Below are 72,089 nucleotides of genomic sequence, written 5' to 3'. Positions count from 1 at the left end.
TAAAAATCACTGATATGTTTAACAGAGACTGTACATAGCACATAAGGAATAGATTGATAACAAACATATATAATTTAGTGTAGGTATATTGAGTCTCTTAACAAACAATTCAACTAGTCTAAAACAGGCATATTCAGATAACCAATGGATATACATAATGACTTTTCAATATCTTTCATAATATTTGCAGCAAACTTTTTTTATCTCAATCATCAATTACACTGTAGTTTCTTTTATCATTTTATAATGTATACCGGGAAATTTTTCCTCAGTCGTATTTTTGCCCTTCACCGGTAAAATCAATTTTCGTCCAATATCACACATTTAATTACTTTGTATATAACGTTGTTGACAAATTTTTGCTGCAATCAAAAATTTGCCATCTTTACAGAGGGCAAAAGAGACAAAAATTAAACTGCAGCACACATTTCTCAGTATACAGTAGTGATAAATGCAGAGGAAACTGTAAATGATACAGAAATAGAGATTACTGATAACTAATCAAATGTACAAGCTGGCACCAAGTATAATGTTTGTATCGAGACTCCTCCATGTATCTGACTTCACAAATGTTTCTAGTATTAAACTAGTGTTTGTATTAACTCCATCTCAGAAACACAACAAATTACCATCCACTATCTAGTAAGAATGTACACCCTCTGTTATACATTTTCACAAAATATGCTTAAAAATTAACAATTAGATCTTAACAGCTATAAAACCAAAATAGATCTTGATGACTGTAAAGCTAAAAAAATATTTGACAACTGTCACAAAAGATCTCAACAACTTAAACACCAACAACAGATCTTAACAACTGAAAACCCACAATTTAAATCTTGACAACTGAAAACCCACACCAGATCTTGACAACTGTAAAACCCACAAAAACCATGAGTTTATATCTATAGGTAACTCAATAAATGATTATTATATAAGTTAAAAAAAAAATGTCACATATTTTTTAAATGAATACAACTATAATAATACTCATGCTATGGATGGCTTTTATTGCAAAAAAAATGGATATGTATCATGGAAGGAATGATACTAGATATGATTTGTTCATGTTTCTGTACAACATAGATACTAGATATGGTTTGTATGTGTTCTTGTCACAGGTAGATACTAGATATGGTTTATATGTGTTTTGTGACAGGCAAATACTAGATATGGTTTGTACGTGTTCATGTGATAAGTAGATATTAGATATAAGATTTTTATAGATATAAGTTTAAACAATTCAGTGGAGAAAAGCATTAGGAAAATATAATCAGCTAAAATAATATACAAAAATATTTGATCTTTAAAGACGGAAACAAATCACTTAACACACATTAACTAGAAAATTAAACCAAGAAACAAAAGACAATTTTCATATCAACAATCAATAGAAATTTGATTAATTAATTTCATTAGACTGCCAGAAAAAAGTTACATCAATTGCAAACAATCCGATCTTATCCATTTAGGGAGAAGATGCCCATCGATGACTACATCGAATAATGCCCTTATAAACATTCCTACCCTATCAAACCTGAATCACCCATCATTTGCCTACATCAAATATTCCCACTCTACCCATCCTGAATCACCCATCATTTGCCTACATCAAATATTCCCACTCTATCAAACCTGGATCACCCATCATTTGCTTAAATCAAATATTCCCACCCTACCCATGCTGGATCACCCATCAGTGTGTAAATCAAATATTCCCACTCTACCCATCCTGAATCACCCATCATTTGCCTTCATCAAATATCCCCACTCTATCAAACCTGGATCACCCATCATTTGCTTAAATCAAATATTCCTACCCTTCCATCTTCGATCACCCATCATTGCAAGTATTCCGACCCTTCCAATCATGGATCACCCAACATTGCAAATATCAAATACTCTGAACTTACTTATTCCTGGACAGGAACACCCATCAATGCAAATATCAAGTACCCCAACCTTCTCTATCCTAGGACAGGATCATGTATTAATAAGACAAGCAGTGTATTTGTTCATTACTACAGCAACGAAACCCAATAAGACATATACTTATTAAAAGTGCAAATGGTACACACATACATAGTGCTATTAAAAAGGGGCTTTTTGTGGGCATAACATAATTTTTGCTGTAGAATTAACTTATTTCTTATACATAACAAGTAAGTAAAGCTACATGCAAAATTTTACATCTTGTGCAAATACAGCTATAAATCTAACGTATCTAATCATATAATAAACTGTAAGCAGACAAGTACTATATATTACCTGAATCAGCAGTAACAAACGCTATTTGAAAAATATCAAAAAAAATAAAAAATAACTGTTTTGACGTCTGGAATGTTTGACCCCAACAAGAACCTCTATGTCAAATTTATGGATATAAGTACAAATGCTGAAGGTCATATTAATGAATGTCAATGCTTATGCAACAAAAAAAATCATTTCATATCTGTGATCTTGAAAAGGAGGGTCAAGGTCAAATATACTTAAATATCAATACTCTACACTTTACAGGTTTTTGTAGGAAGAGTTTATTTCTCTATACCTTATGAATCTTTGTTAAAATATTTTTTATATGTGATTAATGTGAGCTAAAGTTGGTCTATAACAGATTTAAATCATGTGACCTTGAAAGTGGGTCAAGGTCAATCATTTCCTCTCACTCAATAGTCTATAATTGCACTAGGCTACTGGCCATATAGCATTACCCTACACCTCTTGGTTATTCGAAAGAGGTTGTTTAAAGGTTTCAACAAATTTGACCCATGACCTTTGAAAGTGGGCCAAGGTCATTTATTTGAAGAACTTGATAGTCCAACATGCTACTGGCTAAATATCATCCCCCTAGGCCTCTTGGTTATTTAGAAAAAATAATTTAAAATAAAATGTTGATGCCAAATGGACATACTGGTCCGGACGAACTTTGGGCCAGGTGAGCTAAACACATTAACATGGCATTACCAGGGTGATAACCTACCGGTAAGCACCTCTAGGCATTAACTCATTCACCCTTGAAGACTCATTTAAGCTCTTTCAGTTCAAAGGTTGGAATAGTTAATTATGACATTTCAGGGGTAAATGAGTTAAATTGGAATGACACATACTGACTAAAGTTAAATTGTTAATCTTTTCATTGAAAATATTTATACTAAGACAAGTATGTCTCACCAAGAGATAGGCTAGAATCACAAATGTAATTACTATGGATGCAGCTAAAAATATAATAATAATAATAATAATTCAAGGTTCTTGTATACCGCTTTATCACAACCTAGTTCGTACATATGTTCAGTGTGTGCAAAACCATTGGAATGATTACCAGACCGAAACGTTGTTTGTATTTTCCTTCCTTGCCTAACCAATATTTCAAGATTTAATTCCTTGTCTAACCAAAAATTCAAGGTTTAAGTATTTTTTCCTAACCACACACAATTTTACAAGACATTATTTGTGTAGTCAAGTGTAGTTTTGCACATACTGATGTTATGCATTTATATAATGTTATTACATATGTATATAACTTTATATACATTCTTAAAATCATTCAAGTATATATCTAAACAATGATGACTACATTCATAAAAGTTCATAATGTAATCAAAGCACGAATCAAAGGATTTCCTATAAAATATAAAAAAAAAAATATCAGATCTCTAACTAACAATTTTGAAACAACTACTGAACTAATCATCTGTAACATCAATTAGCTTTCTCCTTCACACCGTTTTGCGCAGCACCATTGCTTTGTGGTTTCGACTTCCGAGAGATGTATGCTTTGTAGTAGAAGTGCGCAAACAGCACCAGAAATATCCCAGCGTACAGTGCAATCCAGTAGGCAAACAGGGTCGGGTAGTTACATTCTATGTACAGCAACTGTGAGGCGTGAACTAGGCAGAGTATAAACTGGGTCTGAAAAGTCCAAATGTCACCATATACCAATCTTTTATGAACCTCATTTAGCCTAAGTGCACATCAATAAAAAAATGCCTCTGTAAATATATGTAAATAAGGGAAATAGTCAAATACATGGTATATTTTTATGATCAAAGAATTACCATATTTAAATCAACATTAAAAAAAAACTAAAAACACTTCTCTGTTTCTAAGTGATTCGTAAAAAATAAAAGCAACTCTTTTTTCAGGGCAATGTTGGAATATGTTAACTGCAGTTTAAACTTTTGTCCTTTTTTACCCATTGTTGTAAAAAAATGTAATGCTACGCCACCATCAAAATTATCCCTATCTCAAAACACAACTCTCCCGACATTGTCTTCTGAAGTCATCACAACCAATCAACTTAAATATATCTAAAACTCCTTGAACAGCTATTTTTGTCCAGCGTTATTGGAATTTAATACTTCTGATAAATGATAACAAAGATCGTATTCTACAGGTGAAAAATTCAACTTATTGATACCAGTATGCACTGTACACTTACCAATTGCAATTTTGTCATATACTTTTTCCACCAGAGGAATTTTTGGTATTGGGGACCCAGCGCTGCCAGACCGTAGTAGGTATACATCATCAGGTGGATAAAGGAGTTCAGCAGAGCGTGGAAGGTACCAAACCCACCTAGAATGACAAACTCACTGTCAACAGCAGCCAAGCCTCGTGTTATCCTGTTGTCCTGTATATCACACATCACTCACAAACCAGCTCTTATAAGTCTGATTATGAATTCTGATATTTTATACCTTATTAACATAATCTTTGTACAGGTGAGAGAACAGATTTTCTGGACTTGACAGTCTCGATTTAGCAAACATTTGGCCTAAAAAAGTAACGATTATTTGCCCTAACCTAACCAACCTGCCAAAAAAGCCCCTATTCAAAATATTGTATTGCAGTTTTTCAATTTCTTTCGCTTTTATTTTCTTTAAATTCTTAAAATTTATTCAGTCATCCATTTCTTTTTGTATGTCTGCTAAGGTAAATGGGTATCTAATGCATCAGTTACAATTTCAAAGAAGAGTTCCAAGTTTTTTTGACTTGGAGTGTTCTCCCTTTTAGTAATGCATTGTAAAGGTGTTGAATGTCAAGTTTGACCCCGGGATTTTCCGGTTTTTTATTTTTTTCTTTAGTTTCTATTTTCAAACATCAAAAATTTCAAACAACTACATTTCTAAACAAGAGGCACAGAGGGCCTGTATCGCTCACCTGAATATGTCTAAAATAGTTGGTATGAAGTAAAGATATAGCACTCCTTGGTAGGTACTGTAAGTACATATGAAATTTCATAAAGGTCCATCCAGTACTTGAGATATAACTCCAAACAGAGCCCCACCCCTATGTCCCTAGGGTGTCATACCCACCATTTATACAAAATTGAGACCCCTTTACTCAAGGATGCTTCAGACCAAATATGGAATTATCCTTTCATTCTTACAGAAGAAGAAGGATATTAAAGAATTTGCTATATTTCCCTATTGGGCCCTGCCCCTCATGCCCCTGGGGGGCCAGACCCACGGTTTATACAAAATTGGTTTCCCTTCACCCAAGGATGCTTCAGACCAAAAATGGAACAAATCCTTTCATTCCTACAGAAGAACACGGATTTTAAAGAATTTGCTATATTCCCCCTATTGGCCCCCACCCCTCAGCCCCCAGGGTGGGGTCTACACCAACCATTTATACAAAATTGGTTCCCCTTTACCCGAGGATGCTCCACACCAAATATGGACCAAATCCCTTCATTCCTACAGAAGAAGAAGGATGTTAATGAGTAATTTGCTATGTTTCCCTTATTGGGCCCCGCCCCTATGTCCCTAGGGTGTCATCCCCCCCATTTATACAAAATTGATACCCCTTTACTCAAGGATGCTTCAGAACAAATATGGAATTATCCTTTCATACTTACAGAAGAAGAAGGATATTAAAGACTTTGCTATATTTCCCTATTGGGCCCTGCCCCTCAGGCACCTGGGGAGCCAGATCCACGGTGTATACAAAATTGGTTCCCCTTTACCCGAGGATGCTCCACACCAAATATGGACCAAATCCTTTCATTCCTACAGAAGAAGAAGGATTTTAAAGAATAATTTGCTATGTTTCCCTATTGGACCCCGCCCCTCAGGCTCCTGGGGGGCCAGACCCACGGTTTATACAAAATTGGTTCCTCTTCACCCAAGGATGCTTCAGACAAAATATGGAACAAATCCTTTCATTCCTACAGAAAAACAAGGATTTTAAAGAATTTGCTATATTTCCCCTATTGGGCCCCACCCCTCAGTCCCCAGTGGGCCAGACCCACCATTTATACAAAATTTAGTACCCTTGGTCCAAGGATGCTCCAGACTAAATTAGGATAAAATCCCTTAATCCCTACAGTAGAAGAAGGATTTTAAAGGTTTTACCTCTATTTCCCCTATTGTGTCCCACCCCTCTGCCCCCAGTGGGGCTACACCCACCGTTTATACAAAATTGAGCCACCTTGGCCTAAGGATGCTTCAGACCAAATTTAGTCAAAATCTACTTGGCTGTTCAGGACTAGTAGCGTTTTAAAGGAAAAGTTGATGGACGGACGACAGATGGAGGACGCTGCGGTATGGCATAAGCTCACCATGGTCCTACGAACCAGGTGAGCTAAAAAATTATGGCAACATGTGATTTTTATGGAATATTTCCTTTGAAAAAGACTTAATCAAATATTTCACAGTAGTGAGAATTGCAATAATATTGTTCAACTTGCTGGAACACTTTACCTTAAACCAAATTGTTGGCAATTTTTAGATCTGAAGGTTTACTTTGTCAATACTAAAGCATGCAAAACATCAAAACAGTTTTAAAGGATTGATTAAAAGCAGTAAAAAAGGATGTTTGTAATATAAAATAAAATATTTAGCCAACCTTCCCAAACTTAAAATCCTGTATTGGGTTTAGGCAAGCACACATCTAATACAAGATGTATCGCCCACCTGTTTCTTTTGTTACACGAAACTGACATATAGGTAACTTCAGACCAAATTTGGTAACTATAACACTAGACATTTTAACATCTCTTAAACGGTTCTCAAGATATTGTTGTTTGAAATTTGAAATTTTGATTTTAAAGATTTAACCTGTATTGACCTTGGACTCCAGCTAGCACTTTAAGTTTACCTTTGACCTCATTACTGTAATAAAGAAAACGATTCACAGTTGGTCTACCGGACGGCAGACGACGGAAGACGCAGTACAGCATAAGCTCACATGGCCCTTTGGGCCAGGTGAGCTAAAATCTGACCTTAGTTCAGACATCAACATGAGTGAGAAGTGTTGTTCCTTACCTGGCACAAACTTGACTCCAAACCACCAGGAGAAGGGCATAATACCATGATGGAATACATGAAGGAATGAAACGTGGCTAAACTTTTTACGCATTATGAAGAAAATCTGAAATAAAACAAAAAGATTAGTGTTTGTACTAATATCAAGACTACGTGACATTGTACACTCTAAAGCTTCCATTACCCGTAGTATAAAGTAAGCTAACAAATCCTAGATAGGGTTAGCTTGATTGGAAAGTTAACAAACAGGCAAATGAAGGTATGGTCTTAAAGTATGTTTTACATAATTACTGTGTTATGCATTAAATGTAACCACGTCATATATTATGCATCTGTAATATGACCCTATTGTGACATCATAAATGATAATGAAATGAGTAAAATTATAATTATTTCATAATGAAGACAACAGAGCTATGAAGGAGAAAATTTAAACTTCAAACATGACCTGCAATAGCACAATAGAACAATATTCTGCCAAATCTTGAGATGGAAGGCCACTTCAATAAGTAGCATCCCTATTTTAATCTCTTTAGTACTTATGATTTTTTTAGCTATCAGGTGTACATACGAAAGTTGAGACAACTTCAAATATCACTTTACATGGTCAAACTTATCTCAATATTTGATACTTACTGTGTCAAAAAGTTCAATGAATTTTGATATATAAAACCACCAGCAGGTACTTGCCATCTGTGAAGGTATAAATAATACAGGTCAACATACACACATGATCATCACATAACTGTCATCAACTAGTGTATGAAGGTGCAGGCAAACAAATGCAAAATGAAAATACAGTATTCCATATTAAACTATGTTCCCTGCTGTTAAAAGACGGTTTCCCACTTTTTTGGCAATATTTCGCAATTTAAAAGATATCAAGTATTATGATCAACATTTAATTATCAAACGACAAAAAAAATCTCAACTTTCCAAAAACACCACCAGTGAAAGAAAATTCTGAAGACAAGTGCTAAAATAGTTCAGAGTAGTATGAAGCTTTGAATAATTTATCATTAAATCTTTCTATTTAAATATTTTTCACTTCAATGGCCTAACATTATTATTATAATCTATACCAAGCAAAGATTCTGCTTTTTTAAATTTTTGTCAAATCTGAATAGAATTGCCTATCTCAATGTTCAGAAGCTATTACTTGGTCAATGTTACTTACCCTTACAGCAGCCTTAGAATTTGAGTAATCCACCGGCTGACAGTGTAGGCTGTATCCAACGGCCCAACCTGACAACAGGAACTGGGGGAGAAGAAATTACCACTCAATGAAATGTGGACAGAGATCTAATAAAGTTTTTTTTTACAAATTTGACCTCCCCAAATGTTGCATCATATTACTTAACGTAATTTAAAAAGAATGAAAAAACTGTCTTTGAGTCCCTATTCATATTTCATAATCTCCTGTCACCAATATATAATGTACATGTTGTCAGTGTGTACTCCAGTAAACATCTATGTAATACAATAACATACCTCCATAAAAATGTACGTAGAAAGGGCCACCATTCCCAGATTGTACACCAACAAGACATTTTTTATCTCCATTGGTTTCCTATTTGCCATAATTGTAGGACCAAATTGCACTATGATAACATACAACACACAGATAACAAGACTGGGAATGAAGCTGGACATCATGAACCAATCCTCTACACGCGGATCTGAAACAATAGTAAACGTAGTTAGTCACAGCCTGTTGCCATATACATCATTACAATAGCCTCCACACATGGATCTGAAACAACAGTAAATCTAAATTCATAGTACAACCTTCCATAAACTGTATTATTCTACCATCATTAAAGTAAATATGTTAACACTTAGGGGTATATGCTACCTTACACTTATTCTTTCAATTATATTTCCAATTATCATTATCAAATACAAATATAACTGTGTATGCAAAACAGAACTGCAAGAATGTTATCTATGCCTGAACTATTTGTGTACAATAGTAGCATGTACCTACATATATATCCACTGTACCACTGATTACCTAAACGATGCTCGTGGTCACTCTGTGTGGGTACCATTGATTACCTAAACGATACTCGTGGTCACTCTGTGTGGGTCCAGAACTCTTTTTGAAAGAAAGTACCATAATTGTACAGTACTTCATAAAAATAAAGTACCATTACCTATATAAGGTAAGCTAGTTCAGCGCAGGCTAAAGTAATATATAAACATCACTAAATAGAATGTTAGTTTGAAGGGTAAATTTCTTAAATGTAACTTTAATAGGGTAAAAATTGTATCTACAAAATAGTAATAAAATTTTAGACTTCTGTATGATAGTCTTTATACATATATATATTTACCTGCATGGTCAAGAACTTCATCCCACATTTTCTTGGCATCCATTATGAATACTGCCATTTTAAAGCTCTCTAACTGCCCTTGCCTACTTTTACCTGAAAATGGAAATCAATCATATGTTTACTGACAATAGAGTTAGCTAAAAAAATGTCTGAAATACATGGAGCACTTTAAAAACATGGGAACAGTCTTCCAGCAGATTTGCAATTGATTACTCGGGTATGTAATGATCGACAAAGTTTTCACCTTCAGACAGGTTTTTCTCCATGCAGTCCTTTAGCCCTAGGAACACTATATGGTGGTAGTGTGCAGCAGTACAACAGTGTACAGGTGCAAGTTATTTTTAGTATCAACATACACCTTGACATATGTATATGAAGCATAAACATATAGTTTGAAAATTACATTTTACTGTGAAATACTGGAAGGAAGGAATTGTTTAAATAAAAAAGTTAGCAAGGTTATGTAACAAGAGAGGAAAAATGCACGACCAGACCGGGTTTGAACCCGGGACCCTCCGAATTCTAGACGGATGCTCTACCAATTGAGCTACCTTAAGCTTGTTGCCGGACGATCGACCCAGACCAGTTCCGCTACATTCCTCCCTGCTTTTTCTAAGTCTTCGTCTCTGAAGACACAACTAATTACAACCCAGGTTTGGGTATCCCCTTGTCAAGCATACACCATTATGCTTGAAACAAGGGTTGGTCACAGGCACCACTGTAACAGGAGAGTAAAAATGCACAGCCAGACCAGGGTTCAAACCAGGAATCCTCCGAACTCTACCTGGTCGCCAATGATCGACCTAGTCCAGTTCCGCTACACTTATAATGTCCTTTCCCAAGATAAAGCAGTTCCATAGATCATGAGATGACATAATTCAAGAACTAACTCATGCAGAGAGGAAAGCGGAGGATGGGGAGAACCTGAGGTAACAGGTATTAAATTAACAAATGTATAAACAGGATTAAAATTCATACGTAAATTGATCCAAAAAAAATATTTTCAAAGTAATACATAGAAAATGATCATGACAGCACAGATGATTAAATCTAAATGTGTTCCTTTCTCAAAGTAACAAATACAATTTTTCCATTAATTCCACTGTGACAGCTCACTACGAGCCACTCAACCATAACCATACTACAGGCGTTTCCCAAGTAGTTGAATATGTTAACGACATAACGTTGTCAATTAGTACCGCATGATACAATACAGCTCCTACCTTAAGTGTAGGCCCCTTCCCGCCCACAGGCAATGGTAGCACACGATTGTTTCCGATGATTTGAACATATAGGCCTACCATATATTACATATCACATATTACATAATGTACATACATGTACACACAACATTTCCTTATCTGTAAAATATTTGGTGATGCTCCATTGATATCTGTCGTAGTTCACCCATGACTAATATAGTCTGTCCTTGGCTTAATTGGTTATAATTACGGAACAAGTATCCTAAGCCCATCAATCCATTGAACCATGATCACAGTAAATTCCTCAAATCTTAAGCAAAGATTATTATTGAATCAGTGCACTTAACCCTTTTCGTGGATGACTTGATTTTTAATCAAATGTTTTTTGCCCAGTTGCCTACTGAAAACCTAATTAGCATATAAGTAAAATAATTTTTAAAAAACATTTATTTATTCGTAATCATGAATTTATGGAAATGATTTACCAAAAATGCTTATACTCATGCAACTCGATCATGTATTCATGCAGATTCAAATCTAATTACACAAAGACAATGGCAATGCTAGCTATTTTATATTTGAACTAGCTGTAGTAGGACCAGGAAAAGTGATAGCAAACTTTCAAAACATTAGGTTAACGACTTTTTTATGATAAACTAAGCCATTTCGAACAACTGCAATTAACTTGCTATATCAGCTAATTAAATGTAAAAACTTATTTTCTCTGTCACTATCGAGATTGAAACGGGATTACAAGTTCCCATTATGTAGGATAAACGGGAGGGGTTCGATATCTACGCATGAGTTGCATTTGATTGAAATTGATAACCCAGTGGTTGTTACATAACTTCATAAGTTGTCACTGATATTTGTGCCGTTTCCACCGGTTACCATAACACCACATACACTATATATAGGCACTAAACCACATGATGTTGTAACATTGGTTTCTATATATATATGGCATTGAAGATCTGAGACGAGGAGGACTTTGTGGAAGAAAAGGTATAATTTCTACAACAAAATCATCCTTATAAGCATATCGTTGTAACTTTACACATAAACCAATGTTAACAAAACACGGCGCACACATGCAAAAACATGCCGACATTGCCGACTGTTAGCACTTCCTACTTCGAGGCCTAGAGATAAACGTTTACGATAATCATTATTTGTGCAAATTCTAATAATGCTGTCTGAAAGGTTTATACATTCTACATTCTTCTGTGACAATACCTTTTTCAATGAACTTGAAGAAACCAAGATGTTACCCTGTGGCACATGTGAGTACACGGCAACTGTACTGTAGCTGTGCGGTCCGATTGATTTGGCGCACTTTGCGCATGAGCAAAAGGAAGATAAAGTGGTCATCGCGACCACAGCATAAGTCCGTACCATGATCAAGCATTTGGTACAGGAACATTTTTTTTTGTTTTAGTCGATTTTACTATGTCCTAGAATTATCACTGTGCTGACATTGCTTTATTTTAGAATAAACAATTGATTGTTACGTTCTGTGAAACAGAAAGTAGGGCTATATATAGATCCAGTTTGATTGTTATTACAAAAATAAAATCAGATTTTTTTTTTTATTTCACGGTAAAGAACATCGTGATTTATATCTTATTTACTATGTTAAATTAGTTCCCCTGCAAGGCCTAGTAAGCCTATAGTTTTACAGTCACATGGATCTGAGTATTTGTTACATCTATATTTGGACCCTAGAAGATCTTGGGAATCTTTTAACTCGATTCCAAGAGACATAACTGATGACACAAAACTTATTAACTTTCAGTATAGAATTATAAACAGGATCATCTATGCCAACACAAAATTAATGAGATGCAAATTAGCTGAAACTGAAAGATGCGCCTTTTGAGAGAGAAACTATTATGCATCTTTTTGGGGAATGCAGTAGGTTAGTAAAAACATTTTGGTTATGGCTGAAAGATACGCTAGAACATAAGTGCCAAATTACATTACATACTATATATATTCATGTAAATTAAAAAAAACACCAGCTCCTACCATTTTGGAAGGGAAAACATACCTTAAAATCAAATACAAATGGAACTTTACCAGTCATTTACTTACTTAATTAAGCTGACATTGTTTACATATTTTGGGTAAAGTCTTTAGAGCCATATATTCCTGTCGGAAAACTTCACGTCTAAATTTATTCAAAATAGCAATGATCTGCCTTACTTACAAATGTCATGGAACTCCGTACTTGTCTTAAAATAAAAGTGAAATATCCGGATGGAAATATGCTCTAAATTATTACAAACTTTGTACATACATGAGTAAACAGTTAGACTCATATATATAAAAACCGATTCTGATTGATATATAGTTACAGAACGAATATATGTATATGAAACAATTGTAATGTTTATGTTATCGTAGTAAAATGTGATTATGAAAAAAGTTGAATAATAATTTTTAAAAAATATGTTTGGACCCTAAGCTAATTATGGTGTTCAGAGTAATTCTACACGCTTTAGGGGTTAGGGTTAACTTTGTTAGTCAATGTTAATATATAGATATATATCAACATAGGGGTGGCATTTTTAGCGAAAATTGATCTAAACCCCTAAAACGTGTAAAACTTATCTAAATGTAACTCCTTAATTAGTTTAGAGCCATATATTGCTGTAACAAATGCTCAGGTCCCTGTGGGCTGGCTATAGTAGTTAATGTGGCACGGGGCAATATGAAATTGCGCCAATCAGGGCATGGCATCCTCCAGGATCGGATTATTGTTGAAGCCACGTTTGAGCTTTCCTCATGGTCGAGTACTCAACTTGCCCCAGCTTATGCAGATTTTGATGGTTTGTTAAACATTTTTGGGGACGCAACAGGAAACAGTGTTAGCGATTCAATTCATTTTATTAACTTTAGGCCTTGCGGCACTGGATGCTTCATTTAATTGGTACTATAGGTTCATACTGTACAGGGTAACGGTCAAACACCGGCAAGTATTGTTGAAAGCGGTTGTCAAAATTAACCTATTTATTGGAAATACTTAAAAAAGCAAAAAAAACACTTGATGTAATCTAGCTGAAAAGTTCAAATGACGACAGGTTCAGAATGAAGGTGACGTCAAAAACGTATCGTACCCCTATCCGCCACTGGCCCGACTTGCTCCGTTCTCTCCGGTAATATTTTGTAACGGGGATGGTGTGTGTGAGAAAGTCACGCTTGAGATTTGTTCAGGGATTTATATATAGTGAAATACATTCTCAAACCGACTACGCTCACATCAGTTAATGAGGTGATCTGCATTCACACCGCATTCACACCGTATGAGGTAAAAACATGCCGCACAAGGAACATTTCCAAGTGAGAAAATGATTGCAACCATACAATTTGTCCATTGTCTGCATCAACCTGCATCTCTGAAAAAGAATATGTTTCAAGTTTATCAGCAGTAGACCTCTATCATGGAAATCAGAATATCCTGGGCAAAAATCTTGGTACCTAATTAATTGGGACATGTCTTGTTTAAATCTGTAAGCATGGGGTAAAGGAATGTTACTAGCAAGAAGGGGAAAGTTCACCATCGGAATCGTCATACCCAATTAAAGCTTGGTAGAAAGTCGGCCCGATTGGTCACGTTGTAAGGCAAGATTGTGGTACGAAGCTTGCGTAGGAAATATATCTACGATTGACGTGGCAAATACATGTCTTTTGCTTAGGTTTGGCAAGGTTTTTATCCGTCCTAGGCTTGATAACCTCTCCGACAAAATCAGCCTCATTTGAAAAACACTGTGTCCCGAGGGAAGGCCAACAGTCTACTGGCAAATCTTTCCACCGAAATCAGCAAAGATATTTATCGATTAGGACCTCAATCATTCTCATGATTTCGTCCTCTTCATATTTCATCGTTATTTTTAACGTGTTTTTCACAGATCTAAGCTCCAAAGAGTTTCAAACCATTTTTTGATCTCGCCGCTCACTTTTCTTCCTATAACAAGGGAGCGAAGGCGTCCCTTAAATTTGATATATGGTAGTGTGTGGAGTGGAAAAGTCGGATTTTCTGATGGTTCAAGATCGTTCAACAGATATTTTGAGTTCTGCAAAATCCACAATCCATTAGTTCCTAATCCGGAGTATATAGTCTAACATTGATAAGACTGTCCCTGCTTTACTGGTTCTAATAATTGTAGTAAGAAGTTTGGACAATGGCTTAATTGAACAACTAGAAGAGCCAGCGGTAAAACGTTGTTTACGAGAACTCTCGTTTATAAAAACACATCACTTATATGGAAAGCAGGTGTTATATCTATTCCTAATTTTATTATGTCTGAACCTAATGATAATGAAATGATATCGGCATTCTATTACAGGATTATGTGTATATCATTGGAGGGGTTAAAACCAGACCCCGATCAACGTGTTTGCATGCAGTCTAAGGTAACTCAACGTATTAACAATTTGGCATTTTTGCTATCACTGAAACACTGGACATAAGGATTTGTATATATTTTTGTTGGTGATGTTGTTCTATTCCTCGATGACTCGCCAATGTAAAATGACTTTAACCATCGAAGGTCATGTCAAACTCACAGGGACCTGAACATTTGTTACAGCTATATTTGGATCTAAACTAGGGTGTTCAGAGTAATTTGACATGTTTTAGGGGTTTAGATCGACTTTAGATAAAAATTACTCTGAACACCTTAGTTTATATCCAAATATAGCTGTAACATATTCTCAGGTACTTGTGGTTCACTCCACCAGGATTAAAACGGTTAAATAAGTTTACCTCAGGACAAATAACCACACATTACCCACCTGAGTAATCTGAGCGGAAACCAATGCCCATACTAAATAAGATGTTTTTATTGATATGTTTTAAAATGCAATTAATGCAACGATCTACACGCCATAGTCATATACCATACCATACTACGGGTATAACTATCCGGTATATAGCGCTCCTTTAACGAGATATAAATATCTGTAACATAGCGCTAGTTTAACAGGATATGACTATCTGTTATGAAAGAGCTAGATAGTCTAGTTTTATGAGATATGACCATCTATTATATTGAATAGTTTAACGGGATATAAATGCAAGATAATACATTGTACTGGGTTTATGGGATATATTTGTTGAAAACTGTATATGATATAAATCTTGCGGGACTGCATGAATGCAGGTAAATCAAAATACAATTGAAATTTTGAATAGAATCGTTACATCATCCAAACTGTGGTGTAGAGATTATAATGAAGGCACCGGTCTCAATTTCATTAATAAATAAAACAAAAAGATTTATTACTGACCTGTTTTAATTTAGATCACTATATTTCACTAGTGGTATTTTTTTTTCTTAACGTATATTATTTAAAATCTCCCATTACGCATTACACGACTATCTGATGTATTACGTATGAAAAGGCTGACATTTAGTTTCAGCATTAGCCAATTACTAAGTTCGTGATATCATCGGGTTTGTGGAGTGACGAAGTAAGTTGGTCTTGTAAGTGTTTCTGTAAACACTTCAACGTGAATCTGTCTATAGATAAATTCAAATTACTCGCCCCATACGTTTTTCTTATACCTTAACTCAATGGAATTTATTACCAACCCATACAGTCACTGTCACAACAGTCGAACAGCTCACACCAGCTGTCCTCCACAAATTCATTTAATTTATTATAAGCCTATGTACATAGTTTTAATCACAATTTAAAATTTATGCACTCCAAATTCATTTTCATTATATTTGTATTCTTGTAACTATATATATATATATAGGCCACGCCGCGCAAAACAGTAAATACTCTTCAGATCATTGAAGGACTACTGATAACCTAAAGAAAAAAAGAATAACTAGACCATTCGTAAGGTTAAATCTGTATTGGTAAGTAATTTATGTAATTAAAACTAGCCCGACGACAGTTTATTCTCTTTATTTCCTCCAATTTGAAGATTACATTTAAACAGAATAATGCGCACATATTTACATTACAAACAAATCATATCATTAGTTTTATGCCTGACCTATAATTACTCTCAGTTTTATGCCTGATCTATTGTTACCCTCAGTTTTATGCCTGATCTATTGTTACCATTAGTTGTATGCCTGATCTATAATTACACTCAGTATTATACCTGATCCATTGTTACCCTTAATTATATGCCTGATATATTGTTACCCTTAATTGTATGCCTGATATATTGTTACCCTTTGTTTATGCCTGATCTATTGTTACCCTAAGTTTAATGCCTGATCTATTGTTACCCTTAGTTTTGTACCTGACCTATTCTTACCCTCAGTTTATGCCTGACCCTTTGTTACCCTTAGTTTTATGCCTGACCTATTATTACCTTAAGTTTTATGCCTAACCTATTGTAACCCTTAGTTTTACGCCTGACCTATTGTTAGCCTCAGTTTTATGACTGACTTACTGTTATCCTTAGTTATATGCCTGACCTATTGTTACCATTAGTTTCATGCCTGACCTATTGTTACCCTCAGTTTTATGCCTTACCTATTGTTATCCTTAGTCATATGCCTGACCTATAATTACTTTCAGTTTTATGCCTGATCTATTGTTACCCTCAGTTTTATGCTTGATCTATTGTTACCATTAGTTTTATGCCTGATCTATAATTACACTCAGTATTATGCCTGATCCATTGTTACCCTTAATTATATGCCTGATAAATTGTTACCCTTAATTGTATGCCTGATCTATTGTTACCCTTAGTTTTATGCCTGACCTATTGTTACCCTCAGTTTTATGACTGACTTACTGTTATCCTTAGTTATATGCCTGACCTATTGTTACCATTAGTTTTATGCCTGACCTATAATTACACTTAGTATTATGCCTGATCTATTGTTACCCTCAGTTTTATGCCTGACCTATTGTTACCCTCAATTTTATGCCTGACCTATTGTTATCCTTAGTTATATGCCTTTACCATTAGTTTTATGCCTGACCTATTATTACTCTAAGTGTTATGCCTGACCTATTGTTACCCTCAGTTTTATGCCTGATCTATTGTTACCCTCATTTTTATGCCTGATCTATAATTACCCTCAGTTTTATGCCTGATCTATTCTTACCCTCAGTTTTATGCCCGATCTATCATTACACTCAGTATTATGCCTCACCTATTGTTATCCTTAATTATATGCCTGACCTATTGTTACCATTAGTTTTATGCCTGACCTATAATTACTCTCAGTATTATGCCTAATCTATTGTTACCCTCAGTTTTATACCTGATACATTGTTACCCTTAATTTTATGCCTGATATATTGTTTTCCTTTGTTTATGCCTAATCTATTGTTACCCTAAGTTTTATGCCTGACCAATTGTTACCCTTTTGTACCTGATCTATAAATACACTCAGTATTATGCCTAATCTATTGTTACCCTCAGTTTTATGCCTAATCTAATGTTTCCCTCAGTTTTATGCCTAATCTAATGTTTCCCTCAGTTTTATGCCTAATCTAATGTTTCCCTCAGTTTTATGCCTAATCTAATGTTTCCCTCAGTTTTATGCCTAATCTAATGTTTCCCTCAGTTTTATGTCTGATCTATAATTACACTCATTATTATGCCTGATCCATTGTTCCCCTTAATTATATGCCTGATTTATTGTTACCCTTAATTATATGTCAGATATATTGTTACCCTTAATTGTATGCCTGATATATTGTTATCCTTAGTTATATGCCTGACCTATTGTTACCCTTTTGTACCTGATCTATAATTACACTCAGTATTATGTCTGACCTTTTGTTATCCTAAGTTATATGCCTGACCTATTGTTACCATTAGTTTTATGCCTGACCTATTGTTACCCTCAGTTTTATGCCTAATCTAATGTTTCCCTCAGTTTTATGCCTGATCTATAATTACACTCAGTATTATGCCTCACCTATTGTCATCCTCAGTTATATACCTGATCCATTGTTACCCTCAGTTTTATGCCTGACCAATTGTTACCCTTTTGTACCTGATCTATAATTACACTCAGTATTATGTCTGACCTTTTGTTATCCTAAGTTATATGCCTGACCTATTGTTACCATTAGTTTTATGCCTGACCTATAATTACTCTCAGTATTATGCCTAATCTATTGTTACCCTCAGTTTTATGCCTGATCCATTGTTACCCTTAATTTTATGCCTGATATATTGTTACCCTTTGTTTATGCCTGAACTATTGTTACCCTAAGTTTTATGCCTGACCAATTGTTACCCTTAGTTTTGTACCCGACCTATTCTTACCCTCAGTTTATGCCTGACCTATTGTTACCATTAGTTTACTGACTGACCTATTGTTATCCTTAGTTTGTTATGCCCGACCTATTGTTACCCTCAATTTTTTGCCTGACCTATTGTGACCCTCAGTTTTGTACCTGAGTTATTGTGTAATCCACAGTTTTGTATGCCCGACCTTTCGTTTACCACAGTTTATGCCCGACCTATTGAACCCCAGTTTTATGCCCCCGAGCTGTGTGTCCGACCTATTGTTACCTATATTTCTGTGCTTGATATATTGTTACTCTCATTGCTGTGCCCGAATTACTGTTAGCTTCGGTTTTTGTGCCCAACCTATTGTTATCCGGTTTTTTTGTCCGACTTATTGTTAGTGAACACAGAATCACCGACGGACATTATAAAAGCTCTAGGTATTCGAACACATGGATACTTCCGTCCTCATTGCCGACCCAAATGTGTCCGGCATTGTCCACAGCTATGCCCAGGGGGCGCCTTATCCCGTCATCTTCAGTCAGCAAGAACTTCTGGAAAACACCATTTTCGTTGAGAACATGGATGACGTCATTGAAGCGGTCAGATATGAATATGTTGTCGTGTTGATCCACACAAAGTCCCCAGGGTTCAAACCGCTCTTTCTGTCCCCCATTTTGCTCTCCTCCTTCTCCCCTGTATGAGGACTTCACGTGTCCGTCTGATGTGACAAAGACAACAGCGCCATCTTTGCCCCTGTCGGTCACACACACAGTACCGCTACTCGTGACAGAAAGACGATCTGGATGACAAAAAATTGGGTTGCCGTTGTCTTGTACGATCTCCTTTTCAATGTCGCCCGTGTCTTGCGTCAAAATGGACAACATGTGCCGACTCGAATCCTTGCACGTGACATAGAACTTCCCGCCAAAATAACAAACCCCACGAACTGTGTCGTCGATGGTAGTGAAGGTTTTCACAGAATTGTCTGTTCCAATTTTCCAGATGGCACGTCCTCGAAGTTCTGTGACAAAGAGACTACCGTTTGGAAAACAACAAATGTCATTGGCCTCCCCTGGTAATTTGAGAAACTGTCGGATTGCCCCGTTCTTGGAATAAAGCTGAATGGTCTCCGAGGTGTCACAAATAACCCATGCCTCGTCATCGGACACTGGGCATATGGAGTAGGGTCGACCTGGGCAGTAAAATGTCGGCACTTTAGTGTCTGTCGGGGAAAACCTGAGGATAGGCAACACGGACACAGACGTGACACCCAATAAGTCTTCCTCGGGTACGGATTTCGGCTCAAAACTCGTTTTGGCGCTTTCTAAAGAACATGCTGGTATCTCGGTAGGAACAGACTCCAGACGCTTACTGATGTTGCGATTTGTTTGCAGTAACAGTCCGTCAGGAGCCAGATCGAATATTTGGTCCGACATAACGGCGAGAGTCTTTATAGAAAGGTAAACGCGCTCCATTTCCGCACGGAATCTTTCGATAGATGACAAATACTGTTTTAGAGTTGCATCAATGTTCTCTATCTTCTTTGCGCATGCTGCATCGATTTCCCTTTTCAACTTTTCGGCAGTGTCTACAATATGTAGCTTTGTCTTGTCAACGTCTTCCTTAAGTCTGTCCGTTTCTTTGTCGGCCTTTGCCATGTTGTTTTTGATATACGGTAAGTATGAACGCACACCGTCTGCCAATCTCGACAGTTCCTCTTTCCTTACCTTGGCGGCGACAGACGCATCCTCTAACTTATGGTCAAGGTGACTATCCTTACATTGCAAACACAAAAGTGCGTTACACGGTTTACAGACAAAACACATTTCCTCGTTTGCATGTTCCGGACACGTGCATTGTCGCGAAAGGGACGCGTTGAGTATCTTTTCTTGCTCCGCCAAGAGAACGAGTTTGTGGTTTTTGGTAGCTTTCATTTTCTGGTGGACGTTTTTACATGACATACAAATATTTTCATCACAGTCGACACATCTGGCCACCGCGCCGGTTCCAGTTTCACATTGCTGACACGGGTTCTTGGAGGCATTCATGGCGTCGTATACTAACACGTACAAATTGTCTGTCAATCCAGAGACGCCATCTTGAGGAATGTCAATTTGCATCAGACACAGGGGACAGTGAAATGACGGCTCCTCGGGGGCACACTTTCTCCCCACGTAGTCCTCCAGACACTTGAAACAGAACGTATGGTAACACGGGAGTAACTTTGGACTGCGTAGTGTTCCGGAACACATGCCACATCGTAACGGATTCACATGTTTCTGTTTGCTGGCTTCTTTCTTCTTGACTTCTTCTTTGGTGCCATACTTCTCATGTTGTCCAACTTGCTGGTAGGATTGAGATGTTTTCGTAAAGCGTCGTTTCATCATTTTAACAATAATTCAGCAGCATCTTCCGTATTTCATTTCAGTAAAAAGATATTACCTCTGGATCTGTATATTTCGGTGTCTGACACAGTGGCAAACTGCTTCCTTAATTCACGTTATTTATACCACAAGATCTTTCAGCAACGTATACATGTGATTGTCGAGAGGAAAATGCAAAAACCGTAGTAGTAGTGAGACGTTATAAAACGGGTTCATAAGTGTCCGTATTCGGTGATTTGTCACTGTATATAATCCCGATCCGCATATTTGTCAGTGTGCTTGGGAGATATGAACGGCTGATAGTGGGCCGTGTTATACAGGCGTACCATTTCCACAAGGGGGGTATCGTTAAATATATCACCCGAGTGTTGAATATTGATAAATTTAAGAGGTTTATTCAATACATCGGCATGTCTGATCAGATGGACGTACTGGTACACGGATCATTGGGAATGGACCAATGGGAACATATATTTAGGAGTTTAACCAAATCACTGAGCCAGACGATCTAAAATTAAGTCCATTATAACCATTGTCAAGAACAGAGGTCGAGTCACTTCTAACAAAGGGACAAAGAACACTAGTGACGAACCCCTCGTTTGTGATAGATTGGCAGAGTCGATTGACAATTAAGTGCGTTACATTTAATCAGTAGAAACAAATCTAAAGATGTTATCAGTATGCCATGCAGTAGTTATTGGGAACCTTGGTATGCAGACGATGATATATGAAGTAAACAATAGCGTAGTTTACAGTGACCCAGGATATTTGGTACCTCTGCATAACCACTAAATGTAGGTAACCATGAATCTGCACGGCTACCCTTGTGACTTCAAAACTTCAAAGGTATACCATTTTTTCAGGTTCAAAAGGTCAACCGCTCTTAACTTTCTCCTTCGTACAGCGGTAGGCCTATATAGGTTTTAAAATAAAAATGCTAAATTACTCGTGTCCCAGTTGACGGTATGGAGCTTTGTCGATCAATGACTTTTTGACTTTTTATATGGAATGCATTGGTACAATTTTCCTTTTAACACTATGAGTCGGAGACCACCTATGAACTGTACAGGGCATAATGATATGAAATGTTAACCCATTTCGTCTATTGAAGCTCGGGCTATTTATGTTGACGACAAATAAAAATGTAGTAATTGTATGGTAAGCCGGTTGGGTACATCAACCACACGTTGATATATACCGCGATCTTTCCACGCCTATCCAACAGAGCTATACAAGAGGATTTCCTTTTACAAATAGTATTCAAGTTAGTGGCCTGGGTTCCATTTGGTGATGGGTCGGGAATCATCATGAATTTAGCGTTTTTGAGAAAGTATTTGGCATTACGGATGGGGGCTCAATAATCTCAACCACCTAAAGGTATGTGTGTATGTGTAGGTACGAAAGCCGAACGAGCTGCGTCGACACGAGTCATTTTATTACTAAGTATAACGAATCGGCTTTCGTATGTAGGGGAGGGAGGTGCGTTGATCGTGCACACATTCGAGGTTGAGCGTCGTGAAAAAATGCTGGATTCGCCTGTGTATTAATTCCCAAAATAACTTTTCATTTTGAGCTTAAGAGGCCCGAGCTAACTCGTGCCGTGCCTGGCTGGCAAGGAAGACTGAAATAACCCCATGACACCAATTTTTGTATCAAACTGATCCGGAAGTTTGTAAACCTCGATTATCTCCAGGCGTGTCCTATACGAGGTCAATATTGAGACTATCATGTGTCTATCACTATTTCGTAGTTTGCTGACAAAATATCTGCTGTGTTTAAAACTACCGATTTATGATTCATTATTTGAGTCGGACAGTGCACCGAATGAGTTGTCCGTTTCCAGCAATTTATCCATAAAGAATTAAAAAAAAAACTTTCACATTCACACACTCTATACATCCTTCTGAAATTTAGCATACTTCCTGGATAAAACTCCTCCACATTGCGAATGCAGCAGTAACAGTTTAGATTTTTGGCACGAGTGGTAAAAGTATGATTTTTCATGGTTACAAGAGGCCTATAGAGCCTGTATCATCACCTGCATTCCAATGGGGAGCTGCACTCTTCCTTTACAAATGATCTCAGGTCCAAGGACCAATGATGCTTCATAGCACATTTATTTGAGATATATATATGTGTTATGTTATATAGGATAAGAATTTCTATATTATGACAATATAACTAAGTCCCCAATATTGGTGCCAGGCACTAGCGGTAATCCAGCTAGCATGACCGATTGAATTGCCAGCAAGCAGCTATATAGTTATAGGGTGAGGATCTGAACAGTTTTCATGTGACACTTAAGTCCCCTGTGGCAGGCAAGACCCTAGTGGCAATCATGGTAGCATATGAGTATGTGTAATGTAATATGGTAATGGGTCGACATCTCAGCTGTTTCCATGTTAGTGGTATGACCCAAATTTTCATTGATAGGGCCGGATTCCTGTGTCAAGCTTGTATTCAGACTCGTTGCCACCAGTGCTTATATTCAGACTGATTTTCACCAATGCTTTCCTTCAGACTAATGATAACCCCTTTCCACTATCCATGCAATGTTTAACTTAGACCATTCTTTTTGGAAAAGAGGTACCTCCTAGTTAGGATATGTTCCTAAAATGTGAGTCAATATGTTAAAAGTGTGAGTCAATATGTTAAAAGTGTGAGTCAATATGCCACAAAAGCACGAGTCAATAGGTTACAAGTGCGAGTCAATATGGCACACAAGCACGAGTCAATGTTACAAAAGCGAGTCAATAGGTTACAAGTGCAAGTCAATAGGTTACAATATATGAGTCAATAGGAATCAAGTGTGAGTCAATAGATTACAAATATGAGTCAATATGTTGCAGGCAGAAGAACAAAATAAGGACACAAGTGATATTCAAGGATTTATTCCTCCATAAATAATGATTTGGATATACATGTACAGTTGGTACCAATCTAAGAATATATACACCATGACATCACCACTGTAAACATCTGCCATGACAACACATTCTTAATGGTTTGCCATTTGGCTTGCATTTTCATTTTCTTTAAAAACAGGATAAAATCTCTTACAATTATTCCACATAAATACCATACATATTTTGCCCAAGATATTTATACATTAAAATCCTGGCCAGGAGACAAAATCAGGAAATGATCAAAGAGTCTGTCTGTATTCGGAGGGGAGAACAACATAATAATGTGTGCTGTAAACAGCCAGGTGGTCGGACAAAACCGTCTTCTGGTCTGGCATTAATGCTTACACCAGACAAAAAACGTCGTCTGGTCTGGCATTAATGCTAACACCAGACAAAAAACGTCTTCTGGTCAAGCATTAATGCAAACACCAGACAAAAAACGTCTTCTGGTCTGGCATTAATGCTTACACCAGACAAAAAACGTCGTCTGGTCTGGCATTAATGCTAACACCAGACAAAAAACGTCGTCTGGTCTGGCATTAATGCAAACACCAGACAAAAACCGTCTTCTGGTCTGGCATTAATGCTAACACCAGACAAAAACCGTCGTCTGGTCTGGCATTAATGCTAACACCCGACAAAAAACGTCTTCTGGTCAAGCATTAATGCTAACTCCAGACAAAAACCGTCTTCTTGTCTGGCATTAATGCTAACACCAGACAAAAACCGTCTTCTGGTCTGACATTAATGCTAACACCAGACAAAAACCGTCTTCTTGTCTGACATTAATGCTAACACCAGACAAAAAACGTCTTCTGGTCTGGCATTAATGTTAACACCAGACAAAAAACGTCTTCTGGTCAGGCATTAATGCAAACACTGTCAAATTCTACTGACTGGCATCATCCATATACACATTCTGTATACAGAAAATAAATATTAGCAAATAATTATCTACACAACTATTGCACATCATGAACATTAACAATTATCAGTAAAACAAGTAGGTATGTGCCGTAAAAAGTATAAAATAATCCCCTTCTAACTAAAGCTAGTGTGAGAACATAGAGGGAGACTCTCTCCTACTGTATGGTGTCGGAATATACAGGATAACCTGTATACAAAGACTATCAGATTATGCAAGGAGACCCTGTCTATCCCGTCTGTGATGGATTACAGAGGTTAATCCCCTCTTTCTATAACAAGTGCTAAGTTTACTGCAGTAAACCTTGAAAATGTTTAACCAATGACTTTGCAGATTCCTTCCAACTGAAAATTGAGAAATTGAGAAAGAAGACAGTTCTTAATAAAATGCATGATTTCTTGTTTTCATTTGTTTTTGTGAACTATAAATCCTTGTGGACCTACTGTTTTAAGGTTTCTATTATAGCATACTTCCTAGAAAAGTTATAATTAATTGAAAGTTTAGTTTGGTATAATAACAGAGACAAATCTGACAGGAACTGATGTAATATATAAGTAATTATTATAAACTAGTGATCTGACATGTCAACATTTATTATTTAGGAAAATAAAAAAAGGCTAACATTGTCCAATCATGTTTGACAAGAGCACTTCTATTATCATTCTGATGAAATCAATTGTAAATACATCAATATGCACCAGGGTTATATGACACACACTCAACAGAACAAAAACAAAGATATATACCAACCACTCAACAGAACAAAAACAAATACAGAAAAGCTATCTTGTGTAACAATACTCGGCCCATACACCGGTAACATATTATGTCCCCTCTGTTTAACATGTAATGCCTCATAAACTAGACATATTGTTATTAACTCATTCCGGAAGCCATACACCAACAACAGTAATACTACTTGGTGAATATCTCTGTTGCAGATACCCTGGTTTAATTCAGGCTTTCAATTGATTTTTAAGACAGAGAGTCAACGAATAAAGAATAAACTTCATATCATTCTTCAGTATGAATAGTTTTAACATCATTCTTCAGTATGAATATTTTTAACAAAGAGTACGAGATAATAACCAAATACTTAAAATCTAAATGTCCATACCTGTAGCCAGTATTGCGAGTAAACATTCCCCAAAGACATTTGCGGGATTTTTTGTGTTACTGTCTTAGTATTATAGCTTGTACTCTTATGGTACAAAATTCTAAAGATTTAACAGCAATTAAATGGTGGAATAGAACCCCAAACACTTAAACATCTTTTTTAATAATAATAATAAAAAAGTTCTTGTGAGCATAATACTGACACCAAATAATTTTGTTAGGTATAATATCTTTTTCCCCAATCACGATACTTCTAAAATGTCTAGTACAGCTAGATTGCAGGAGTCTTGTTGTAATGACCCAAAGGTGAGGTTACTGCTTGTATAACTTTCGTATTATCGTACAGTGTCTCAAGTGTCAACATCGAATGAAGGTAGAATTTACAAAATGTGTTTCATACAAACCAGTAAGTTGCCATGATATACATTGTATCATGAAATGTTTCTAACACAGAAATTTAAAAATACCTACTGGGTGATATATTTTGCTAGCTCATCTATGGTGAATGAAGTATATATATTAAGTGACTCTGAAACACAAGGTGAAACAACCATACTTCATAGTGATGGCCGTCTTGTGATGAATGGAATGAAACACCCTTGAGCCATTGTTATTTGAATTAAACAGAATTTTCTAGCTGCTATAATTAGTCTTGAAGACCATTCAATGAAACACACTAATCTGACACTAGCAGCCTCAAAAAATGAATGGACTAGAGAATGGTCTGTAACAGAAATTAACGTATATCTATTTCCACCAAATACCTGGTACTTCAGGATAAGTCTGTTGGATGAAGGGGTGATAATTAGTCGTGAAGAAATGGAGTATAACCTACCATGAAAATACTGGACTAAAGGGAGATAACTTGCTATGACACAATACGCCATGACAAGGGGAGGTAACCAGAAATATGAGGCAGCGATAACAATGCGAAAGGATCTTGCCAATGTTTTGAAAGTTTCAACTACTAATTCAACATGTAGGATTTCCTTGTTATTCAATGCCATTTAATTCAACACTTCCTTGCAATGGAAAACGAAAATTCTCCTTAACAGCAATGACCTATAGTTAGTAAATGAATGATTACATATACCGGTACATTTGATAGGATTCTAATTCATCACCCTCATTCCTGCAGGAAGACAACCTAATTTTCAAAGTACTCATTTTGTTGATTAATAAACACAACCACAAAAATGTCAACAATTCAGAATAAGGTTATCCTTCGACTGTAAAATGCCACAAATCATGATGTCAGTCATTTTCTGAACACCACTTACAGAAGTGCTCCCATTTTTTCTATCCTTTAATGAAATACATGTGTATATATATTTCTTTACCTTGATCAATCAATTATGTCAAATAAAGTTTTATCAAGTATAATTCCTGTATACATTCATATGTATATATGTATGATTATAGTGTTCTATACAATGAGTACACATGTTTTACAAAATTATGTATTTGCTTTTGTATCTGAAGGGATATAGAACAGAAAGATATTTTCTGATCTTAGCTACCAATAGCTTTAACCAAAATAGTGTAATACTTATTTCAAAGAAAACAAAATAAGAATAAAATGATAAACTAAAAATTACAATGACATGAAACAATGGAGGTATCCGAATAAATACAAGCTGCTATTTGCACAGCCTCTTAATCCTAACTACGTGATAAATGACCCATCAGGAATATATTACATACATACAGTACAAAGCATATCACAGATGAAAGACAAATTGGAAATTGGACAATTTAAAATAGGGATAGTGACCTACAATATCACACACTGAATTTCTTTCTAGCCAATTCTTACAGTAATTTTCACCTAGCATATCTAACACAGCATCAATTTGAGATGGTGTGAAGAAACCAGGAAACTACATACGTTAGTAACGTAAAGTAATCAATGGTAACGGTTAACATTGATTACTTGACCCCACTGTAAATGTAAACTTTATCTATTTTACAACAATTATGAAACAAGTTATTTCAACTTAAATAAATCACTCTTGTTGACCCGAATGTTAGCGTGCAGGGGTCTTAATGTGGGAGGAAACCGGAGTACCTGGAGAAAACCCACCCGACCCCCCTCTACTGAACAGTAGATATCTGAGTGTGGATAGTGTGTGATATCAGAGGCCAGTATCAAAGTGCAGTGCAATACTTAAACATCAGCCAGTCTCACAGGTGCATATACATAACAGCTCACTGAGTCTGAATCGCTCATCTAGTTTACTGGTAAAAATGACAGTTCTTCAAACTTTTATTATTTTTATCTTCCCCACTTCAAATTTCAGAAATTTTGAATTTGCTAAATCCTCAACATCAAACAATACTTAGTGACGGGGACGGACGCTGCACCACAACACTGGTGTAATGGCTTAATGAAGTAACACTCACGGAATGGTTAAGTGTGGAGCCCGAAGGCCAGGAGGTGACAGTGATGATTATTGGCCGTACGATTTTGTGACTAGGAGTTCCTGATAACTATATTTGGTCTGGAGTATGTCATCAGCCACGAACAGGTAACAACAGGCTGGCAGGCCCCAACGTAACACTGGACATAGACACTGGAGTGTGTAAATTTTGGCTAGTATAGACAACTATTCCTGCCCATTTCTGATTAAAACTTTAATAATCAAATCACTACATCATGTTGTATTACTTTTATGTAACTTAATTAAATTTTATGTCTATTGATAATATATTACTGCATGCAACTGATTTCTTTTCTAAATATTTTATGAACTATTACTAATGAATAGTGGCATATTATGAACCTTAACTGCACAAAAATACTTTTTAAACAATCTAACATGTTTACAGAATATGTGTCTCAAAATTTAACAGTCTAAAGGAGCAAATGATGTTATCAGTGAGATCCCTGCTGTATCTTTTGTAGCAGTTTGGTAATTGCGTCCTGTGAGATCCATTATGTATGGTGAGTTGCGCCCTGCGGATTTCCTGTTGTGGGTAGAGTTGGTGTGTGCTGTGAACCTGCTGCCCTTGCTGTCCGATCTAGGGGAGGTCACCTGAGTTAACGTTGTTATGTCGCCATTGTGGCGGCCATTAATATCATACACTGCTTTGGTTCAAGTCCGGATCTGCTACATACTTTCCTGGAAGTGAAAGACAGCATATAACTATTGCCTATACTGATATTTCTTATACAATGTAATGGGACAATATTTAATGTAAATGAAATATTTACTGATGATCTGTAACAGTATAAGTTTGTTTTTTATTGGTTGAAAAATTATGTCACATTGTTTGGTGACGTCACTCATAAAATGAAGTTGAATCAAGATATTTTGATTTGTAGAATATGGAATCACGTATAAAGTATTTGTTTTCCTGACATATTCTGAATATTTTGGTAGAAGCAGATTCACCAACTTGTGATGACTGGTTTTCATGTTTTGCTAACTCATGTTCAGCAACTTTCATATTGTAAAATGAAACCTGATGTCTTTATACAGTTTGAGTTAAATTAAACATGATATCCAACAAATAGTCATTTGGAAACCTACCTTAAATCAAAATTTTGAAGTGTATCAACTTTTTTCTTTAATATTTCTCTACAAAATGGCATATAGCCTTAAATACTGACATGTAAAAACGTGTCTGTATAAACCTGACCCTCTGTACACTGACAAATGTATCGGTTCCAGTCTTATCTCATTAGACAGATCTTTGTACCCCTGACCTTGTCATGACAAGGCTATATGACCATGGTACACAACACATTGCTTACAACAGATCTTTTATCTCTAATAAAGATATTAAATGTGAGTTAGGAAGCCCTACCTGCAGCAAAGCGTTTCTTTGACAGAGATATCCGGTAACCTGTTCCCACTAGCTCAAAGTCTATCCCTGTTAGTGAGGCCCCCTCCGATATAAAAGTCATTGCTGTTGTTGACGGTTTGGAGGGCCCTGACTTGAGGTTAAATTTGGCTCGTATACTTCCAGCACTGCCCTCCTCACTCAATTCTGCCAAGTCATTTAATTTCCAAGTGGCACGCTGATTTTCCTCATTCCTGTCAGCAAATGAAGTTTGTTAAACACTTCTTGACAACATAACAAGTACTGTAACAGTACATATACCTCAACTTAACTATTATGTGTTGATATAATACATATATGATGTATCAATTTAATACATAAATCGTATGTATCAATATAATAAATATCTATTACACATCAATTGTCCTGTTTTAAGGATACTTGTCCAGTGCAGCAAAACAATAGAGAACTCCACTGTCATTTTCTTACATACAGAAACCTCCCCTCTGTTTATTTTTTTGAATTGACCTTGTACCACATCTGGTCCAGTTCACTACTGCTGACCAAGTGGCTTAGCTGGTTATAGCGACACATATTGTACGATGATCGGTTATAACGGATGATTGGTTATAACGGATGATTTGATTGGTTATAACGGATGATTTGATTGGTTATAACGGATGATTTGATTGGTTATAACGGATGTTATAACGGATGATTGGAAGTTCTGGGTTTGAATCCTAGTCTGGCCCCATTGCCATTTTTACACTCAGACATAACATGTTTGGCAGTGGCCAGGGATCCTTAAGAAATCACCCATGGAAAGTTAAAAAAAGGTCTTGTAACACAGGAGGTTTCTTGATACACTTCTCGAAATCAGTTCATAAAGAAATCACTACAATGGGAAACAAGAAAAAGTGATCTGTTAACACAAGTGATTTTAATGGAGATGGTTTGACAGTTATACATACCTAGTATGTGTCAAAATAACATTGATATATTTAGAGTCGTTATAATATGCATCTACTACGTCAGAGTGAGTATCGTCTTAATCATTCAAGAATGTAATGGTGTACAGTGTCATTGGTAACCACCCTTGGCAACGTTAAACATGAAATATTAAATTTCAGATAATTACGGTTATAAATACGAAGAAAAATATGTTAGTCCTGTTTTGGCAACCCAATAGTTGACAAAGCCAAAATGACTAAGAGTCGACTTACCAATTGCCACTAGGGATGCTCTGCATGCTCTCTACACCACCGTTGACCACCACTGTGGCCGTGATGTTTTTTAAAGCACAGGGTGAGGACATGGACTTGGGGTTATACTTGTAGTCTAGCCTAAAGTCTGTGTGCTTGTCCTCACATTTCCAGTACACCACCAGGGGGAGTGGACAGCTCTCCACACCAGGCTGGGGCTTCCCCTGTAATAACCGAATTAGTATCATGAATTTGGTAAGACACTACATAAAAAGTTTATTATATATATCCATAACCAGGTAGGTTAGTGTTCACAAACTACTTGGACATAAATTATGCTGACGTTAGATGGATTCAGGGGAACGTGAGCATGGCCCACTAAATATGACGCAATAATACAAAACTGATGTTCAGCTCCAATTCTACACAGAATACAGGATTTATTAGATCAATCCATGGGATTATGAGATTCTCGGTGGATAATTACGTGAAATGTCTGTAAATCTGTACTCACCTGGTATTTGAGTATATCTATATTGAAATAAGATGCTGATTTGTTCTCCTCGCCCTGACTGCGGAGGTGGTCTGTGAGAGCCGACATGTTGAATGTGTAGATAATGCAATCCTCGGCTACATTGTGTGATTCTCTGGAAGCCATAATGAAAGTACAAATAACATTCCAAGTCTCCTACATACACATCTAGTCACACAGGATTTGAATGTGTAAGATAATCCGTACATTATGAAATAGATAATAATTCAATGTAAAATTCTTGTCAATGTTAGAAAATGTCTGACATCAGAGCATCATTAGTGAATACAGGTAAGAAAGATATACTCTTGGGGTGGTCGGGTGGTGCAGTGGATAGAGCACTTGCCTTTCACCAAGGCCGCAGGGTTCAATTCCCTGATCAGACGTGAAAAAGTATGGGGTCTCCTGCCCAATCACGTGGGTTTTTCTGCAGGTACTCTGGTTTACTCCCACAATAAGACCCCCCGTGCGCTTACATCCGGTTCAACAAGAGTGATTAATATAAGTTGAAATTACAAGTTTCATAATCGGTGTAAAATGAATAAAAGTTTATATTTAAAGACATACTCACTCTACAATTAACTGTTTATTAAGGATGATGTTGTTAAGTCGAGATGAGTTTTTGATTTGAAAGCTCAGTACAGCTGGAGCTGGATTTTCTGTGAACACTTTGACGACACCAGCAGGAAATGACATCATGACATTGCCAATGACCTTCACCATGCACCTGTAAATAATACATCACCAAGGTCAATATAAATGAAATTTTTTACATCTATATTAGACACTCTTACAAAGAAACGAGTTAGGTATAAACTCTGACCAAGGATTTCCCAACTTTTAGCACAGATTGTCTCAATATTACTGATAATGTTAAGTAAATAGTACCAGAAAACTGATCAATGAAACAGGCTATGACACCTAATAACTTGTAAATCCTAACGCTGCGCTGGAGGAGATGTATGAAACAAGTGTCCTTACTGTGTGGCATCTGTGCCTTTGAAGTAGGCACCGATATTCTCTGTGAAAGCAATGGCCAGAGGTACGGTGTCAGACTTGCCGATGGTCAGTGGGCTTGGCCCTCGAGATGACCCAATTAACATGGAGGTCGTGCTGAAGGTCATACTATCTGACCGGCCCATTATGGAGGCGGGACTGTTCCTACCCGAGGACCGTGATGGAATCTAGAAAACATACATCAAAGTAAATTTGATCACACTGTAATTATTTCTTTTCTGATCGACTAAATGAAAACGCATTTCATTTACCCTAATTTCAAATATGCATTCGCTATGGGATAATAGTGTACGTACCTGAGGTATGATGCCTTTGTTATGAGATGATGACAGTGTACGTACCTGAGGTATGATGCCTTTGTTACGGGATGATGACAGTGTATGTACCTGAGGTATGATAGCTTTGTTATGAGATGATGACGGTGTATGTACCTGAGGTATGATGCCTTTGTTATGAGATGATGACAGTGTATATACCTGAGGTATGATGCCTTTGTTACGGGATGATGACAGTGTATGAACCTGATGTATGATGCCTTTGTTATGAGATGATTTGTTATGAGATGATGACGGTGTATGAACCTGAGGTATGATGCCTTTGTTACAAGATGATGACAGTGTACGTACCTGAGGTATGATGCCTTTGTTATGAGATGATGACAGTGTATGTACCTGAGGTATGATGCCTTTGTTACGAGATGATGACGGTGTATATACCTGAGGTAAGATGCCTTTGTTACGAGATGATGACAGTGTATGTACCTGAGGTATGATGTCTTTGTTGCAAGATGATGACAGTGTACGTACCTGAGGTATGATGCCTTTGTTACGAGATGATGACAGTGTATGTCCCTGAGGTATGATGTCTTTGTTGCAAGATGATGATAGTGTACGTACCTGAGGTATGATGCCTTTGTTACAAGATGATTTGTTATGAGATGATGACAGTGTATGTACCTGAGCTATGATGCCTTTATTACAAGATGATTTGTTATGAGATGATGACGGTGTACGTACCTGAGGTATGATGCCTTTGTTACAAGATGATTTGTTATGAGATGATGACAGTGTATGTACCTGAGGTATGATGCCTTTATTACAAGATGATTTGTTATGAGATGATGACGGTGTACGTACCTGAGGTATGATGCCTTTGTTACAAGATGATTTGTTATGAGATGATGACAGTGTACGTACCTGAGGTATGATGCCTTTGTTATGAGATGATAACAGTGTATGTACCTGAGGTATGATGCCTTTATTACAAGATGATTTGTTATGAGATGATGACGGTGTACGTACCTGAGGTATGATGCCTTTGTTACGAGATGATGACAGTGTACGTTCCTGAGGTATGATGCCTTTGTTACGAGATGATGGCAGTGTACGTACCTGAGGTATGATGCCTTTGTTACGGGATGATGACAGTGTATATACCTGAGGTATGATGCCTTTGTTACCGGATGATGACAGTGTATGTACCTGAGGTATGATGCCTTTGTTATGAGATGATGACAGTGTATGTACCTGAGGTATGATGCCTTTGTTACGGGATGAAGACAGTGTATGTACCTGAGGTATGATGCCTTGGTTACGAGATGATTTGTTATGAGATGATGACAGAGTATGTACCTGAGGTATGATGCCTTTGTTATGAGATGATGACAGTGTATGTACCTGAGGTATGATAGCTTTGTTACGAGATGATGACAGTGTACATACCTGAAGTATGATGCCTTTGTTACGGGATGATGACAGTGTATGTACCTGAGGTATGATGCCTTTGTTACGAGATGATGACAGTGTATGTACCTGAGGTATGATGCCTTTGTTACGAGATGATGACAGTGTATGTACCTGAGGTATGATGCCTTTGTTACGAGATGATGACAGTGTATGTACCTGAGGTATGATGCCTTTGTTACGAGATGATGACAGTGTATGTACCTGAGGTATGATGCCTTTGTTACGAGATGATGACAGTGTATGTACCTGAGGTATGATGCCTTTGTTACGAGATGATGACAGTGTATGTACCTGAGGTATGATGCCTTTGTTACGAGATGATGACAGTGTATGTACCTGAGGTATGATGCCTTTGTTACGAGATGATGACAGTGTATGTACCTGAGGTATGATGCCTTTGTTACGAGATGATGACAGTGTATGTACCTGAGGTATGATGCCTTTGTTACGAGATGATGACAGTGTATGTACCTGAGGTATGATGCCTTTGTTACGAGATGATGACAGTGTATGTACCTGAGGTATGATGCCTTTGTTACGAGATGATGACAGTGTATGTACCTGAGGTATGATGCCTTTGTTACGAGATGATGACAGTGTATGTACCTGAGGTATGATGCCTTTGTTACGAGATGATGACAGTGTATGTACCTGAGGTATGATGCCTTTGTTACGAGATGATGACAGTGTATGTACCTGAGGTATGATGCCTTTGTTACGAGATGATGACAGTGTATGTACCTGAGGTATGATGCCTTTGTTACGAGATGATGACAGTGTATGTACCTGAGGTATGATGCCTTTGTTACGAGATGATGACAGTGTATGTACCTGAGGTATGATGCCTTTGTTACGAGATGATGACAGTGTATGTACCTGAGGTATGATGCCTTTGTTACGAGATGATGACAGTGTATGTACCTGAGGTATGATGCCTTTGTTACGAGATGATGACAGTGTATGTACCTGAGGTATGATGCCTTTGTTACGAGATGATGACAGTGTATGTACCTGAGGTATGATGCCTTTGTTACGAGATGATGACAGTGTATGTACCTGAGGTATGATGCCTTTGTTACGAGATGATGACAGTGTATGTACCTGAGGTATGATGCCTTTGTTACGAGATGATGACAGTGTATGTACCTGAGGTATGATGCCTTTGTTACGAGATGATGACAGTGTATGTACCTGAGGTATGATGCCTTTGTTACGAGATGATGACAGTGTATGTACCTGAGGTATGATGCCTTTGTTACGAGATGATGACAGTGTATGTACCTGAGGTATGATGCCTTTGTTACGAGATGATGACAGTGTATGTACCTGAGGTATGATGCCTTTGTTACGAGATGATGACAGTGTATGTACCTGAGGTATGATGCCTTTGTTACGAGATGATGACAGTGTATGTACCTGAGGTATGATGCCTTTGTTACGAGATGATGACAGTGTATGTACCTGAGGTATGATGCCTTTGTTACGAGATGATGACAGTGTATGTACCTGAGGTATGATGCCTTTGTTACGAGATGATGACAGTGTATGTACCTGAGGTATGATGCCTTTGTTACGGGATGATGACAGTATATGTAGCTGAGGTATGATGCCTTTGTTATGAGATGATGACAGTGTATGTACCTGAGGTATGATGCCTTTGTTACGAGATAATGCCGGTGTACGTACCTGAGGTATTATGCCTTTGTTATGAGATGATGACAGTTTATGAGATGATGACAGTGTATGTACCTGCGGTATGATGCCTTTGTTACGGGATGATGACAGTATATGTAGCTGAGGGATGATGCCTTTGTTATGAGATGATGACAGTTTATGAGATGATGACAGTGTATGTACGTGAGGTATGATGCCTTTGTTATGAGACGATGACAGTGTATGTACCTGAGGGATGATGCCTTTGTTACAAGATGATGACGGTGTACGTACCTGAGGTATGATGCCTTTGTTACAAGATAATGCCGGTGTACGTACCTGAGGTATGATGCCTTTGTTACGAGATGATGGCCTTGGGATTGCAGCTGCTTGCAGGCTTATGCCCGTACCACCAGGAGATGAGGTTATGTGACTAGATGGGGAGGGGAGGGGGTTTATTGCCACCCCGTCACTCCCTGAACTGCTGTTGAATAGTCCACTTATATCTGTAATACAAACATACAACCTTTCGTTTTGAAATAGCTAAAAATTTATGACATGAACAATTCTTGAATTTTGTCATATACATGTATTTTGCACATTTCCTAAAACTTTAATTTGTTTAGTGTAGAACTTTGAAAAGGAGATCAATCAAAATAAAAAAAATATCTGGTGCTATTTGCGGGAGTGTAGCAAGGGACAATGAATGTCCAATTTTGTTTTTTTAGGCTTGAATGATAATCCATTGTGCTTTCTGCATAACCATCTTTAAAATGTGTTAATCACAGAAGATCCATCCGTTCCTAAATTATCATTCTGAAATAATTTAAGTACTTTTAAAGCAGTGGTGCAAATGCTTTTTTGCCAGGAGTCATATCAACTAAGAACTGAAACACACACAAGGAAGGAATTTAACCAAACACCTCGATAGTGTCATCCCACTTATATGGTCACCATGACAACCCTACACCAAGTCACTGTATCATAACAACCCTACACCAAGTCATTGTATCATAACAACCCTACACCAAGTCACCATGCAAACAACACCATGACAACCCTACGTCAAGTCATTATATCATTTATCATAATCATAACAACCCTACGCCAAGTCATTATATCATTTACCATAATCATACCTCCCCTACACCAAGTCATTATATCATTTATCATAATCATAACAACCCTACACCAAGTCATCGTATCATTTACCATAATAATACTTCCCCCTACACCAAATCATTATATCATTTACCATAATCATACCACCCCTACATAAAGTCACCATACAACAGACCTCCCCTTCACATCATACTTCCTCCATATTAACCATCACAGCTCTCCTTCACCACATCATTTTATTCCTCATACATCATACCTTCCCCTACACAAAGTCATACAATATCAATCTGTACAAAAAAATGTATGTTTCCTTACTGACTCTCTTTGGTGCAGGCTTAAGCTTTGTGACTGTATTGGAATGAACAGAAGAAAGAAAATGTTGATGGCTACTTTAAGTTAATGCCAAATCAATTAAAATAACAAGATATTTTACAAATTACAAATATATATAATGTATAATTATATAGTGTTATGTCATGGTCCAGTGAATCTAAGCACACATACAAATACCAATCACAAAAGAAAAATAGTTAAATGAAAGACTTGACAAAAAAGCCACCAGCTAATTGGACATGGTGCCGTGACAAGGAAGTGCTGTAGTGATATACTCACTGTTGTTAGGGGTGGTGCTGGCACTAGACAGTGCACTATTGTGTAGTCGGGTGTCTGCCATAGGGGAGAGTGGGGAGGGGAGGTTATAGCCCCCACCAGTGGGGGTGGAAGCACTTGATGAAGCAAAAAAATCTAAATTTAACAAGTCCAGACCTGCTGGCTTTAGGGAACTGTAAAGGAAACAGGAAATTCATAATCAACTTATAAATAATCACACACTGGACAACAAGTATCTTTTGCTAAATTTTGATAAATTGATAAAATCCGTCAATTTCTCTCAATTTATCATTATCATAATAAACTTTCTGGAAGATCATGTAATGTGGACAAATCTCATCTTTCAAATATTAACAAATTCATTTGTTAAATGGCACATTAAAATTATAAGGATAAGTTCAAGCCTTCGTATGCGCAATTACAGATTGGTTAAACCATTGCTCTCACTTACTCTAGCGTATCCGACTCGGACTGGGACCTTTTCATTTTCTTGTCTGTTGGTGTTTGACTTCTCTTTTTCTGCAATTGAAAAACAAAATATACTATACAACGACAATTCTGATCATTAAGGCATTTTCCAGTAGTGATATACTACCCGAAGATACATTGAAAATAAAAGGACTTCAATAGGAGAAAGAAGGTGTGAATTATTATTTCAAATTGTAGGTATAAAGTATTTTAAAGTGCTAACACTTCATTGTAAATAAGATTTATGATACAAGATCAGTATAACTATACATACTGTTATGACAGTATATCAGTATAACTGTATACATATTGTTATGACAGTAGATCAGCATTACTGTATACATACTGGTATGACAGTAGATCAGTATAACTGTATACATACTGCTACAGTATATTAGTATAACTGTATACATACTGCTATGACAGTAGATCAGTATAACTGTATACATATTGTTATGACAGTAGGTCAGTATAACTGTATACATACCGCTACAGGAGATCAGTATAACTGTATACATACTGCTATGACAGTAGACCAGTATAACTGTATACATACTGCTACAGGAGATCAGTATAACTGTATACATACTGCTACAGGAGATCAGTATAACTGTATACATACTGCTACAGGAGAGAGTCGTAGAGCCTCCACAGAAGCTTTTATGTCCTTCACATTACTGGTAACAGGTGGGGCACCATTGGGGCTGAGTGGTCGGATCTCCACTTTGATTTTCTTTTTGTTGTCGTCATCTGGTATAAAGTTGACACATGTACGATTGAGAGTGGTAATGGTGGTGAAGTAGGTAGAGAAAAAAATATATATAACGACCGACTAAAAACACAACTTTCTCCCTTCAAGGATCTCTTTTGGTGTATTTTAAAAGAACAACTTCATAACGTCACAATTACATGTCATCACACTAAACTAGTTAGTAACATGACGTCACAATGTACACAAGGTAAATGGCCAAACAAGCACAAATTATTATGTATATTATTGAGTCAGAAGTTCATGCTATAGTATACATTGTATATATCCTATATGTGTCATGATCAGTAATCAATGACTCAGCAATGTAAGCTCTGGGACATACCAGAATCTGTGTCACTATCACTGGAGTACCAGCTGGTTTTATCCCCATTGTTCTCCATAGGGTCGTCAGGACGTATCTGGTAACCCTCATCATCAATCTCGGGAGTAACCTGTTCCCGGAAAAAAGTATTTCATCATTCACATCATCCTCTCTTATTTAAATGAAAGTCATGATAATTCAAAGAAAATTTTGAATATTATGAAATTATGCATGCTGACACTGGACAAGAAATATGGCAACTGTGGTGCTTTTGAAATTTATTTTTTCTATCTTATTTCACAACGGTAATGCTGCGTATACAGCAAGTTTTAATTTTAGTTAGATGAGACTGTGTAAACAGTCATAAGTTGTACATAAATATGTACGATACACTTACCCCCTCTTGTGTGTCTCTGTAAACAAAATAAACATTTAAATTGTTTTAATTTTACCTTTTTCATTTCATTTTACAATTGTGTTAAAAAAAATCTTTTGCGATTTCCAATAATTAAACATAACAAGAGGCCCAGGGGCCTTAATAGCTCACCTGGTATTTTATTTTTCAATTTAAAACCTGCTGAGTACCATTCAGGTTTATCAAAGGAGTACAAGTAACAAAGTTGCATCTTCCATTTATAAATATTCAATTCCCTTTGCCCAAAGATTCTCTAAAACAAGTTTGGTTAGGTTAAAATCCCTTCAACGGTACAGAAGGAGAAGGATCTTTAATGTTTTCCTCTATTTCCCCTAATGGGCCCCACTAATCTGCCCCAAAGAAGGGGAATCCACACACCTCAGTTTAAACAAAATTGATTCTTTTCTCCCTAAGCATGCTTCAGACTGCATTTGGTTTAAATCCCTTCACTTGTATAGTAGGAGAAAAAAAATCCTCTATTTCCCCTATTGGGCCCCGCTCCTATGCCGCCAGAAGGCCCACACCCTCCGTTTATACAAACTTGAGTCTCCTTTGTCCAAAGATGCTCTAGGACAAATTTGGTCAAAATCCTTCAATTGGTTGAGGAGAAGATTTTTAAAGATTTACCTATTTTCCCCTATTTGGCCCCGTCCCTCTGCCCCCAGGGGGACCATACCCTCCGTTCATACAAAACTGAGAACCCTTTGGCCAATGATGCTCCAGACCAAATTTGGTCAAAATCCCTTCATCGGTACAAAAGGAGAAGGATATTTGATGTTTTCCTCTATTTCCCCTAATGGGCCCCACCCATCTGCCCTTAGAAGGAGGCCCACACACCTCAGTTTATACAAAATTGATTCTTTTGTCCCTAATCATGCTTCAGACTGCATTTGGTTAAAATCCCTTCACTTGTATAGCAGGAGAAAAAAAATCCTCTATTTCCCCTATTGGGCCCCGCCCCTCCGCCCCCAGAGGGGCCACACCCTCCGTTTATACAAACTTGAGTCTTCTTTGTCCAAAGATGCTCTAGGACAAATTTGGTCAAAATCCTTCTATTGGTTGAGAAGAAGAAGATTTTTAAAGATTTACCTATTTTCCCCCTATTTGGTCCCGCCCCTCTGCTCCCAGGGGGGTTATACCCTCCGATTATACAAAACTGAGAACCCTTTGGCCAATGATGCTCCTGACCAAATTTGGTCAAAATCCTCTGAGCCATTCAGGACAAGTAGCATTTTAAAGGAAAAAGTTGCCGGACGCCGGACGCTGCACCATGGGATAAGCTCACTTGGCCTTCGGGCCAGGTGAGCTAATAAAATTACTTAAAGTTTTCACATATCATTCGTCTTTCAGGTAAAAGCCTGCTGTCTGTTTTACAGGACTTTGTATAGGATACAGAGACTGATGTTCAACAAGTGAATAAGCACTCTGAAAACATTTACAACCATGGAAGGTTACTCTGATATTGTTACTGACAGCTGCCCATCAGATGTACATACACAGATTCAGTGTCTGCTTTGTCCTCCTTCTTTTTCTTCTTCTTTTCCTTTTTCTTTTTCAGAAACCCTAAATATACAAAACATACATGTATGCCTATCTAGTAAAACACCACCTGTTAACTTAATACCTAGGACAGTGTTCTAGAATCTTTACAAATGCTATTTTGATTAAAATACAGAATGCTGTTTACTTATTTCTTCTTTTCTAAATCTGCTGGAAAGTGTTTTCTTTAAAAAAATATATACTGGTTATCATAAAGGAAAATTACACTTGCTTTAACATCAGCTAATCTGTATATAGAAACTTCCATTAAAATCTTTTATATTTTTTCAGATTTGAATTTAAAAACTATATTGTAGTTATGAGTAGTCACTAACATAATGTTACCCTAAAATAAATACAAGATATCTGTTAAAATTAAATACAAGATATCTATTAAAATTACAATCAAATTAACTATTCAAACAGCTGAAATTTACTTCATAGTCCAAATGTTGATGAATTTATAACTCCTTGTTGATGTCTTCTAAATAGATCATATCATATGTAATTATTTTAATTATTTGTTAAATGAGTTGCACCCTCTAAAAATAAAACCATTATTATTATTATTATCAATCTTCAAACTATTGCAGCTTATATTTTTTTTAACTTTATAATTATAATATTAAGGTACAAATTCTTATTATAAAACTAATTATAATATATATATCTGTTACTAAGTAACACATTGTTGCTAAGTTACATATTGCTACTTGGTTACACATCTGCTACTAAGTTACCGTCTGATACTACAGGTTACATGACAGAATCTACTTAGAACTACTATGTAACATATAACACTGTAATGTAGTACACATGTAGAAAATCAACAAAAACACATCACAGCAAGCAGTTTAAAATCTCAAGGAAATGTCACTTTGAAATAAAATATGTCACACGATACAATTGATTTATCATATATTTTTCTAAAAATTTACAAAATTAGGGATGAAGTTTCAAATATGTTATTTTAAAAAAAAAAAAGTGACAAAATGCATAATTGTTATTAAATACACACATGTATATGTCAAGCACAGTATAATTCTGGCACTTAGCTCATATTTTAAACCTTCTAATCAACAGGAGTTGATAAGCTGTTTTTATCAATCTACATAATAAAGAATGACAAATAGAAGTTTAAATTTGTTTAAAATGTGTCTTGCCTTGAGGTTGAATTTGTGAGCTACGTCACCAAATTGCCTAGTTAATAAATACCAGTACACGTGACAAACCCCTGCATCAACACCACTTCCCTTAAAAAAGGAAGCTTGGGTTTTAATGCTTGGTACGCTCATCATGATCCTAGTAACAATTGCTTATTGATAATATTACACACATGTAAGTATCTCTGGTAAAATATCACCAATATATAATGTATTCATGCACATACTTTTATTTCAAAATGAAATTTCCTTTAAAAATTCCAACAAAAATATAATATCTATATAATAGAAACACAATCTCCAAAGCAATTGAATGCAAGGCACCCAAGCAAGCTGGTACAAGTGTCCACAGGGAACAAAGAGGAACGGTGTAACTCTCAAGCTTACGTCTAATGAGAAAGGCTGGAAAGGTTAACACAAAGTCACCATATCATAGGACAAACCATAGTCTTGTGAGAGGCCATACCTCACTATCTAGAACATCTTAATTATTGTACATTGCGATGTATAACGAAAAACAGGTAATAAGTAATCTGAAGGATCTGCTTTACAGCAGGAAATCTGCAGGCAATACTGAATACAATGTTAATATACAATGTTAACAAGTACATGAAATTGTTGTGCTAGTCACACGTGCATGGCGTGCAATAGTAATTAAAATGCTCCATGGGATCAGTTAAAGATTATCAATGAAAAAAATTACATGTATAATCAAAATCACACATATTCAAGATGTCATGCAGAGTTTGTTGAGGCCATTCTGGTCCCCATCAGGACACGAGTCTCCACTGGGTGTAGGATGTCACAACAGGCTTCAAAACAGCATCCGACATCATAACAATAGAATACAACAGTAATCCTTCCATATGTTTTTAAAACTTCACATACATTTGTTTGTGTTGCTTCTACCACCATTTCGTCCATTTCTGGCCAATGTACGTAAAGACAAGTTTATCATTATCCTCACCAACTATACTTCACGCATTAGCTCTGCACTAACTTTTTCAAGCTGCTCTGTAAATTTTGTATCAAGGTGCATTTTTCTTCTTAAATTACAACCCAAATAAACAGTCCTGATATCGATAGTCAGACCTAATATTTGCAAGTATGACAAGGATACAGATACTTGTTATTGATACTTGGGGGATGTACTGCCTATGACGTGTAAAGCTAACCATACGGAGGTAGTGTCGTCCAAGAGCTACCTGTTCACACCTGCATGTCCAACCTTCATTAATTATCTAATACACTAGGTACTTAGCTGCTTCTGCACACGCTACAACTCCCCACATATACTACCTACCTCACACTGTATCGGATAGCTTGTTGTCATCAATAATTTATAACTGGCATTTTATACTGATTTCTACTAACAGTAGCTTCCTCATAAAATAACAGTAAATGACTAACACCTCAGTAAAACTTTGTCTGTATATAGGTAAAGGATATGTTGTCTTTGTGTAGACTTCTATTCTCTCACAGTCATGTCATTATTAATAATTAACCAGTTCTATAAAAGTAGCATCAAACACGATTAAAAGGAAATATCACGTTTTAAATATTGTTTAGGAATCAATATTACTTTTTACTGAAACCAACCAACACATATGTAATACAGGTATTACTGTGATATCAAACTTTCAGCCAATGCTCACACACATGTGGGCAGAACTTGCTACGGCTGAGGAAAGTGTGGATGCTTTTTTTACTGTATATGAATGCATGTAATAAATTGTATTGAGATATTAGATATATGGGGTATATACAATGTGTCCTGTTAAGATATGTTGGATATACCTGTATTGAGGTAAGATATTTCGGATATCCAGGTAAGATAATTAGGTATACAATGGGGTTTAATTTCCTGATCAGACATGAAAAGGTATGGAGTCACCTGAGATACTCTTGTTTCCTTTAATATTGAGAGCAATACACACTACCATCCTGGCCAATAAGATTTTAAAATGTTGTTTTAGTACAATTTACCTAGTAAGTATAGCCTTAGTACAATTTACCTAGTAAGTATATCCTTAGTACAATTTACCTAGAAAGTATATCATTAGTACAATTTACCTAGTAAGTATATCCTTAGTACAGTTTACCTAGTACGTATATCCTTAGTACAATTTACCTAGAAAGTATATCATTAGTACAATTTACCTAGTAAGTATATCTATCCTTAGTACAATTTACCTAGTAAGATATGTTGGGTATACAATGTCTTGAGTCGGTAAAATGCTTAATAAAGTTTCTCCTCTGCATTGAGTATAACTGAGACATGCTACATCTCGGAGGTCTGGATAACATAAATGTTGGGAGGCATTACTATTGCACATTCTGCATCTTAAATATCCTCTCATTATAGCAGAAATACTGAGGACTTAGATAATATCAGACATTATCACCATGGAAACAGAACAATATGATCAGAAATGATTATTGACATATATTTGGTAAGTCGTCATTTATATTTGTAAAATATTAATCTTTCACATATATTATCCAATATACATACCTTTAAACGGTATCTTTGAAATAATACTCTGATACTGAGGCAACATTACACCTGAACAAAAAGCATTTCATGGATACTACTTATAAATATGTTACAACTATTGACAGATATTTCATTTCCTTGCACTATGTCATCTTGTTTGGAAACACTTTAACCTTGTGCTAGGTAAATGTGTACAAATGGAAGGAGTTGGTGTCAATACTTTTACAACATTAGCAAAAACACCTTTCGTAAAACGGCCACAGATAATGTGTGATGGACTGACAACTACTGGTACTGTAGACATAATGCTTGTCACATGCTGGAAGCCAACTCAGTACAGCAAAACTTCAGCAGCATTGATACTGCTACCTAATTATCCTATATCAACTTGTCAGTGTGGTATTATAAACCTTATAGCAGGTCTACGTGTCTATACAACAGACCATCCTTTATGACAGTGCCACTTAACAGTACTTAACTATGGCCTGGGTGTACAATTTCATATTTCTAATTATAGCCTACAATTTGCAAAATTCTTTATGACAGTGCCACTTAACAGTACTTAACTATGACCTGGGTGTACAATTTCATATTTCTAATTATAGCCTACAATTTGCAAAATTCTGATAAGAAGACTGAATCAGAAAACCCAAAGACCAGGGAAAATTCACCATCTGAGGTTATCAATGGATAAGAGTTGATTACAACACCTTACTGTGAGATGGTTCACAGACTCATCAACTTGGTAAGTAAATATTCATTCCTGTACTGTTCACACTGTGTAACTTATAGTCTATTATTGAAACATGTAAACTTAGTTCTAAACATCCCCTAACTGACACTTTACAGTAAAATATATTCTATCACAGTTATACGTAGTTTTGGAATGTGTATGTATATTCTATTACCTTCTTCACCTTATAAGAATTGTGTGCAGCACAAACTAAATTGTTATGACATACAATGTGTTATTGGCAAACAATGACATTTGATGACACAGTCGCAGAAAAAAGGCCATCAATGATGCACATGACAAAAAACCTGTCATCAACAAGACCAACTATGACACAACTGTCATTAACAAGACCAATGATGACATATATGTTGACACAACTGTCATCAACAAGACCAACTATGACATGACGACACAACTGTCATCAACAAGACCAACGATGACACAACTGTCACCAACAAGACCAATGATGACATATATGCTGACACAACTGTCATCAACAAGATCAATGATGACATATATGCTGACACAACTATCATCAACAAGATCAATGATGACATGACACAACTTTCATCAACAAGACCAACGATGACACAACTGTCATCAACAAGACCAATGGTGACATATATGTTGACACAACTGTCATCAACAAGACCAATGATGACGTGACACAACTTTCATCAACAAGACCAACGGTGACACAACTGTCATCAACAAGACCAATGGTGACATATATGTTGACACAACTGTCATCAACAAGACCAACCATGACATAATGATACAACTGTCATCAACAAGACCAACGATGACACAACTGTCATCAACAAGACCAATGATGACATATATGCTGACACAACTGTCATCAACAAGATCAATGATGACGTGACACAACTTTCATCAACAAGACCAACGGTGACACAACTGTCATCAACAAGACCAATGATGACATGACACAACTTTCATTAACAAGACCCAACAATGACACAACTGTCATCAACAAGACCAATAATGACCTATATGTTGACACAACTGTCATCAACAAGACCAATAATGACCTATATGTTGACACAACTGTCATCAACAAGACCAATAATGACCTATATGTTGACACAACTGTCATCAACAAGACCAATGCTGACATATATGTTGACACAACTGTCATCAACAAGACCAATGATGACATGACACAATTTTCATTAACAAGACCCAACGATAACACCACTGTCATCAACAAGACCAACGATGACACACATGGTAATACGGCTGTCAGTAACAAGAACAATGACGACACAACTTTCTGCAAGAAGACCAATGATGACGTGATGACATGACCCCAATACAAGCAGCAACATGTCATGACAAAATTGTCAAAACAGGACCATTGATGACATATGATGACACAACTAACAAGAACATACCAAATGATTTCATGTAATGGTGTTTTATCTCACCAGACAAAAGAATAATCAGAAGTAAAACCATACTATAAGGTACAACTAGCAAAAGAGTTCCTACTAAGCCTGTCCATGTAAGGTTTGTGAGTAGAAATAACAGCTGTGTCACAGATGAATTGAAAGGAGGAAGAGATAATCGACTGAAATAAAATTAGTCTCTTATGATAGAGTAGCAGTGTTATTACCCTAAGCAATACAAATGTACGTTTCCTTGAAGACATTTTTAGAATAGCAAAGCTTCCATATAATATGGCATTTACGGCAGGAAACCAGATAATCTGAAGCAATAGGCTCACACAAAAAAATCCTTAAAAAGTTGTGAAGCATGCTTAAATATGCAAAAATAAGTGCAAAATTCTCATTAGTAGATGTGTTATTGAAGATAAGTTGACAACTCTTTCCCTAGAGGATATGGATATCCTGTCCCCATTCCACATGTTTTGTCCTTCCACCGTCATGCATGATCTCAACTTTACACCAAACCACACCTGACTCTATAGTTAACACATGATACAACTGTTAACAGCTGCTTGTAAAGGTCAATGGTTTTTTCGCTGCCTAGCCCCCTCGATAGTGGTAATGTATTAACCTGGCTTCATCTGTTAACATGTTTACTGTATTCCACGTAAGTAGTGCCCCTCCCCTTCAAGTGCCCCTCCCCTTCAAGTGCCCCTCCCCTTCAAGTGCCCCTCCCCTTTCTAGCTACTACATATATCCTAGAAATTTGTTCCATCTTCAACGCAGTTTGTTTCAACAACAAACTATTTCACATATCAGAAAAAAAGAGTACCAAGTAGGAAGGTAACAAGCAGAGATTTTACACTCAACTTAAGATTTCAATCAGAAATATTGCTTTTATCTTTTAGCAATGGGTATTCTATATCGTTGGTGGTGGCCTTTTCTACATTAATGAAACTATGACTGTTTAAACAAATATTCACACTTATGAAGCCTTCTTAATAGCAACCTCGACCTCCATATCCCCCAATTTTTATTTTTTATTTTTGGGGGGAGGGGATCTGTAAAGTGCTTTGGGTGCTAATTAAGTCGAATACAGTTATATCATGTACACCAATCTATGATAGGGCTGCCTAGTTTTGTCTAGAGCACTAGCTTCCTTGTACCCTGTAACATAATAGAGCACTAGCTTCCTTGTACCCTGTAACATAATAGAGCACTAGCTTCCTTGTACCCTGTAACATAATAGAGCACTAGCTTCCTTGTACCCTGTAACATAATAGAGCACTAGCTTCCTTGTACCCTGTAACATAATAGAGCACTAGCTTCCTTGTACCCTGTAACATAATAGAGCACTAGCTTCCTTGTACCCTGTAACATAATAGAGCACTAGCTTCCTTGTACCCTGTAACATAATAGAGCACTAGCTTCCTTGTACCCTGTAACATAATAGAGCACTAGCTTCCTTGTACCCTGTAACATAATAGAGCACTAGCTTCCTTGTACCCTGTAACATAATAGAGCACTAGCTTCCTTGTACCCTGTAACATAATAGAGCACTAGCTTCCTTGTACCCTGTAACATAATAGAGCACTAGCTTCCTTGTACCCTGTAACATAATAGAGCACTAGCTTCCTTGTACCCTGTAACATAATAGAGCACTAGCTTCCTTGTACCCTGTAACATAATAGAGCACTAGCTTCCTTGTACCCTGTAACATAATAGAGCACTAGCTTCCTTGTACCCTGTAACATAATAGAGCACTAGCTTCCTTGTACCCTGTAACATAATAGAGCACTAGCTTCCTTGTACCCTGTAACATAATAGAGCACTAGCTTCCTTGTACCCTGTAACATAATAGAGCACTAGCTTCCTTGTACCCTGTAACATAATAGAGCACTAGCTTCCTTGTACCCTGTAACATAATAGAGCACTAGCTTCCTTGTACCCTGTAACATAATAGAGCACTAGCTTCCTTGTACCCTGTAACATAATAGAGCACTAGCTTCCTTGTACCCTGTAACATAATAGAGCACTAGCTTCCTTGTACCCTGTAACATAATAGAGCACTAGCTTCCTTGTACCTTGTAACATAATAGAGCACTAGCTTCCTTGTACCTTGTAACATAATAGAGCACTAGCTTCCTTGTACCCAGTAACATAATAGAGCACTAGCTTCCTTGTACCTTGTAATATAATAGAGCACTAGTTTCCTTGTACCCTGTAACATAATAGAGCACTAGCTTCCTTGTACCTTGTAATATAAGTATTTCTGGCATTCTTATTCCACGACCTCTACCTGCCATTTAGTATTCAACCCAAACATCCCCTTATTAACCTTTACTTCCAGACCTAATTGCATTATAAAATATACCAGGTACCCTTACAACACTTCCCTTTATATTCCTATTTTACCATTCCCATACCTCCAAAGTACATAACAACCTGCATCAATCTTTAGACATCTGCATCCCTCTTGCTGTAACATTTTTTACCCTAACATGACCAAAATTCCTAACAACGATCATTCAGTTCCAAGACCAAATTCTGGCAATAGGTTTTATGGTCATGATATTGCCCAGTCTAGTAATACAGCCTGTACCCTTATGCTTTCAATGCATTTTTATTTGATATCTATACACAGTGATCTGTCCACATTACATTATTAGCTATCTCTATCATCCTTTACAAAAATATATACTTCTAACATTGCTGCAAGTCCTGTTCAGATATAAATTTGCCCCATAATGGATTGTTTCCATTTTGTTTGCAAATTAATTAAAAGTGCACATAAATACAAGCGCTGTGATCTGTAGCACTATTCCCTTGATCAAGCTAGGGTGTTCCTGACCACTAGGTCCCACCCTCCAACACTATTCCCTTGATCATGCTAGGGTGTTCCTGACCACTAGGTCCCACCCTCCAACGCAGCAGATCCTACGTACATGGGTGATCACCTATGCCGAGTTGAGTTAGATCATGCAGACTACATGTTACAGCACCAGCAAATTAATGAAAACTACTTATTAAACGCTGTCAACTGGGGGCTACTGTACAATACAGACGGCTGGACAGACACAGCGCACACATCAAACCCACAACAAAACAGAGGAAATCATTACATGTCCTGGACACGCGGAGCTTTACACTGCGACTGAGAGGACCCGGTTGGTCGGACAAGACCGGACTGGGACTCCCACTGGAGTCTGGAAGGAGAAGACAATCAGGGAAAAAAGCATGTCAATTCTGTTACTCACTTGATTGGAATTTCTCACACCATTTGCTCTCAAAGAAACTAGTATCTGTATTTGTAAATTTCTATATCGTCTTAACTCTCAGTTTTACCAATCTTTCACATATTATTAATACACAAATATTGTTTATTCTACATCTTTTACAACCAACATCCTTTATTCAGCATTCTTCTGTAGTAAATGATGTCTGCTACAGCAGCAGAACAAGTGCAACCATACTTACATAATGTTACAATTAGTGTTAACGACAACAGAACACTGAATACCTACTTAAGGCAATCTACGACAAAATATTTCATATGGAAATTTCACCTACATCTGTATTACAATACATTTTAATTACGATAGAAAATTCCAAACAAAAAAGAATGAAAAGCTGTATGGTTATCTTAAATTAAGTGAAAAAATGAAACACTCTGTCTTATAATGAATTGGTATGAACGATCGTAAAATTTATCGTCAGTTGGTAAGAACGATCGTAAAATTTATTGTAACTTTTCCTATTTGAACATGCCCACCACGTCTGATGCTACACGAGTGATGCTGACTGGTTTATGCAGGCTGTTTATAGTGTTGGGGGAACGTTCTGGGAGGGATTCACTGCTGATGAGAGAAGGTGCAATGGTCTACTCATTTACAGCAGTCATTTGGTAAAGTGCATGCAACATGTGGAACCATGTTGTAATTCTTACTATACATAGACAAATTATTGAGAATTAAAGTATAAAACTGAAGGCATACATGTACGTTGAGCTTTAGAAGCAGAAGTAGAATCTGAAAAGGAAAAGAAAAGCCTATAATAGTCATCCCCTAAGACATCAAACGTCTTATATACATGTTAGTCTGAGCTATCATTATGGTCAATTTAGACCTATATATAGCTGGTATAACTGGTCAGTTTATACCTATATATAGTTGGTATAACTGGTCATTTATACCTGTATATAGTTGGTATAACTGGTCAGTTCATACCTGTAAACAGCAGGTATAACTGGTCAGTTTAAACATGAATACAGTTGGTATAGCTGGTCAGTTTATACCTCATATAGCTAGTATAACTGGTCATTTATACCTGTATACAGTTGGTATAACTGGTCAGTTCATACCTGTATACAGTTGGTATAACTGGTCAGTTCATACCTGTATATAGTTGGTATAACTGGTCAGTTCATACCTGTATACAGTTGGTATAACTGGTCAGTTCATACCTGTATACAGTTGGTATAACTGGTCAGTTCATACCTGTATATATTTGGTATAACTGGTCAGTTTTTACTTTTATATATTTGGTATAACAGTCCACATAGGAAGCTTGTGAATGTCCTCTTTGATGGCTGATAAAGGACACGTTAAATGACCTCTGAACCCTACTCCATGCTGCGATGTTAGTAGTTAACTATTCAGCATTGTTTATGGATTAGTTTGCAGTAAATACCATGGTGATTTGTTGTTAGAATTATTGCGAATTTGTTCAATTATTAACAACTTTGCTGTCCTGATTTGTTTCCTGATGTAATCTAGGAATTGGAATTAGACATTCGGTTAGGAAAAAAGACAATTTCTAAAACAGATACCGAAAATGGGAAATTCCAAAGCAACTAGATCTAGACATTTGATCATAATTGATCACAGTAAGGAGAAACTCATTGAGAATCTACTATTTAAACACAAAATCACCATTAAATGTTAGGTATACCAAGCTGTTCTCTCACTAATACAGCATTTAAGTTTGTTATTGTTTTCGTTTCCCCACCCCCCCATCAGATTTTCCTTTTTTATTTTTTGTTTTTAGCTGTTAAATATTGAAGTAAAATACTTTAAAAAAAGAGCAATTAGAGAACATATAAATCACCAATGATGAACTGAACAAAGATGAGACTTAGTGTCGAGCTTGGGACGGAGAACAACTAGGTGTTACATATTAGAGTTACAACATCCGTCCACCCATAAAACTATAAAATATTAAAAGATAAATGTATGCCACTTTTAAAGCATAAACATCAATGGAAAATGTGTGAAAACGAGGCTTACCTTGTCCACGCTTCTCAGAGAAGCTCTCACGTTTGTCATTGGGCTCGGGTGACATAGGGCGAGGGGCTTGCAGACTCGAAAGGTCTGGTTCCACAAACTCTATTGGACCTGAAGGAGACAAACAATTATCATTTCTTTAGTGATTAGCAGCTGATAGAGTTATGTACAAATTAACAATCAAATGACCAGGTAACCATCTATGACTGACAATGCTACGACTAACATATTGTGTACAAGACAATTTCAAGCCTTGATTATTGCTTGCCTTTGAAATTCAATTCAGTGTTTTGTATCTTTGGAACATTTTTTCTTTTGAAGCAAAGTTCTATCTAGAATTTCTGGTCAATAAAACTGTCCTTGTTTGTGTAAATTTAAAATTATGGTCTTCAATTTAGGACAAATTCAAGATTTCGATTTGGGTAATATTTGTTATCCCTTTTAAGGACAATACTCTAGTAATTTTGAATATCTTGCAAAATTCCAATATCTGAGGTAGAAAACAGACTGTTTCCTTCACAAAATTCCAATATCAGAGGTAGAAAACAGACTGTTTCCTTCACAAAATTAAAACATTACATCCTACCAATACCTGATCAAACTGATGAAAAGCATGTTAATCACTGCCACAAAAACCCCACACTGACTGTGACTAATACAAGCTCCTAGTAAAGCAGAGTGATGGGGCACATAGCCAATTCTCTCATACCTTTGTGGGTAAGATAGGTAGTTTTCCCCCATTAGACACCAATTCTCTCATACCTTTGTGGGTAAGATAGGTAGTTTTCCCCCATTAGACACCCATTCTCTCATATCTATGTGGGTAAGATAGGTTCTTCTCCCCCATTAGACACCAATGCTCTCATACCTTTGTGGGTAAGATAGCTAGTTCTCCCCCATTAGACACCAATTATCTCATCCCTTTGTGGGTAAGATAGGTAGTTCTGCCCCATTAGACACCAATTATCTCATCCCTTTGTGGGTAAGATAGGTACTTCTTCCCCATTATACACCAATTCTCTCATATCTATGTGGGTAAGATAGGTACTTCTCCTCCATTAGACACCAATTCTCTCATATCTACGTGGGTAAGATAGGTACTTCTCCCCTATGAGACAGCAATTCTCTCATACCTTTGTGGGTAAGATATGTACTTCTCCCCTATTAGACACCAATTCTATCATACCTTTGTGGGTAAGATAGGTAGTTCTGCCCCATTAGACACCAATTATCTCATACCTTTGTGGGTAAGATATGTACTTCTCCCCTATTAGACACCAATTCTATCATACCTTTGTGGGTAAGATAGCTAGTTCTCCCCCATTAGACACCAATTATCTCATACCTTTGTGGGTAAGATAGGTACTTCTTCCCCATTAGACACCAATTCTCTCATATCTATGTGGGTAAGATAGGTACTTCTCCCCCATTAGACACCAATTCTCTCATACCTTTGTGGGTAAGATAGGTAGTTCTCCCCCATTAGACACCAATTCTCTCATACCTTTGTGCGGAAGATAGGTACTTCTCCCCCATTAGACACCAATTCTCTCATACCTTTGTGGGTAAGATAGTTAGTTCTCCCCCATTAGACACCAATTCTCTCATGCCTTTGTGCGGAAGATAGGTACTTCTCCCCCATTGGACACCAATTCTCTCATACCTTTGTGGGTAAGATAGGTAGTTGTCCCCCATTAGACACCAATTATCTCATACCTTTGTGGGTAAGATAAATAGTTCTCCCCCATTAGACACCAATTATCTCATACCTTTGTGGGTAAGATAGGTAGTTCTCCCCCATTAGACACCAATTCTCTCATACATTTGTGGGTAAGATAGGTAGTTCTCCCCCATTAGACAGTGAAATCCGCACTTCCAGTCAGAGATCCCTAGCTATGGGGTAATTATAAAGACAGGGGGATTTACCTGTCATTACAATTGTATGACATCACGTCAACAATTGCAGATCACCGATACTCTGATTTGCTGGAAATTATGAAATCAACATCTGTATTTCATAAAATTACCACTTGTATTCGATGTAAGAGCAAAATAATCATTCCCAACTTACCCTCGGTGTAAGATTCTTGCAAGTCTGGCCCTTGGCAAAGCCTCGGGCTAGACATTTCAAAATCTTACCCCTTGGGTTGGGATTTTTCTGTCTTACCCCAAGGTGGGGAAAGATTATATTATTCTCTCATATCTATGTGTAAGATGAGAGACGTCCACCTTGAGGGACCAGTTATTAGTTCTTGCTTCACCATATTGACAATGAAAAATAATTCACTGTACAAAATCTGCTGTCCTAGCACCACATTTCACCGACCCAGAACCCCACGCCACATCTAGAAATGTACACCACAATAGTTCTAACACATCTAGTCAGTGGTTTTACTAAATAGCCATGTAGTAACATCTCGATGGTGAGGCAAGCAAGAAGGAAAATAGTAGCATGCAAGGAAAAAGAATGAGGTTAAATTGTCCTATTGGTGAAACACACTGGGAATAGACAGCCATATTTATCAAATATAAATTTCAGAAAGTTTTCTTAATCAAAGTCCATGCAGTGGCAGCAATAACAAAAATAAGCGTGAAATGTAAGGCCCTGGCTGTGACAGCCAACCGGATTTGAGGAACTGTTTTTTTTGTTGTGGTGGAGGATTACTATAATATGCCTACTATGCATACCTTGTAATTGTTAAAAATCAAATCAGTGAGAAAACAGTATTGTGGGATGGATTATTGTGAAAAACAACAATGACCACCACTTCGCAAAAGGTAGGGATAAAAATATAATTTTCCACAATATCAAACCACTTTCAGTTTTCTAACAAGATCCCAAGGGATCTTGGCGCCCACCGTTGTACCATCTTCATTAGTTCTTTGTCAGTTCGATCTTTTCTCTTCTTTCCTCTAATCTGTTCGATCGAGTCATGTTAACGGTAAATGCACCTTGAGGTAACTTTTGATCTAAACTTAATACTGATGTGTATGAAAGCCAACCTTCAAAGTGAGTTTGTCATTTCACATATTTACTAGTACAGTACTTAATGTGAAAGAAATAGAATCGATCATTGCAATATGAGAAAGATCTGTTTAGTTCTTCTTTTAATCCATTTTGTTTTTATGATCAGTCTCAAAATATAACATACACAACGAGGGATCAAGGGGAACCTACATTTAAAATTTGAGAAAGATCCCTCCCGTACTTCCCGAGAAATAGCGATAACAAACTTTCACTATCAAAATCCAAGATGGCTGCCTGTCGGCCATGTTGTTTATCCGATCAGTCTCTAAAATTGCCCTGCACAGCTAGGACCAAGGGAACCTACATATAAAATTTAAGAAAGATCCCTCTAGTTCTTCCGGAGAAATAGCGGTAACAAACCCACACTATCAAAATCCAAGATGACTACCCGTCGGCCATGTTGTTTATCCGATCAGTCTCAAAAGTTGCCCTGCACAGCTAAAGACCAAGGGGAACGTACATATAAAATTTGAGAAAGATCCCTCTAGTACTTCTTGAGAAATAGCGATAACAAACTTTCACTATCAAAATCCAAGATGGCTGCCTGTCGGCCATGTTGTTTATCCAATCAGTCTCAAAAGTTTCCCTGCACAGCTAAGGACCAAGGGGAACCTGCATATAAAATTTGAGAAAGATCCCTCTGGTACTTCTTGAGAAATACTGATAACAAGAATTGTTTACGGACGGACGACGGACGAAAGACAACGGACGGGCGACGGACCACGGACGCAGGGTGATTTGAATAGCCCACCATCAGATGATGGTGGGCTAAAAATTTAAGATAATTTGCCTACTATTAATTTTGCTGTTGCAATATTTTTTTCATTGAAAAATGTAGTTTTTACAGACTTCAGATAGTTTGCCATTCCAACACCTCTCATTAGTTAAAAGCTTAACATCACATTGCATCCAGTTTTTATGGTTATAGACTACTAATCCATACCAACATATCATAGTCTTAAACAAAGTTTACAACATTAAACATCACAGCTATGGTAAGTAGGACGATAGGTACCTGTGTACTCCCAACAACGCATGACTAGCAAACGAGAAAAGGTGGAACAAAGTGTCAGACGTTTATACACAGCTATGTTTAAACACATACACTGACCAAGTCATTCAGTGAAAGAATATCCAGTAAGTATAACTTCTTCACATTCTGATATTAATGAATGATTCATGTATTTAGAAAAAATTGTAGAAGAGTGTTTGAAGAAATCACATCAAATGATAAAACACAAAAAAGTCACACTTAAAGAAAGTGAAGTTAAAATTTCAGATTTTCAAAAGATGTTGGCAGAAAAAGAAAATTTAAACCTGAATAAAAATTAATTTCAAACAGAAAAGATTTAAAAAAAATAAGGAAAACTGATTTGATAACTATCAAAGCATTGAAAGACACATCTCTGCAGTCTGGTCACCTGTATCTACAAAAGATATAGTATAACATCACAGCAGTTGAATGGCAGCATACACAACAAGGCAAGGTGTCTTTTGGCTTAAGGTGTGAAGTTACGCCGACAAAAAATATATCAAAAAAGTCAGACAGGTCTGCAGAAAAACATTTACACATACTATTCAGGGACCTAGGGAACAGTGTATATGTACAAGGTTTAATATTGCAAGAGTAATGACACAAATAGGTTGTGGCATCCAGCAGGATGTCACATACATTAACACCCTACAAGCTAGGTATAAACTTGACCTCCACTTCACAAACACCCCTACTCAAATCTTACACAACCACTCAAATCATGTCATTGCTATACAACACACTCATCTGACAACAAAAGGACTGTTCCATTATAACATATAGGGGAGGTGGCTTGAGGGCACTTAAAAATAGAACAACCTACTAGTAAATTGTTTAAGATGCAAACTACCATAACAACAGGCTACTCTCTGACAGAAGGCATTTTTTTCAGCCCAACAGTGTGAAGTAACATTTCAGTGACTTTAGTTCAATAAGGGGACACTGTTATCCCATTGTGAGGTCAGTCACAAGCTTTCAGAATATGGCCTTATTTTGTGTAATGACTACTAAAAGGTTAAGTAGAATAGCAGGTCACTGAAGCTTTATCAACATTATTCACCATTAAGTCTGATGAGCTCTTCAGGGTTAAATCCACCCTCCCATTACAAAATAGCTGATACATGTAACTCTGGAAAATACATGATCAATATATCTTAGGACTAAGTGCACCCATCAAATCTATGTCTTAATTGCTTTCCCACCATCTTATATGTGTTTCAAAAGAATGGTCCAAACAACACTGTGACTGACAGAGGAACTATCTGTCCTTACCTGGTTTTTCTGTTCCTGTCTTTTTGGAAGCAATAAAATTTTCTAGTAACTTTTGTACAGATAATTCATCACAGCTTGCTTTGAATTCTTTGTGTACCTAAAACAAACAGAAAATTAATTGTTTACTTATTTATTAACAAAATAAAAATTATTCTATTTGAAAAAAAATATGAAATCCATAGTGCATTCTATAATGGTAAAACCTTAGCTCCATCTATTTCATCTGGGGGTTGGGATGCATACTTTCCAGGACATGAAAGTACATATAATATTTAAGATTTACTGTATGAAAATATTTCAGCCCAGAACATATTTGCTTTGCAATGGGACACAATAATTATAGAGTATTTCCTTCAGTACGATGGCCTCAGATCATGGTTGTTACGTATACACAACATCTATATAAGACCTACCTGGCCTATCAGTGCATGTTCACTTTCCCAGGCTCTGGCGTAGGTATCAATAAAGTCCTTCATCTGACATATATGTTCTTCCTGTAGCTCTTGGAAGTGCTGAACAAAATATCATATACTTAAAACATTAACACAAATATCACATACTGTATTTAAAACATTAACACAAATATCACATACTGTATTTAAATCATTAACACAAATATCACATACTGTATTTAAACATGAACACAAATATCACATACTGTATTTAAAACATCAACATGTGAATAACAGGGCTCAAAGTGGCATCCATTCCAGTAACCATGGCAACCAGAAAATACTCACACACAACCAATAGTTGGCCGACATAGAAGTCATCACACTGGTTTTAGAGAATTTAGAGAACAAAAAGTAGTATTTCATTTTATAAAGACGTTTTTAAATGTGATTGCCTTAACACCTATCATTATAATATAGAAACCCAGTTTTGTATATTGTAAAACAAAATTTCGTTGACATGTATATAGGCATACCACACATCCACTTACCTTACAAGATCCCAACATTTTTGTTTCAAATTCATTTCTAACAGTTGCATATTTATCCACTAAATTTTTATAATCGTCACCTGTAAAAGAAATTTCAAGTATTAGCTGTTATAAACTATGTATAACTTAAGTGATTATCTTTCTAAACATGAATTTATGCCAGAAAGTTACTAAATGTATATTATACAATATGAAGGATACGTTTGTATCTTTTAATAACATGGTACAGGTCCTAAAGTCTGGTAACTTAGCCTGATAACTGTCATGTTATCATAAACACATGCTAATGAATGTTACAAAGACACAAAAAAATCACATTAAACCAAGTAATCCAAGGTTAGTATTTAGTGTGGAAATAAGACACAATCGGCCTTGCCAATTGTGACATGTTCACTTGTAGCATTATACTACAGAATCCATGCCTCTAAAAATTTGGCAGGAGACAGATTTTTTGTATCTTTTGCCACATTTGTGATACACAGTTGTGAAAAAAATTATTGAAATATCCACCATAATTTTTAAAATATCAAGAAACTCAAAATATGTTCTTATATTTTTTAACAATTCAATCCTTAAGTGAATTAATCACTGTTACTAGGCAGCCATATCTAGGTAGGTACATTTAGAGCTGCAAGTAGTTTCTGTGATAAAGTCAGAAATATCACCTGTAATGTATTCATTTCTATCTATAACAGTGTTGATGAACTATTATTGTCTGATCTTCTCATACTTACTAGCTTTTTTACATTTTATTTCCGCCTGAAATAAAAAAAGGAAACAACACGATTGCTGAGTAAAGAAGATACCAGTGTAAAGATTATCATGTTTATGAGTCCTTATATTACATAACATGATTATTTTTTTATTTTATACTCGACAGATTTCACATTCTTTAACATATTTACAATACTTCATAAACCAATATTTCTCAAATGCACATTATGAATGCTCCGATTTCACACTAGACTGAGTTTGGACCTAATTTTCAGATATTTAGAATGTTTATTGTATCACACAACCATGTGACATGTTTTTATTTTTTATTTTTTAAAATTTAAAACAACATTTAAAATTCATATGTGAATGAATACCTTTTCCATGTCTTTTTGAGATGCGTTTTCTCTCTTTAGTCTTTCCCGCTCTAAACATCTTGTATGGTATAATTCTTTTGCCTAAAAATTAACACACATTTCAAACTCAAGTAACTTTTATTCATGCTAATAAAAGTTTGAGACACAACAAGGAATTATCAATGGAATTAAGAAGTATGTAGAAAATAGTCAACATGGTGGAATAACATGGCTTGATGTAATGAAATAACTAGGAGTATAGCAAAGTTATATAATGATGGACTCATTATTTTGAATAGTCATGCAGGAATGAATACCAATTAGTAACAATATATACCAAGAAGCATTGCTTGATTGTTGAATAGAAGACAATCTGTTCAATCAATATGTTTATATTTTATACAGTTTTCTGTCATTTGAACAGATTTTCCAGCTATTACTGTGCTTTATGGGCATCATCAATGAACAGCTCTCTAATAATCTTAGTCACTTGAGCGATTGCTCCAAACCTATTCAGTATTATCTAAAGGAGACAACAAAGCCTCACGTTGACAAGCATACACTAGAGACCCAATGGTAAAGCATCATTCACCTGTCATTCATTTTGCACCTATGAACACCAAAGATTGTCAAGGTAAACTTAAAAAGGCTTTTTATCATTACCCCACACATTATGAGTCTTTGTGGAGAGATCTTTTAGTCTACACCTTATAAATCTTTGTTGGATACTCGGATTCCACAATTCGTATCACTATGTTACATCTCCTATTAAACACTATACTTCTTGATAATTCAGAAGTTATTAAGCTCCTCAAGCACCTTGGGCCGGGTGAGCTGAACATAGTGACATAACCAAATCATGTCACACCACTTGTATTCACTTGAGAAACATACTTCAAGTACCAGTAATGATATATTTTTCTCTCATTTCCCTGTGTGTAAGATAGAGCTGTCCAGGGTAAGAAAGGGGTGTAGGACATTTCTATCTTACATCCCATTTCACGCGACATGACGTCACAATGGCTCAACAATGACGTGACGTCACTAATCTGGAACTCTCTGATGCCGCAATGTGGAAAAGGCGATGTGATGAAATTAAAACCTTTTAATATATATTTACTGTACATGTTAGAAAGATGTGATTATTTTTTCTGCACAAACATGTGTTTGCAAATATGGGGTATACTAAATCTGTCTGGCTAATCTGTTTTCGTCTAAAGATGCTCACAGGGAAAATCGATATTGAAAATGGAGGCCTGTCCATACACATTTCCATGGTTTCTGAGCTTATTCTGGTGATCAAATACTGAGAGAAAAATACTCTTTTATTCCCAAGGGTGTAGGATAGGGAAATTACATCCTCCAGATTTTCAAATTTGGCAAAACCCTCCGATGGAATTTCCCTATCCTACACCCCTGGGCATGAAAGAGTCTAATAATCTTTACTGACGGTGGAGAGAATCTTACTTTATGTAATGATGTTGTAGTCTGCTGTATGGAATGAACTATTTCTTGTGTTCCTGACTCGGTTTCTTTCATCTGAAATTAAAAGCAATGAAAATTAAATAAAAAATCATGAATGGTCATACTTACTTATGGTCTATTGTTATATTCACATTGACACAAATCAAATTGTCCCTTTTCTCTTTTCTACAATATTAAATGAATTCCATCCCACCCAACTGACATTACGACCCAAACCCCGTATATGTCTCTAGCTATTCAGCAATGCACATGTGCAATGCAAACCAGTTTCAAAAGGATGATACTTAATCCTTTAATTACTCGTGACATGAAGATGGATGTTACATACATTTTTGTGTCGTTTGTGTTGATCATCATTGTAGCGGGCGACATCCTTTATCAGGTCTGTCCAGCTATGCAGTAACTGTGTATGTAGTGTGGCAAGCTTCTCCGCTAGTGTCTTTAGCACAGTCCAGAATGGGGCAAATGTGCTGCAACCACACATGAGTCAGTACAGTAAAGCATATGTGTAGAGATTAGTAGTTTGCCTACCTCATATCATCGAGACTAAGAGTCAGTAAGTTATAATATGTTTATCAAGATACAATCTTGAATTCTTTCAACAAGTTATTTTATCAAATAACTGTCCATTTAGGACTTTAAACATTCAATGGGATTTACATTTTAATAACTTTCTATGTTATCTTGATCAAAGCACTTCTTGTTTAATCCATATAACGGTATTAGCAGACAGATTAACTGATTCCCATTTTTGAGATGAGCTGGTAATGCTATTTTTAATATAAAAAGTTCTAATGTGGATTGAAGACAATGGGAGGTGTAGGGGTGAACTTCTACAGGGAGAGGTCATTGCTTTACACGGGTGTACCTAGACACTATCTGAGATATTTTATGTAATTGGCTGTGCAGCTGGTTGTGTGACTGGCAATGTCGTATCATCTGCATTATCTAAGGTTCTCTTTGGATTCAATAGGAGAAGAACAATTCACCCTTAGATTTTATGAGAGGGGGTATTTAAAAACATTGGCATGACATTTGTGAGTACTTTGTCTAGTACACAAATGACCGAGTCAGATAAGTGTGAATAAGATTTATGTCTAATACGTAGTTGGGAGTGGCTCTTTAAAATTAGATACCATCTGATATGTAATTGACCATACTATATCTACTTGTATATTTTAGTCAATACATGTGTACATTACAACATGTACATGTACTTTGACAATGAAATCAACTATCAATTAAAATTGCAAAATATTTACTGGTTATTTTAGTCAATGAAATATAAATACATATTAAATTTTCAATTTTATATACCATATTTATGATGAAGATATAACCGCCCTGAAAAATTCAGTGAAAAAAATAATTTACATATAAATCCAGGATTTGTTTCATCCATTTACTACATCTCTTCAAAAGAGACAATCCCTTACCCCCTCCACCCAGTCCCTGGACTGAATATTTAAATCTCAATTTTCTAAGCCACCACCATGGAAACTGTAAAATAATTTGACAATGAAAATATAAGCAATGAAAGAATCATGATTTATAATCTTGGTTGATTAATATCAAAATTCCGAGTAAAGTGATTATATTCATTGTCTTTTTTTCAGGACGTCAGATTAATACATGACTTTATATAAAATACAAATTTCAACTCAAATGTCTGTCATGCATTGTCATTGTAAAATACACCATTAATTGGCTAGTTATAATAGGTATATATAATGGTTCAATCAGATGTTATTTAGTTTCATCAAAAAACTGTTGCTGATTTACACTTGAAAAAACAGCAATCACTTTTTCGAGAATAATGCTTATATTTACACATCAATTCATTTTTTGCACTTTGTGAAGAACATTTAAAAAAAAAAATGAAATAAAGTTAGTAAATTTGTTTACTCATAATTGCCTCCTTTCACCGCCCTGGTGGAAAAAAACAGTAGGGTCAAATTAACATTGTCTAGACATGCTGGCTTATAATTTGTTAGTCTTTCTTACTTGAAAATCCAGATAAACATGCATCTCAGAAGTTGTAGCTACTTTACTATACCATGGAATCAGTATTTGCTAACGAGTAATTCTGACTTTAATGTACCAGGTAGACATTTATTGCTCTGCAATGTCATTGCTAGACTTTTTCTTATACATTACAATCCAGCCTTTACTCATATTGAACCTCTTTTCAAAGGGTTATAGTACAAGAACAGGTTTGTTTTTGTTGTCAATTCTTTCAATATTTGGTATACATGTACCATCATTTTTTACTTTATACTGTACATGTATTCCTAACCCAAACTGACCAGTCTGAGATGTGCCGCTGGACATCTGTGATGCCGGTCGTGACTTACCCGACTTGAGCACTAGTAGCAGCAGTCCGAGCTAGCTTGTTAAGTAGTGTGCTATAGCTTTCTTCCACCTTACAGCTGTCAAGTACAAGCAATACACATTTTTAATGAGTTTCTCACACAACTATATATATATACTCTAGGTATATGCCTAACCCTGGGGGATAGGATAAACAACCAAAGTAATGATTAAACAACACATACAGGTAATAGTCTTGTCTTGAATTTTTGCTGCATAAAACAGAATGTCATAATGCTATGCAACATCAAACTAAATGGTGAAGTTATGGTTCTCAAGCATGCACTATTTTACCCTGGTTAAAAAAATCAATATACATGCAAGAAAAAGATCTTATTAATTATAGATAATTGTTTATCATGTTTATCCAACTACTTTTAAATTTAACGTTTTAAAAAGAAACTCAGTAAAAACTTTTGTCTTCAGAATATTTACTTAAACTCAAGTTAGACAAACAAAACAACTTTGCCTTGTTCAGAATCTCTTCATTACGTTAAAATGAATAATATTTCTAGCTTATTGTGAGAAAATGTATCCTTTTCTGTTCCAGCTATAGTAAATTGGTTATTATTATTTGTCGCAATAATTAACAGTTCAACAGAGCTAAAGTTTGTATTTAAACATGTATGACAATAGTTAAAAATTATTGAATCTTGAAGGAAACTGGACTCAAGTAACTTGTTTTCTGTTGGTATTAAAACAAATAAAAAGCCAAGAACTTTACTGATCTTTGTTATAACAGATTTAGGTTTTGTTGACGACTACTGTACATACCTCTCCCTAAGGAAATCAATGAATTCCTTTGATGCTGTTTGGCCATGTTTCATGTTATGATACAACACGAAAAAGCCATTGTTCTTCTCTCCCTGAAAATAAAAAATAAAGCTTTAACACAATGTGTTAATTTATGTCTTTATCATTCTTTGATTTTTATGTACTAGGCTACCTGATGTTATAGATTTTTGTTTCCAAGTGAAGTTCACCAGAAGTTGGTAACACTATGTTGCACTATAAGTCAGTATAACAAGCTACTTGGCTTGGTTATGAGCGAGAACAAATCCAAGTGCACCAACTAACACTGAAAAATAAGAGGCTTAGTTAGTTTAATAACATTAATACCTAGCTAACACTCTTTGTTTTTAGTGTGGCTGTGAAGCATAGCCAAATTGTGAGCTTTACAGGTAACATATATATGTACTGTGGTTCAAAATTCCAGTTCAGATAAATGAAAATTCAGTTAATTTGAATTGCATTTCTTTTAACTCGTAAGTCAATCCCCTCAAACAGAATCGTACCCATATTCTGCCATGGAGGATGACATTTTTATTTCAAAAATTTGCATTACATGATGGAGATAACTGCATGGCCAGACCTCTAACCAGCTAGTTTCAAACCTGGGTCATCCAAACACAAGACGGACAGTCAAAACCATTGAGCTAACTAGACGTTAACAATGGATTCAGTCCAGTTCGGATATATTTTCAATACTTGTCAGTTTGAAAATGAAACTTCGCCAACTTAATTCATGAACAGATGGTTTCATTGAATTTTCTTTTCCACCATTTACATGGTCACATTGTGAAGCATAAGGTTAAGTTAATGCTTGATAGATTTACTTTTAGTCTACCAAATAAGTACACAATATGCAACACATTTATCCTGATTTAGTTTCACCATAGAAACTGGTAGACAGATTGATTTGTGTGACCTGCTCAAAAATCAACTTGGATATTGCGGGCAAACATGAAAATGTATATACATGTATAAGCTTAGGCATAAATCTCCCTTCCTCCTTGAATACATGTTTTGCCAAAGTGTAAACGACACTTTCATTTTATTTCGCGAGAACAAAACCACTTCAAATATAGCATTGTATATTGATTAGTATGAAAGATCTTAATGAGTCGTCTTTAAGCGTCATAAAGGATTACAGATATTCAGGGCATTTTGAATTAGTAGGATTTCTGTAAGAATGAGTACAACCGTCTGCATTCGAAAGAGACGCCATGATACGATTGGGTACATAAAATTAGATACACTAAAAAGCCCAAACTTAATAGTTGAATATGTCTATTTATCATTCAAGAACGAAAACTTTCCATTTCTTTGATTTATTCCGTAAGGTACAAATCGACCATAAGGCATCTCTTGCACGCTGACAGTCGCCACACCGACACTTGACAGGGACAGGGTACACCCCCTTTTTCAAATGGCGAACATTTGCGATTGCAATAACCACCCGTGAAACAGAGTAGTTGATATAGCAAATGCACAACTGCTAATTTAAAAGTCCAAATGTCATACCCAGAAGTGATCTGCAAATGATGTCATCCTGGACTTATTAAAATCATCTGGAGAGATACAGAAAATGGCGATTTATTTTGATATAGCGCGCATGCGCATTGAAGACATTAAATAAGGTCAACTAAACGCTTGTAAACATTCCGCTTTCATGCGGAACGTGGCAATGGTTTACCTTAGGAAAATGAAAGGTAATATTCCGCGAAAATTTCAAAGGAAACACAATACTGTTTAGAAATTAACCAATTGAATTCACAGTTTGAACGAGTTGTTTTAAGTGTTACCGATAATATAAACAAGGAAATAGTAACAAATTAATGTGATTTAAAACTGAAGTAATTTTAAGAAAAGTCTGCCAAAACAAAACTCAAAAAGTGCAAGACCAAGGGAATGGCCTAAGATTACCATATAACTTTTCTAAACTGTAATCATGCAACCTTTAAGCGAATTTTGGAGTCCGAAAAGGGAGACTGTAGGCTTGTGAGACTGAGATTTATGATTTCATATTGAAAATAACTGATGTGGTAATGAATAATTCACTAATTGACAATTTTAATGCTTAACATTATAATTTAAGCAATAAGCAGTCTCACAATTGAGTGAAGGACTTTGTTAACAAAAACATGAGTTGTTCCCTTTAAATACAAATGTCCTTATCTACTGTTTATAATCATTCTATAGTCCTCTATCAGTATTGATGATTATGGTTGGAGAGGGTTGCCCGGTCTGCCCGATTGAGCGGATGGGGGTTTAACTTGGCAGCATTTTGTGAGTTTGAACTAATGTACAGTGATATTTTCTATTATTTGTAATTATTCTTCTTCTTCCCGTTAAGATTCAAAATCATGATGTGGAATGGTATTTTGCTGTTAGATAAAAAAAGTTAAAAATGTCATGGATTGATTGTTTTGATGTTTGTGTGTGTCTTCTAGTATGTAAGTCACCAGGTGCTTGCTCTAAATTCTTCTAGTGGTGTACGATGGGTGATAGTTAATTGGAAGGAGATGCCATTCTGTAATGGTATGTAGCGTAATGATCGCTTCTGTATCATGTTCTGGGGTTTGTGGGAGTAAGAATGTTAGTGTTATTAGTGACCGGTTGTATTAGTTTAAAGAAAAACAATTTAAGTACTTATTTACATGTTAAGTTCTCGCTGACTTTTGGCACTATTTGACAACCATCATAAAAAAACCCATTTAGCATTAATGTTAGTTCTTCTTTAACTTCTAGTTAAAGAAGTTTTTGACATTTCCAGAAACACTATTTAGAAAGTTCTAAAGATACTGTAAGTGTCAGAATAATAATAAAATAGTTTCAAAATTAGTATGGGGCCTTATGATGAATTAAATAAGCTACCATATAAAAAAAAATCTTCTAAATTATGTTTGTTAAAAACGTAATGAAATGGTAAAAGTTTTGGTTATTGATGTATTAATTGAAAGGACACATCAAGGGCAGGCAAAACCTAGGCTCAGAACATTTGGGTTAGAATGTTGATTCCAGCATTGGTCGGTCAAATTAATTTGATTTGAAGTATTCGGCTATCGGTGATATCTACTGGTCCAAAAACATAGATATATTATATATAGGTATTAACCTCTATAATGTACATATGGTCTAGCATAAATAAAGCTGTGGATATAGTAATTAATATTCAATACAAAACTTTGCAGTGGTCGTTCCGGCAAGTTAACATAAATTTTCTATTGCTTGCAGAACTGGGCCATCATAACGCACCTGAAATTTGTTTTGCCCTAATACATATCGGAATATGAGTTTTTAAAGAAAGCAGCCACTTGTTAGCTTACAATCTATCAGGATGATATTTTGAAATGTAATAAAAAGCAATGAGATATAATGCTCCATTTTGTACTTTTCATATGCTATATATCCATAATATTGCATTACAAGAAAAGCATACTATTGATAATTAGAAATACAAAAAATTGATGGGGACTCATCTTTAAAGTTTAAGAATTTTTCAAAAGCAATACATTTGTAACGGAACTGGACTGGGTCGATCGTCGGCGACCAGATAGGTCAATTGGTTGAGCGTCCGTCCAGAGTTTGGAAGGTCCCGGGTTCGAACCCCGGTCTGGCAGTGCATTTTTCCTTTCCTGTTACACATTTATAACCTGCATTTAGTCTAAATATAGAGTTATTTCCCTTCCACTGTACCTGGGTTTATGTGATATCTCTCCAAGTTTTCCAAGTATCAGGTATTTATAAAAAAACATTACTACCAGAACCTGGAATTCACCTTAATTCTCATGTAATTTTATATTACCTCAGCAAACTATTTGAAGCCAATAACAAAGTATGTTTTCATAACTATTGTTTTTGGTCGAGGTCTTTTTCTGGAAAATTTCAGGGAACTTTAATATTTTTGCCAAATTCCCCATGCAGTTTATTCTTGAACATTTGCTTCCCAATAGGTGTATTTTCTTCCCAAAATAAGACAAAGGCCCCTGCCCAAATTAACAGTGCAATATAGTTGATTTCAGCATTTCAATGAAGTTTTGCCATTTTTTTCACTGCACACTGAATATTTTATGCTTTTGTTTGATTTGTTGAAAAACAGCAGATTAAAGTTTACACTTTTTTTCATTTTAAAAAGGACTTGTCTCGAACAGCTGATGTGAAGTATTCTTGGACAAAGGGGACTAAGTTTACAGCGCAACACGACTAAGCAAGAGAAATTAGGGCTAAATCTTTAAAATCCTCTTTCTGCAGTATGAGGAAGAGACTTTAACCTGATCTGTTATACTTGTACAAGTTACACTCGAGCAAGAGAACTTGATCTTTTATAAATGAAGGGTGTGCTTCCCTGGAGCAAAAGGGTTGAGTTAATGTTTAATAGGGGAAATTAGATTAAATATTTGAAATCCCAAGTTAATTTTTTAGCGGAACTTGTTATGAAGAATCCCTGGCCCCAGGGAACTATTTTTTTAATGTAAATGAATGGTGTACTCCCCTCCCCTTGGACAGAGGAAAAATACATGACATAAATGATTCCTCAGCCAAAGAAATTTTATTTTCTATAAAAGACGGATGTGAACCTATATTTGCATTAGGAATTGGGTCCAACAGGGGAAATAAGAATAAATCTTTAGGCTATACACCTTCACTGCAGGTAAAAGTATTTTAAGCTAATTTGAGATTAAGGATATCTGGTCCAAGGGAACTTGATATTGTATACCCTGGTAAAAGATGCTGCCTCATGGGAGTGTGAGTGGTGGGACACAATATGGGAAATAGGGGTAAATCTTTGAAATTGTACACCTTCAGTGTTAAACAGTGGATTTTAATCTTATTTGGGAAAAATAATCCCCGGGCCCTGGAGGCAGGTATGGGGGCAAATAGGAAAGTTAGGTGAAATCATCTAAAAGACTACACCTTCAGTACAAATAAAGAGATTTTAATCTAATGAGGTTGAAAGTATTGTTGGACCAATGGGCCTCAATGTTGTATAAAATGAATTTACAAGGTTGACCTTGGGAAAGGAGACAATAAAAATATATTCAAGGTTGACCTTAGGAGACAATAAAACAATAAAAATATATTCAAGGTTGACCTTAGGTCAGGAAATATGGAAAATTATATACGAGGCGGATATTGGAATGAAAGACATTGATGTGCATGCATAGAAAGTTGTCTGGGACAGGGAATACAGAGTTATGTACAGTACAATGTTGACCTTAGGAAAGGAGACAAAAAGAAATGATAGGAGATATTGAAAATACGCTGGAAACGTATGTACAATAGTTGTTATATATGTACCGAAATGACTCAATTCAGCTACGCTTTGTCATTTTGGTACATATATAACCACTGTTGAACATGTGTTTCCAGCGTTTATCATTTTATCGTTTTTATGGACAACTCGTACACATTTTACACCTTTGTGTGCATACGCTTCATTGGTCATTTGTCTGATGAGGGTGACAGTGTACATATCGTACTAGTCATCGAAACGTCACATAGAAAATTTTATTGGTTGTGTAAAAAGAACCTCCCATAATCCATACTTACCATCCTGAAGAAAATGTTTAGAAATATAAGAATGTATACAAGGTAGACTTTAGGACAGACTATATTGAGAATATAGAGAAGGCTGATTTTGGACACGAGATTGTACACACTTGACTTTGAAGACATTGAAAATGTGTATTGTCTTTGATGTTGTGTCTGGTTTCAAGTATAGTACATGATCGTCTAGAAAGGTTTTACATGTCATGGGTGCCATGAGTGTGGGCTTGATATAGATGCTACTATTTATTAGTCAAGACTTGAGGTGTAAAATCCCATAGATATAGTGTCGGAGGCATTAGGCCTACAAACCTGGCGGATCAATGATTTAAGATGTTGGGGTGATTTTAGGACTGGGAGACGGAGGCAATACCTAACACCTGTGCGTGGGGTGTCTTCTGTGCATGTAATGTGTTTATGTGGGCACAAGTGACACTAGTTGAAGCCAGGATGAATGACAGCCTTTGTGCGTAGACTGTCCAGGTGGCAACAGACTAAACTCCCTCCCTACACATCATCATTAGCTTACTTCCAATGCAGTTTCATGACGTTTGTTATCCATTGTCAAGTGGCGACGATTCAGCCCTATAATGGTCACCAAAACACTAATTAGTGAAAATCTGGTACAATTTGATAAAACATTACCAGACTGCTGAGTAATTTCACTATTTATTTTTTATTTGATCTAGACCTAACTCTATAGGTCAAAATGTATTTTCTTTAAATGCCAAAAATTATGTAAGTTATATAGGAAAAAATCTTGACCTTAACAGCACTTGTTTAAAATTAGCTCAAAAGCTATAGGCTTGAGGTCCAATGTCAAAATAGGTTGTGTAGGATTAAACTAGAACCACATAACTCATTTTTAGGCCAAACTTGATCTATTCCTAGACTAATGTAGTGGAAACTGGAGACTATGTAACACGTAGTGCTCTTAACTGTGTGTCCATTTTATTCTTACAGCTTGTATTTGCATGTGATACGGTCTCATAACCGTTATATAATTCTTGATAAAAGGTCAAAGCCACACGTCATTTTCCTCTTTGTTCATAATGGTAAGCATGGGAAAGTAATTCAATGAAACTTCCTGGATATAAAGGTTATTTAAAATGGACAGGTACATGCTTGAGTTGTGATTCTTAATTAAACGTAATTTATTTTGGAGGAAATGCGTCATCATTCTTGACAGAATCACAAAATACATAAAAAGGCCATATGTTAATACCGGTAGTTACTAATGTTTCACTTCCTTGTTCTTCTGTATGCCAGTTCACATTATATTCAATGGTAAAAAATTGGTATCAAGGACAAATTAAGTGATCAATATTTATATCATCAAGTCAGTTGTGTCCTTTACACTAGGACAGAGTTGATATTTTACTAATAGGTATAAATTGTTGTCCTTTAAAATGTCTCGTACTAAAACAGTATATGCAACTATTTTGATGTGCCATCGTGGGAATGGATCTAAAAAAGTATTGAGACTTGTTTAAAGAAATAAGGTATCTCCTCTATTCTGATGAAAGTTGAGTGTGTATGTTAATTCATACAGACTGGTGTAAAATTTCTCATTCGGTTTAACTGATTCTCTCATAAGGTTAACATTGGGTACTTAGCCACCCTTGTTTCCACCTATTTTTGTAGTCCAGCTTCAAATTCAGTCGAAAATAAAAATGTATTAACTGTTATTTTTTTCACTCGCAGCTCCTCAGAGAGAGGGTGTGAATTGGCGTGAGCAGTATCCAGGATGCGAAGTGTTGACAAATGGTTTTGGGCCAGTGGGTGTGACTGGGGAAGTCTTTCACTGCTAGGTGGCACCCAAGTGTCGACAGACAGACGCTGGAGCGCTTGAGATACGCATCAGTAAATTGGAAATCAGGTAAGTCCAATAGTGACAATAATATTATCCCTTTTGTCGATAGCTATTGACACACTTAGGGCTC

General features: G+C 36.2%; 4 protein-coding genes and 1 long non-coding RNA gene across 12 annotated transcripts in view; 1 reads left to right on the top strand and 4 right to left on the bottom strand.

Moving 5' to 3' along the window:
- Positions 1-2,824: 2,824 nt before the first annotated feature.
- LOC110463293 (elongation of very long chain fatty acids protein 7-like) lies at positions 2,825-12,131 on the bottom strand. 2 transcript variants are annotated; one of them, XM_021517781.1, is made up of 8 exons: positions 12,046-12,131; positions 9,608-9,700; positions 8,763-8,950; positions 8,449-8,529; positions 7,908-7,964; positions 7,272-7,377; positions 4,442-4,578; positions 2,825-3,912 (listed from the first exon to the last, which is right to left on the bottom strand). In XM_021517781.1, exons 2-8 carry the CDS (start codon positions 9,663-9,665, stop codon positions 3,703-3,705), a joined length of 837 nt encoding a protein of 278 aa, XP_021373456.1. In that variant the 5' UTR covers positions 9,666-9,700; positions 12,046-12,131; the 3' UTR covers positions 2,825-3,702. The 2 variants fall into 2 exon arrangements, with proteins under 2 accessions (XP_021373456.1, XP_021373458.1); XM_021517783.1 differs by lacking the exon at positions 12,046-12,131 and adding an exon at positions 10,159-10,475.
- A 6,801-nt stretch (positions 12,132-18,932) lies between these two features.
- On the bottom strand, positions 18,933-20,499 carry LOC110463309. Its single transcript, XM_021517813.1, has one exon. It carries the CDS (start codon positions 20,470-20,472, stop codon positions 19,459-19,461), a length of 1,014 nt encoding a protein of 337 aa, XP_021373488.1. The 5' UTR covers positions 20,473-20,499; the 3' UTR covers positions 18,933-19,458.
- A 3,796-nt stretch (positions 20,500-24,295) lies between these two features.
- LOC110463283 (F-BAR domain only protein 2-like) lies at positions 24,296-66,206 on the bottom strand. Of its 7 annotated transcripts, XM_021517753.1 has the most exons (28): positions 66,121-66,206; positions 64,591-64,682; positions 63,801-63,875; positions 61,775-61,916; positions 61,429-61,500; positions 59,983-60,063; positions 59,626-59,650; positions 58,892-58,971; positions 58,362-58,460; positions 57,949-58,045; positions 56,659-56,682; positions 52,619-52,726; positions 51,329-51,361; positions 50,456-50,539; positions 41,486-41,552; positions 39,972-39,987; positions 39,596-39,704; positions 39,124-39,251; positions 38,485-38,552; positions 38,037-38,206; positions 37,740-37,772; positions 36,642-36,808; positions 32,869-33,071; positions 32,459-32,614; positions 31,870-32,002; positions 31,377-31,579; positions 30,178-30,407; positions 24,296-29,489 (listed from the first exon to the last, which is right to left on the bottom strand). In XM_021517753.1, the coding sequence occupies exons 1-28, from the start codon at positions 66,145-66,147 to the stop codon at positions 29,446-29,448; spliced, it is 2,766 nt and encodes a 921-aa protein (XP_021373428.1). In that variant the 5' UTR covers positions 66,148-66,206; the 3' UTR covers positions 24,296-29,445. The 7 variants fall into 7 exon arrangements, with proteins under 7 accessions (XP_021373428.1, XP_021373430.1, XP_021373435.1 ...); XM_021517755.1 differs by lacking the exon at positions 37,740-37,772; XM_021517760.1 differs by lacking the exon at positions 37,740-37,772 and having other exon boundaries at positions 38,190-38,206.
- Positions 48,383-50,446, bottom strand: LOC110463284. Its single transcript, XR_002464366.1, has 2 exons — positions 49,588-50,446; positions 48,383-49,519 (listed from the first exon to the last, which is right to left on the bottom strand). It is a non-coding gene; the product is annotated as an uncharacterized LOC110463284 (long non-coding RNA).
- Positions 66,207-71,864: 5,658 nt separating the features above from the next.
- The window catches only part of LOC110463273 (sodium bicarbonate transporter-like protein 11), a 159,737-nt gene continuing 159,512 nt past the window's right edge, over positions 71,865-72,089 (top strand). The window contains exon 1 of the mRNA XM_021517731.1: positions 71,865-72,025. The gene's annotated coding sequence lies outside the window, so the exon portion shown is untranslated. The remainder of the gene's footprint in view (positions 72,026-72,089) is intronic.

The sequence above is a fragment of the Mizuhopecten yessoensis genome, unplaced genomic scaffold (assembly GCF_002113885.1).
Source record: "Mizuhopecten yessoensis strain PY_sf001 unplaced genomic scaffold, ASM211388v2 scaffold10885, whole genome shotgun sequence".
Classification (NCBI taxonomy): Eukaryota; Metazoa; Mollusca; class Bivalvia; order Pectinida; family Pectinidae; genus Mizuhopecten; species Mizuhopecten yessoensis.
This window is presented reverse-complemented; position numbering and strand designations above follow the sequence as displayed.

Bases quoted from the DNA above. Each gene is read 5' to 3' on its own strand.
- LOC110463293 (XM_021517781.1), bottom strand. From the start codon at position 9,665: ATGGCAGTATTCATAATGGATGCCAAGAAAATGTGGGATGAAGTTCTT. The intron at 8,951-9,607 runs GTAAATATATAT...CTATTGTTTCAG, and splicing joins TGAAGTTCTTGACCATGCAG to ATCCGCGTGTAGAGGATTGG. The intron at 3,913-4,441 runs GTAAGTGTACAG...TGGACTTTTCAG, and splicing joins ATATGACAAAATTGCAATTG to ACCCAGTTTATACTCTGCCT.
- LOC110463309 (XM_021517813.1), bottom strand. From the start codon at position 20,472: ATGTCGGACCAAATATTCGATCTGGCTCCTGACGGACTGTTACTGCAA.
- LOC110463283 (XM_021517753.1), bottom strand. From the start codon at position 66,147: ATGACATCATTTGCAGATCACTTCTGG. The intron at 50,540-51,328 runs GTATGCCTTCAG...TTCTCCTTCCAG, and splicing joins TTCTAAAGCTCAACGTACAT to ACTCCAGTGGGAGTCCCAGT. The intron at 29,490-30,177 runs GTAGGGCTTCCT...TTTCACTTCCAG, and splicing joins AAAGAAACGCTTTGCTGCAG to GAAAGTATGTAGCAGATCCG.